At 56.4% G+C, this 67,586-nt stretch overlaps 2 protein-coding genes across 13 annotated transcripts in view; both read left to right on the forward strand.

Moving 5' to 3' along the window:
• Positions 1-6,686: 6,686 nt before the first annotated feature.
• Positions 6,687-43,298, forward strand: TLN1 (talin 1). Of its 5 annotated transcripts, none has more exons than XM_081318205.1 (57): positions 6,701-6,756; positions 16,962-17,125; positions 17,358-17,455; positions 18,119-18,248; positions 18,445-18,597; positions 18,688-18,830; positions 18,996-19,123; positions 19,269-19,329; positions 19,580-19,684; positions 19,882-20,037; positions 20,473-20,574; positions 20,792-20,868; positions 20,959-21,139; positions 21,374-21,487; positions 21,583-21,900; positions 22,868-22,966; positions 23,465-23,515; positions 24,156-24,323; positions 24,559-24,853; positions 24,999-25,165; positions 25,453-25,581; positions 25,682-25,795; positions 26,330-26,443; positions 26,549-26,683; positions 26,968-27,096; positions 27,200-27,302; positions 27,622-27,830; positions 27,941-28,060; positions 28,631-28,828; positions 29,689-29,828; positions 30,036-30,129; positions 30,230-30,319; positions 30,710-30,832; positions 30,963-31,106; positions 31,503-31,664; positions 32,128-32,268; positions 32,548-32,729; positions 34,571-34,703; positions 34,985-35,086; positions 36,045-36,215; positions 36,327-36,476; positions 37,007-37,108; positions 37,238-37,357; positions 37,751-37,897; positions 38,017-38,183; positions 38,267-38,450; positions 38,537-38,662; positions 38,798-38,914; positions 38,995-39,180; positions 39,485-39,592; positions 40,221-40,326; positions 40,628-40,752; positions 41,160-41,285; positions 41,373-41,435; positions 41,785-41,967; positions 42,335-42,463; positions 42,545-43,298. In XM_081318205.1, the coding sequence occupies exons 2-57, from the start codon at positions 16,996-16,998 to the stop codon at positions 42,674-42,676; spliced, it is 7,680 nt and encodes a 2,559-aa protein (XP_081174331.1). In that variant the 5' UTR covers positions 6,701-6,756; positions 16,962-16,995; the 3' UTR covers positions 42,677-43,298. The 5 variants fall into 5 exon arrangements, 4 of the variants coding, with proteins under 4 accessions (XP_081174331.1, XP_081174333.1, XP_081174332.1 ...); XM_081318206.1 differs by lacking the exon at positions 6,701-6,756 and adding an exon at positions 15,644-15,702; XR_014025185.1 differs by lacking the exon at positions 42,545-43,298 and having other exon boundaries at positions 6,687-6,756; positions 41,160-41,280; positions 42,335-42,355.
• Positions 43,299-52,389: 9,091 nt separating this feature from the next.
• Positions 52,390-67,586, forward strand: part of TPM2 (tropomyosin 2) — an 18,924-nt gene continuing 3,727 nt past the window's right edge. For 2 of the 8 annotated variants that reach the window (XM_081317814.1, XM_081317813.1), the window contains exons 1-7: positions 52,391-52,628; positions 52,993-53,118; positions 63,335-63,468; positions 64,401-64,518; positions 64,620-64,690; positions 67,039-67,114; positions 67,267-67,329. In XM_081317814.1, coding sequence (XP_081173940.1) covers positions 52,515-52,628; positions 52,993-53,118; positions 63,335-63,468; positions 64,401-64,518; positions 64,620-64,690; positions 67,039-67,114; positions 67,267-67,329 — 702 coding nt within the window. In that variant the 5' untranslated portion in view covers positions 52,391-52,514. Of the gene's footprint in view, positions 52,629-52,992; positions 53,119-58,462; positions 58,766-63,334; positions 63,469-64,400; positions 64,519-64,619; positions 64,691-65,312; positions 65,389-67,038; positions 67,115-67,266; positions 67,330-67,586 lie in introns of those variants that run through there. The other 6 variants (XM_081317816.1, XM_081317815.1, XM_081317820.1 and 3 more) reach the window with 6 other exon arrangements.

The raw sequence follows: 67,586 nt of genomic DNA on the forward strand, positions 1-67,586 counted from the left end.
GTTCTAACAGCTGAAAGCAAGGAAAACACATGCAATCTCTAATTAAAAGAACAGAGTGCAAATCCAGTCCGCTGCTGCATTTTCAAAGCCAAGTTCATGTCAACTGACAATGGCAATCCAATAGGAATAAGTGAAGAAGATAAAGTAGCAACAAGGGAGCAAACCCCACACTCACACTGATGGTGTTATCTAATTGGGTAATGAAAGTTCTGCAAGCCAACAACCATGCTCAGAGAGCAGCAAGGACCCCACATTTGAAAGATGCATATCCCACTGACATGTTGAATTAACTAGACACAAATACTCCTTGACTTGAGACCATTATTCGGACTGGAATCTCAAGTCATTGAGTGAAACACTTGTTCAGCAAGACATCTCGTGACTGCTTAGCTCAACTGCCATCCTGGCATTCCAGGTTACAGTCATTATCTCATGGGTTGTTAAGCAAAGTCCCAGATCAGGAGGAACCCGGTGTTGAAAATCCTCCTTGGATTTTTGGCAGGAAGGATTTTCAGCCCGGGTAGAGACACACTCAAGTCTGGATTATGCCAGCTCTCTTGAGTCCTTACCCGCCACCACCCAAGGTATTCCACACTTATGTAGGAGCAGAAAATTTTCCGTGAATTCCTGTCCAATAGAGAGACATCTGCGGCCTGCACTGGGCCTCCGATACCTGTCTATGGCATCCCATGCTCCTAACTGCACTGCCTATCAGCTCTGGGGCTGAAAATCTTGCTTGGATTTTGGCTCCCTCTGTCTCTGGGGACTGGCCTAAAGAGCTGCCTCCCGAAGGTTTTCAGCTCTCTGCCATGCAGAGCTGAAATATTTGGCAGGCTGCAGGAATGGTGCTGAAATCCTTCAGCAGACAACTCTTTCAGCCAGTGCCCAGAGAAGAGACAGTAGCAGCTTGCAAACTTCCCTGCTGGCTTCCTCACATGATCACGGGGCACTTAGTATCTGGTCCTAAAAGTAAACAGGTTATCAAGCATCCAGACTGCGATCAAGGGATTATTTGTGTATGTGTGTACACCCCATTTTGCGATAGTCCAAAGTGCTTTACAGGTAGTAAAGCATTCTTTCTGAGGCTATCATTATTTCAAACTATTGTTAAGCAAATCGCCATAAGTCAATGATCATCTGCACCTCTTTCTGTGCTTTCAGAAATAATGTAAAAGGACATGTATAGTATTGAGACTTCTGAAAATTCACTAATAAAACCTGATACTTTTGCAAATTCCTCCAACTCTGTCCTAATATATTTTATAGAATGCCCTATATTTGAAAGAGGAACATGTCATCAAATAATAATAATAATAATAATAATAATAATAATAATAATAATAATAATAATAACAACAACAACAATAACAACAACAACAACAAAACAACAACAACAACAACAACAACAATAACAATAACAATAACAATAACAATAATAATAATAATAATAATAATAATAATAATAATAATAATAATAATAATAATAATAATAATAATAATAATAAAAGTTGGAAGGGACCTTGGAGGTCTTCTAGTCCAACCCCCTGCTCAGGCAGGAAAACCTATACCATTTCAGGCAAATGGCTGTCCAGTCTCCTGTTAAAAACCTCCAGTGTTGGAGCATTCACTACTTCTGGAGGCAGGTTGTTCCACTGATTAATTGTTCTGTCAGGAAGTTTCTCCTTAGTTCTAGGTTGCTTCTCTCCTTGACTAGTTTCCATCCGTTGCTTCTTGTCCTGCTTTCAGGTGCTTTGGAGAATAATTTGACTCACTCTTCTTTGTGGCAGCCCCTGAGGTATTGGAACACTGCTATCATGTCACCCCTCACCCTTCTCTTTGTTAAACTACACATACCCAATTCCAGCAACTGTTCCCTATATGTTTTAGCCTCCAGTCCCTCAATCATCTTTGTTGCCCTTCTCTGTACCCTTTCTAGAGTTTTAACATCTTTTTTACATCGTGGTGACCAAAACTGGCTGCAGTATTCCAAGTGTGGCCTTACCAAGGCATTGTAAAGTGGTATTAGTACTTTACTTGATCTTGATTCTATCCCTCTGTTAATGCAGCCTAGCACTGTGTTGGCTTTTTTGGCAGCTGCAGCACACTGCTGGCTCATATTGAAGTGATTGTTTACTAGGACTCCAAGATCCCTCTCACAGTTACTACTATCGAGCAAGGTACCACCTATACTATACCTGTGCATTTGATTTTTCCTGCCTAAATGTAGAACCTTACTTTTTTCACCATTGAATTTCCTTTTGTTAGATAGCACCCAGTGTTCGAGTCTGTCCAGATCCTCCTGTATTTTAAGCCTATCTTCTGGAGTATTGGCTATTCATGCCAGCTTGGTGTCGTCTGCAAATTTAATGAGTTCCCCGTCTATCCCCTCATCCAAATCGTTGATGAAGATGTTGAAGAGCACTGGGCCCAGAACAGAGCCCTGAGGCACCCCAGTACACACTTCCTTCCATGTAGATGCAGTTCCATTGAGGACCACACGCTGAGTACGGCCTGTCAGCCAGCTATGAATCCATCTGGTGGTCATGCTATCTAACCCACATTTTTCTATCTTATCAAGTAGTAGGTTGTGATCTACTTTATCAAATGCCTTACTGAAATCCAAGTAAATTATATCTACAGCATTCCTCTGGTCCACGAATTTTGTCACTTGGTCAAAGAATGCAATAAGATTTGTCTGGCATGATCTGTTTTTGACAAACCCATGTTGACTTTTAGTGATGACTTTGTTTGCATCAAGGTGTTCACTGAATTTTTTGGTTGATTATCTTTTCCAGAATCTTCCCAGGTATTGAGGTCAGGCTGATAGGTCTGTAGTTTCCTGGATTTTTTCCCCCTTTTTTGAAGGTGGAAACTACGTCAGTTATTTTTGACTTTGGTTGCAAGCCTTAGTTCATTTTGAGCCTTAGCTTCCCTCTTCATCTTTGCAGGGACGGGCTATTTGCTGATATTCTGCCTTAGTTATGTGCCCCTCTTTCCACTTCTTGTCCTTTTTATCTTTCAATTTATCAGAGTTCTTTATGCAGCCATGCTGGTTTCTTTTGAGAGCTGTTATTTTTCTTCTTTGTTGGTATTGTGCTAGACTGGGCCTTTATTATCTCACTTCTCAAAATTTCCCAAGCTTCTTGAGTTGTTTTCCCCTTTAGGATTCTCATCCATGGAATTCTTCCCAAGGTCTCTCTAAGTTTATTGAAATTAGCTCTTTTAAAGTCCAAGACTCTAGTTTGGCTGTGTTCTATTGCTTGTGCTTCCAGAATGTTGAATTCCAATATTGCATGATCACTTCCCCACAAGGTTCCTGTGGCTTCAACATTTTCTATCATTTCATCTCTGTTTGTGAGAATTAAATCCAATATGGCTAATCCTCTGGTTCCCTTCTCTACTTTTTGGGAGAGAAAGTTGTCTGCTAGGTTTGTCAGGAATCTGTTTGATCTTCCACTTGGTGCAGAGTTTGTCTCCCAGTTGATATCAGGGTAATTAAAGTCCCCCATTACTATTGTGATGTGCTTCCTACATACCTTAGTTAGCTGACTAGCAAAAAGTTCATCTATTTCCTCTGCTTGGTTGGGCGGCCTATAGTATCATCTATGGCAATGTCATTTTTTTCACCTTTTATATTGACCCAAATGCATTCAAGTTTACAGTTTTCATCATTGTTGTGCTTTATTTCTGTGGAGATAAAGTTATTTCTTATATAGAGAGAAATTCCACCTCCTCTTTTGTTTAGTCTGTTACTTTTAAATAATTTAAATCCCGCTAGATGTGTGTTTCATTTGTGGGTTTTGTCCCACCATGTTTCCGTAATGGCAACAATATCATATCCGCCCTCATTTACCTGAATTTCTAGTTCACCCTGCTTACTGTTCATACTGTGCATTGGTGTGTAGACATTTGAGTCCTTTATGACTGACCTGTGTTTACTTGCTACATAACTTGTGTGGTGCCTGACTTCCCCTATTTTCTTAGATTGCCAGGGACAGTGATGTTCTGTATCAATTAACTCACTGTCCCCGTTTAGTTTAAATGTTCCTCCAGAAAAGCTGTGAATTTATTGCCAAGTAACTCAGTCCCTTTCTTGGATGGATGCAGACCATCACTTTTGTACATTTTTTCATTGCACTAGCTACAGACATCGTGACTAATATAACCAAAGCCTTCTCCTTTACACCACTCCTTTAGCCACATATTAAATTCTGCTATACGCTGGCCTTTTCCATTTTGCTCCTTATACACTGGTAAGACCTCTGAAAAAGTGAGCCAACAGCCTATTCTGCTGAGTTCCTGCCCCAAGCTCTGGAAATCATTCTGCACACAGAGTACATCCTTTTGGGTGGCTCAGTGGGTTAGGACGCTGAGCTTGTCGAACAGAAGGTCGGCAGTTTGGCGGGTCGAATTCCGAGTGCCGCGTAGCAGAGTGAGCGCGTTACTCGTCCCAGCTTCTGCCAACCTAGCAGTTCGAAAGCACGTAAAAATGCAAGTAGAAAAATAGGGACCACTCCGGTGGGAAGGTAACAGCGGTCCATGCGCCTTTGGCGTCTAGTCATGCCGGCCACATGACCACAGAGACGTCCTCGGACAAGCGCTGGCTCTTTGGCTTTGAAACGGAGATGAGCACCGGCCCCTAGAGTCGGAAACGACTAGCACGCACGTGCGGGGGAACCTTTACCTTTACTTAGTAAGTAGTAGTAGTAAGTAGTAAGTGTAGTAGATAACTTCCTTCTCCTACTTTAATCTCTTTTTAATTTCTGTGTGGTCATGCAATGCTATTGTTAATATTTCTATAAGAAAATCAGATAGCAAAGATGATAGCACTTAGCAATAGCACTTAGATTTATATACAGCTTCATTGTGCTTTATAGCCCTAAGTGATTTAGAATCAGCATTTTGCACTCTCCAAAAATCTGGGTCCTCCTTTTACTGATCTTGGAAGGATGGAAGGCTAAGGTCAACCTTGAGCCAGTCAGGATTGAACTCCTGGCACTGGGCAGAGTTTGTCTGCACTGCTGCATTCTAACCACTGCGCCACCATGGCTCATGATAAAGGTTAACCTTGATTTGTCCCTCTTGAAAGTGAAAATTATTCCTGAATATTCCTTACACACCTTATAAGCCCTTATAAATAATAGAACACTGACATTGAGATCCCCTAAACTCTGCTGAAGATGTTACCTAGCAGGGTAACAAAACATTCGGAAGCCAACCCACAAGCTTGGAGAACGAACCTTCATCCTCATACAATTAGATTATATAAAACACTAAAACACACATTTAAATAGCATACAAGTCTAAATCAGTTAAAATTCCATTAACCAAAATGAAGGGAGCAAAATGCAAATGGCAACGAGGTGGAGGGTTTGAGGAATCCATTAACTAAGATGCCATTCTCCCATTGGGGCTGGTTCCTCGGATTTCATTTCTTTATTTCTTTATTTATTAATCCAATATCTATAGCTGCCCAACACAATCAGGTGACCCTGGATCCATGCCATGAAGGGCTTTAACGGTGCTAACCTACACCTTGAATTGGACCCTGAAACAAACTGGCCACCGGTAGCTGCAAGGGCTGCCCAAGAACTGCTTTGTTTTCCAGGTTCCTAATTTTGTCTTTGCACCTTCGGATTTTCTTTGCTTGCACAGCAGCATCAGCAACTAGAGGTTCTGGAGGTCTTAAAGCAGACCACGGTAAACACCATTAGAGCCCCGAAGGACCCTCAGCTCTTCCTTGGCAGCATGTTGTGAGAGTCAGACGAGCCCCTTGTCCGGCAACATCATCAGCGTCTTACCCACTGGGGTGTTTTTCTAGACTGCCGCCTCCGCCGGGGTCATGAAAGCAACCTTCCTCCGTTGTTGCTGCCCCAGGGAGGTTGCCGCCTGCTTTATCGGGGCAGCCCCGGGAAACTTTGCCCAGGGCATCTTGCAGAGGTTCTTCGCTCGACGCCCCAGGGACAGACGCCGGCGCGGAATCCAGCAGCACAGAAGGGGGGGTGGGGGTGGGGGCTGCATTCCGATATTCTCCACTCACTTAAAAGCAACAAAAGCGCGGAACCGAACCTCCAGACCAGGGGTCTTCAAACTTGGCCCTTTTATGACTTGTGGACTTCAACTCCCAGAATTCCTCAGCCAGGCATGCTGGCTGAGGAATTCTGGGAGTTGAAGTCCACAAGTCATAAAAGGGCCAAGTTTGAAGACTCCTGCTCCAGACAGAGCACCGCTTGGCCAGTCTAACACGGATGGACTTCAACTCCCAGAACTCCCCGGCTTGAAAGCGAGCTTCGAGATCGGCCAAGGGTGGCCGAGGAATTCTGGGAGTTGAAGTACCTGGAGCAAGAACACTTCGGAAGACCAGGTCCGAAAGACCACCGCGCGGAGGAAGGTGCCGGCCCACCCGGGAGAAAGCGGATGAGGCCCGGCGGGGTGCCGGGATTCGGCTCTCCCAGGCCGCCCTCGATGGAAGAGGGCTCCGCCGCTTCGCTTCTCCCCTCGGCCCGACGACGCGCCCACGACCGCAAAGAGACGTTTCGAAGGGGCGGGGGGGCATTCCCGGCAAAGCGGCGGCTGCGAGGGAAGGAGGGAGACTTTTCCCCCCCCACCACCCCCACGACGGCCCGGGCCGCAGGCATGCGCCCTGGTGGGGAGGGGCCTGGCGGGCGGGGCGGGGCCAGGCGGGAGGTGGGGCGGCCCTCCCGCCCTCGCTCACAGCCCAGCGCCCGCTGCCGCCGCCGCCGCCTCGCCCCGCAGGTACGAACGCGAAGCCTCCGCCGCCGCTCCCCGGGAGGCCCAGCCAGCCGCGCGCCCGGCGGGCAGGGAGAGGCTGCCGCGGGACGGGGGCACCGCTCCGGCCCTCGCCCGCTCTCTGGGAAGGGCCCGGAGCCCCAACGCGAGGGCCGAGGAGGGCCCGGGCGCCGCCGCCGCCGTTCCTCCGCAGGCAGCCCGTCCCGTCCAGCCCTGTCCTGGTTTGCAGGACGGCCACAAAGCGGCGGGCGCGGGGAGTCTCGCCGGCCCCTAACTCCAAGTCTCCCCGGCTAGGCGGGGAGAAGTTGGCTCCGACTCTGCCTTCGCCTCCACCCCGGGCGAGAGGGGAGGGTCCCTGGAAGCCGCGGGGCCTTCGCTGCCCTGGGCCTCGGGGTTCCTTGCAGAGGAAGGCGTCGCTCCGCAAGGCGGGCGACCCTGCCTTCTTCGCCGTTCCCATCCCTTCCCGCCCTCCCGCCGTCTCCTGGCCTGGGGATCCCCGGGGCTCCCGTGCAGCCCCCCCCGAGAGTTTCGGGGCTCTCCTGTCTTTAGCCGGCAGCGCTTTGCCCCCCCTCCCTCCCTCCCTCCTTCCTGGCCGGGCCCCCGGCTCCCCTCTTGGCTGGACTGGGGGGGGGGGCGGTCCTGCCACTCCGAGAGGGGCCTCCGAGAAAGTTGGGCTTTGGGCGTAAGGAAAGCGGAAAGGAGGAACTTCGGGATTCCCTCCCACGCGCGGCTCCCCACTCTGCAGCGCTCGCACCGCCCCCCCCTTTCCTTCCCCCCCCCGGTGGCAACCCCACCCCCAGGTTAGCCAGTCTACTTTGCAGGGTGGTTGGTGGTTGCAGCAAAAGAGGGAGAACCTCGCCTGCTCCTTAAATTCCAGGAAGGGGGGGGGGGGAAAGGCGGAGTTTCAATATTCAACCGAATGTGAACAAAATAGTCCCTTTTATGGCGCTGTGCTGGGGGGGGGGCAGGCCAGGGGCTGAGGGAGGGGCATTTCTGACTGGTGACGGGGTCTCTGCATGAAGAGGTCTCTCTGTTAGATTTCTGAAATATTTTTTTTTCAATAGAAGGGAATCTAGTAGCTGCTCAGGGCTGAATTGTGGAGCCCCGGTTGTTCTCTTGAGTTTGGTTGCTTGCTAGCAGACATTTCCTGAACAACAAGAGTATCAAAGATGCACTTTAAAAAAAAAGAAAGAAAGAAAGAAAGAAAATAGAGCATCCTGATAGGTTTATAGCACCAGTTGTGTCTTGTGCAATGCTGTACTCCAGAATTAGCAGGCGAGTGTTTGCAGGAAGAAATAAAACCACAAACGGCAGCCGAGAGGCTGAAGGCTTTGTCAAAAGTTTTGGGCCGTTTTGATCAAAATGACTGCCAATATTTTTTAACCTACTAAAAATGGAGCTATGAAACTTGGAGTAGTCTGTTTTCTCTGCAGTAATCTGCTTTGGTTTACTGCTTTGCTCTTTGGTGGCTGCCAAGTTGATTTCCACTTTCGGTTCCTTTCTCAAGCTGCTCTTACTTGGTGGAGGGCTGCCGATCCTGTTGTAGCTTGCTTTGCGAGGGGCTCTATGAAGCCTGTGGGAACCCCCCACCCTTACCCCCACTCAAAGCTCTGTGACCTTGGGCTTCCTCGGCACTTCTTTTTGCTGGAGCCGAGAGAGGCAGCAGGTGTGCCCGAGGGAAGACCTCTGGAGGTAGAGCAGGCAGCCAGCTTTTCTCCCACCTGGAAGTTGACTTGCAGAGCTCAGCTTGAAAGGGCATTGCCAGGTGTCACCAGGCACAGCTCAGCATCTCCCTTGTTTCTTGTAGCTGCAGAAGTGGGGCTTCTGCCCACTGGATGCAGAGCCTTTGGCTGCAGCTGCGCTCAGCAATGCCTTGTGTGGGGCAAGGGCCCCTCCACCTTGCCCTGACATCCAGGGCTGCCCCCTACAAGTTGGGTTAGAGTACTTGAAAGCTGAAGAGGGCAAGAAACCTCACAAGCTTGCCACAAATCATGCCTGGGGCTCCAAAGGGACAGTGGTATGTTTGCCCAGGGTGGGGAGGTCGTCTCAGGGAGCACGTCCAGGATTGGCGGGGGTTCCCCTTCACTTTCAGCCTCTGGCCCAAGAGCAACCCAGACCCCCGTCTCTGTCGGGCGCTATGCCATCTGCCAGTTCTTAGTGTTGTGGTTCTCTCTGTCTCCAAATAGAGGCCCTGCAGCCTCTCTTCCCCTCCCCCCCCACTGCTGCTGTTGCTGAGGCCATGGCCAGAGGTGGCCAGCCATTCCATATTTGGTAGCAATTATTGTGGACTCTTTTGCCGTGGGAGGGGGACACTTCCCACTCGATTCCTCCTCCTCCTGGCTGGAATCTGCTAGTTTCTCATTTGGGAGGGATAAGGCGCACCCAAGAGTGCCCCGCAGGGTTCAGGCTGGCGCCTCAGGCCTTGTGCAGCTGCCCTTAGCTGGCTGGCCTGTGGCTGCCATGCGAGAGCCACGGGACAGCCCGTTTGGCAGAGGAGACCTTCAGCCGAAGGTCCCCTCTGGAGAGTAGGTCTTCCAAACTTGGTGGGGACAGAGAAGAAGCTGGGTGTGCGTTGGCCACCTCCCTCCACTCCTCCTGGTTTCTGGTTTAGGGAGAGCCAGGCAAGGGGACGACCATCCCGGGATGGCTTTTGTTGGGAGGGAGTTGTGAGGCTGTTTTTGGCTCTGGGGGGTGGCACTTCCTCTTCCCCCCCTTCTTTGGGGCACCTTGGAATGCTGGAAGGGGCATCCTCTTGCTGGGGGCCTCTGGGTCTGCACAGCTGGCACCCTCTCGGCCCCTGACCCCTTTGCCCTTCCAGTGTGCCCAGAATGAGTGGGAGGGAGCTTTAGCATCAGCAAAGACCCAGATTGTTGGGGGCAATTAAGCTGACTTTGTAATAATGCCGCTTGGGGGGGGGGGCGGAAGCCCTAATAAGCAGGCATATACATAGAATGAAGGCTACTGCTAAGCTTGTAAGCCGTCCTGAGTCTTCGGAGAAGGGCGGGATATAAATGGAATTAAAATAAATAAAAAATAAATAAAGGCTGTTGAGACAGCCATGAGCTGGATGGACAGGAAGTGGGCCTGCGGGCAGCTGACCAGGGGCCGTCCTGGAGGGGAGAGTCAGTCGGCCCTTCTGTCCTGTAGAGCCAGGGAGCAGGCGAGGCTGCTTTCCACCTCCAGAGGTTTTAGGCCGAAGGCTCCCCTCCACATCTGCCACTGTGCCAAAGGCTACAGACATTGTGCTTCCGTTGGGGGAGCCGGGGCTGGCTGGATCCCAGGAGGCCCTTGGCTGCTCCAGGGCAGAGTCAGGGAAAGTAGGCCCAGCTCAGAAAGGGTGGGGCTGCAATGGACCCCACGCTGGGGGGGATGGGGGAGGGCGCTGACTGGCTTGGAATGGCCTAACCCAGGGCAGGCTCTCTTCTCCCCACCCCCCTTAGCAGGAAGGCGGGCAGGAGGTGGCGTGTGGGGAAGGGAAGGAGGAGAGCCCTGGCTGTTTCGAAGCCTGTCAACTCTAGCCCAGGCCACAGCAGAGCAGTGGAAGCTGGGCGGGTGAGCCATTTCCTGTTGCATTTCTCTTTTGTGGAGCGATGGCCCTGACTCAGTGGTCCTGGTGGGTGGCTCCCTCCCTTCCTTCCTTCCTTCCTTCCTTCCTTCCTTCCTTCCTTCCTTCCTTCCTTCCTTCCTTCCTTCCTTCCTCCCTCCCTCCCTCCCTCCCTCCCTCCCTCCCTCCCTCCCTCCCTCCCAGTATGGTGCTGAGGCTTTGGGAAGCTCTCTTAAAGAGCAGCCACCCTGCTCCCTTTGAGCAGTGCGGAAAAGGGTCCAGGGACTTGAGTGGCTTGGCTGGCCTTGGGGTGCTCCTGGCACCCGCTCTCCCCCTTGCACTGGGGCTCTCGGAAGCCTTTAGCCTTGGCACAGTGAGCTTCAGGCTGGCTTAGGAGGAGGAGGAGGAGGCGGCCTTCCCATTGCATGCTGCATGGCCCTTTCAGCTGGAACGGGCTTTACCTTTTGAAACTTTCCGGCTCTGCCTTTCCAGGGTGGTGACGCGTAAGGTTAAAGGTCTCCGCTCGACCACCTTCCCCGCAGGACCCTCAGGTGGGTGACTTTCCTGCATCAAGGAGTCGTCCACCTATTCCTGTTCCGGACTTGGCTCCCCCCCTTGCCCTCTGGGCCCCCATTTTCATCTGCCTGTCGCAGCCAAGAGCTGAGCCTGGCAGACTCCTTGTTCTGTGCCACAAACTGAAACGCAGAGAAGGAATGTAGCTGGGCCCGTGTCCTCGCTGCTTCTCTTCCTGCTTCTTCCTTATTTGTTCTTAGGCTGTTTAGTATTTCTGTAGAGACGTTCAGCGCCCCAAATTATTTTCAAGCCATTCAACGTTAAGGCTCTGCTCCCCCAGGTGTTCTCTGGGAGTTCCTGGACTGAGGATGGAGGGATAAACCTTTAGCAAACACCTGGCATGCGACTCTGCATATTTTTTGAGGGGGGGGGGAGGAATTCAGGCTGCCTTTTTAAATTCTGAACTTCAAATACATTAATGGGTTTACAAAAGTCTTCAGGGCCAGGTCTAGAATAGAGATGGGATCCAGTGTTGTTTTGGGTCCATTCGTGCTTCCCCATTGTGCCCCCCACTCATTCCTCCACTGTTGCTGCTGATTCTGCTCTGCATGAAGCAAACCCCCCCCCCCACCTGAGACTCCCTGGAGCTCCTGCCTGGTGCTGCCAGTGCTTGGCTCTGGTTGGTCCTGGGGTCCCACTGGGGGGAAGGCAAGGTAGATAATGATGATTTTTTTTAAAAAATCGCATTTTTTAAAATTTAAATTGGATTTTTTTATTGTTATCAAATTTATTTTAATAAAATGCTTTGGGAATAAAAAAACTATCTAAATATCGTTTTTTATTTAAGATGCATTAATAATTTAGTTTATCCAGCATGAAATGGAGCTTAGTTATGTAGCATGAGGCTCTATGCTGCAACATTTAACATTTTTGGTAAACTCATTCAATGATTCTAATGTTCTCTCTGCAAACTGAGATAACGTGCACTGCATCGATGTATTCCCATAATTTCACAGTAACCAAGAGATAAATCATAAAACAAAGTTCAGGAATATTCCTCTGTCCTATCTTTTTGCAAATCGATGTATGCTACAAACTGTATGATTGTTTGAAGAGAAATGCATCTTAAGTATTTTAATTAAATAAAAGAATTTGAGTAGTTCTCCAGCTATGTGAGATTAACCTATTAACCTAAAATCGATTCCGATATCGCTGTTTTACTAACCAGACAGCTTCTTATTCCGAATAGGAAACCTTCATTTTGTTTGCAAATAATAACATTAAAGATTCTAACTACCAGCAAGAATGAGTCGTTACATTGAAAGAGCACCTGTCATTTCAGATCCATCATGGCAGCGCCTGCTAGTGGGCACCCATTCACATGCTGCCTGCCACGTCCCTCACCTGCTTGTGCCACTGCCGCATCACCAGCCATCCCATAAAAGTGAATGGGACTGTCGGCGCGTCAACAGCGGGTCAGAGGAAGAGCCGCTGCGGGACAGAGATGACAGTTGCTCTTTAAACATTATGATTTAAATCGAGTTGATTTAAATCAAGCCTTTTTACGAGTGTTTTAAATCGTGATTTAAATGGTGATTTAAATTGACTTGATTTAAATCAAATCCACCCTGGGGGAGGGGCATCACACCTGTGCCCCACGTCATGCAGAGTTTAAGTTTGAATGGTGCTGCCATCTTCCTTTGAGGCTCGGTGCTCATCCAAGCTAGAAGGTTGGCAGCTTTTATTCCAATTCCCGATTTCTGTGTTATCATGAAAAGTAAAGTGTGAGGAAAGAAGGGCAGGGGTTCAGGGGGCGCTTGGCCCAGGGCAGTCAGGCATCTGCTGCAGGCAGGTCCATTAGCGCTGTTTTGAATGACCGCCTGTCTTTGCATCCGGCTGCACCAGAGGCTTGGCAAAGGCTCGTTGGACGCTGCTTTACTGTTTTTGACTGAGCTGAGAATGCCTGAGCCTGTGTGACTACCCCCAGCCCCACACACACACGCACACACGCACGTACACATACATCTCCTGCAAAGGAAGGTCTGGCTCTCTGGCAACTGTGGGGTGCTGAAGCCCTGGGACTTGAAAATTGAACCCAGGACCCAGAAGGGTTACTTGTTAAAAACTGAAGTAATTCAAAGTCGAGAGCCCAAGCTCAAGCTGAACCCCACTAGTGAATGATCAGACCCTGGTCTGCAGCTGCCTACATTTTGGCCCCTCCCTGTCGCGGATAGTCTGGTCCATCTGGGGGAGAGGATGTGTAGGTTAAGGGGGAGATCCGTGACCACCACCCCCTACTCCTTCAGACAGGGTTCCCTCTTCAAAAGTGCTGCTGTTACGGGTCCAAGCACAGCATTTCTCTTAGAAAATCAGGGTGGGGAAGGGGGGGGCCCGGTCAGCCTCCCCCACCCTCTTATCCAGCCCGTTCGGCAGATAGTTTGCCAACACAATTCCCTGAATTGGCTAGAGCACCCCTGTTCCTCCCGTCTCCCAGTAGCATTGGAGGCCCATCCGACAGCTTCTGCTGCTTGCTGAAGGGGTTGATCTCTTGCACTTCCGTTTTAAGAAATTGGCTCATCGAACATGCGTACACACACACACACACACACACACACGCACACAGTGTCCAATGCAGTTGACAATTCCAAGGCCGCATTAGAGGCGATTTAGAGCAAAACAGGTGGCCGCGGCCTTTATTGCCCAGAGACGGGTGCAGCCGCTGTCCATGCAGGAGGAGAGAAGCTCTTGGTGGCACTGCCAAGGCCAGGGGAGGCTTTGGGGGCTGTCTAGGCCAGCTCTGCTTCCGCTCTGCAGCCTCCCGGTAAGCGTATTCCCTTGGTTGCCCTCCTTCCTGCTTCACTAGGTGACCTTCTGTGGGGGCGGCGGGGGCTTCCTTCCCCTTTCTCCTGCGTTTCTGCCCTAGTTCTAGGGCAGGCAGAGTGGTGGCAACAAAGCCTTACCAAGTATGGGGGGAGGGCAAAAGACATGCAGGTTTAAGCCCGCACTGGGGGGGGGTGGCGGCGGCTTTGGATTTGAGGACTGAAGCTGGCAAGCGGTGCCAGCGAAGGTAATGCCGTCTCTGTGTTCGGTGAGCCAGTCTTGTGGCATCAGTAGGAAATGGAGGAAAGGCTGTGTCTGTGCGGGGTGTGTGTGTTGTGTCCTCCCACCTTTGGAAGTCTTTTGTAGGATGCTGGAGCTCACAAAATGGGCCTGAGCTGGGGGTTAAGGACTGTGTGGCAGCATCGAGAGTCTGGGAGCAGAGAGAGGAGGTGTGAGAGGAAAAGCACCATGGGACCCTGAAGTTTGCCAACTTCTAACAGACAGTCACGTTGACCAGGAGGGCTGGGGAATGGGGGGGGAAGGCTTCCCTCCCATCTTGCAGAGAGGGGTCTGCTTCTCCTGTTACAGTTGGAAGGAGGGTTGGGGGCTACAAGAAAGGGGAAGCCTAACCCAAGCACAGCTGGAGAATGTCTTCTGGGAACTGGGAAGGAAAGCGCAGAAGTCCCCCACCCCATTGGCTGCTGGCCCTGCTTCCTCTTTCGAAGGGGGGAGGGAGGGTGCTTAGGCAGAGGCCCACCTCTTCTTCCTCTCCCCCCCCCCCAAGACCACAGAGCTTCTGGCATGCCTGGGGATAAGCAAGGAGTGCAGTTTGATGTGCAGAGCCAAGGGGGGGGGGAAGGTGGGGGCCTCCCCTGTGAGCAGACGTCTTTGGGGCATGCTGAGAATGCAGCCCTGGAATGTCTTCCCCGGCCTGTGTTTGTATGTGGGAGGAGCATTTGTCTCTTCGGGGGAGGCCTGGGAGGAGTCGGGCAGAAGCAGGAAGGAAGTTGCCCCATTACCAGTTGCTTCTTGACTGAGATCTCGGAACAGCCCCGTGGGTATATGAAGAAGGGGGAGCTCAGAGCCGGGCAGAGCATGCCAGAGGAGGCGGCAAAGCCAATATCTCAACTGGGGGGGGGGGGTTGAGAAATTGGTTTTGCCGTCTCCTCTGGCCAGTTCTTGGGCCTTTTCCTCGCATTGTTGACCTGTGACATTAACAAGATTAACCACCACCACCACCACTCCAAGCCCCTTTCCAGGATGGGGCAGGTAGAGAATTGGCTGATTTCTGAGCCAGTTGGGGTTGGTGGGCAACATCCTGGAGCCTAACAGTAAAGGCAGTAAAACCCAGTGAGACCACCCAGGAGCAGCAGCAGCAGCGGGCAGAGCCTCATTTCGCCTTCCTCCCAGTGGTCCTTCTGGTGTGACCGGGGTTTCTGGATCCCTTCGGAAAGGAGGGTCAATTCCACCTGTGACCACAAAGTGACAGATGGGGGAGGGTGGTCTTAGCCTTCATACTTGTAGCTTAGCACGGGGGGGGGGGGGGCGGGGGAGGAGGAGCAGGGATAGACACACCTCCAGCTTATGACCATCCTGGGATGCCTGGCTCTGGTCCTCCCCTCCCCAAAAATGGAATCTTCCACGGTCGGCCAAACATCAGGCCTGGTTTCGGGCAGGAAGGTGAGCTTCCTCACGAGCCTCTCCTGCTGGCTTGGTGGGCTGGAGTTGCCAATCCTCAGTGTGGGTGTAGAAAAGATGCCTGGTGGGTGGGCTTTCTGACTTGGGGCAGGAGCTGCCCATCCCTGCCCAGGCGCCGCCTTCACTGAGGCTCCTGGACGGTTTGGGGTGAGAGGGGGCAGGGCGTCCAAATTCAGCTGACTGGCTGGTGCCATCGAGGGGAGGGGCCTTGGGGCGTGGGCGTGGCCCGGCCAAGCCGAAGCGGGGCTGGCCTTGGGTTCAGATGAGAGGAAAGGGGCTGCAGCTGCTGGGGTGCACATAGGATAGTCCTGCCCTGCGCGGAGGCCGAAGCGAGAGGGCTCCGTATCCAAGGACTGCAAAGGGCTGGGCAGAGTCAGGTACCCAGAGCAGCCCCAGGGGGATGGGGGAAGGGCAGGGGGACAGAGCAGAAGCCTCTGCCTTATCCAGGACCTTCAAGGGTGGGGGAGGGGCTGCAGGCTGGGGCAGACCCCACCTCCCTGCCAGGCTGCCTCTGGCAATGGCACAAAAGGCCCTAAAGGCAGGGGCATCAGAAACATCGGGGGTGGGTCCGGTGGGCACCCCTTGCGAGCCACCTTCAGGTCCTTGAGGTCCAGAAGGCAACCCCTCCCTGGAAACAGCTGCCGGCCCCACTGTTTGAGCTATGGGAAGGCAGTGGGGCGTGATGAAAGGGCGCAGGTGACAGGGTGCAGTACGGCACAGTGCGGTGTCGGCACCTCTGTTTTGTGGCACGGCTGCCCTTCCAGTTTGAGGAGCCCCTTTTCTCCTTCGGGAAGAGCATCCTCAGCTTTAAATCTAAGATGGAGAACTCTCTCTCCCGCCTTCCTCCGCAGCCCCCTCTTTTCAGCCCCCTCTTTTCAGACACCATCTTCACTTTGTGTCAGAGGCATCTGAAGAAGGCTTCTGCTGACTGTTGGGGTGGGGTGGGGAGACAGTCATCGGGTGCTAGGCCGGGCCTTCTGACTTCCTTCGGTGGTTTCCTCTCACCGGCCATCTGGGCATAATCTGCCTCCTTTGACCACTGGCCTTATCAGCTCAGCTCCACCAGGATGGGCTTCCTCCTGTGGGCATGATGCGGCACATCTTCGCCCCACAGGCTCCCCCCCGGGCCACAACCCCTTCCTGCTGCCCTGCCCTGGGCCTGGCAGAAGCAGCGCTTGGGTATGGGTGCTCTGCACTTTTCCATGATGATTGCAGTAAAAGGGGAACTTCTGGTCATGGGGCAGCAGCCTCCTGTTCTCCTCTTGACCGCTACCCTCTCCAAGCAGCTGCGCCAGGGACCGGAGGGGGGAGTTGGCACAACACAGGGAATGCCGTCTTGGCTTTTCTTACTGTTTGAGAGGCTCCGGGTCTCTTCCGAAGGCAAAGGAGCCAACTTGTGGCATGTCACGTGGGGTTGGGCAAGAAATTGCAGCCTCCTCCTCCTCCCATCTGCCCTTCTCGAGGCTGCACCAGCGTCTCTCCCTGTGGGAAAGGAAGGACTCTGGGTTCCACCCGGAATTGCCGCCGGACGTTGAAGGCTGAGCTGCTCTGCGAATGGGGCATCTTGGGTCACCCTTGGGGGCGCTTGCTTCTCTCCCCCTCGTGGCACCCTGCTCACTCTGCCCTTCTTCAACAGGTGAAGCAGGAGAGGGGACATCTCAGGCGCCAACATGGTGGCCTTATCGCTCAAGATAAGCATTGGCAATGTGGTGAAGACGATGCAGTTTGAGCCCTCCACCATGGTGTACGACGCCTGCCGCATCATCCGGGAACGGGTGCCGGAGGCACAGATGGGGCAGCGTAAGTGGCCAGGCTTTCATTGGAGAAGGATATGCAGAGGGAGAAGGGGGTGGGCTACCAACCAGGAACTGCAGTGGGCCAAGGAGGCTGGGCCGTTGGGGGAAACATGACAATCCCCGCTTGCACCTTGTCCTTTGCTTGTGCCCCTGTGGCTACGGGGCATCATTGGCTGACCTCAAGCCCTCCTCCACCCCACCTCAGTCCAACCTCCTTCCTGCTGTTCTTTCTTCAGCCCACGACTTTGGCCTTTTTCTGTCGGACGAAGACCCCAAAAAGGGGATATGGTTGGAGGCCGGGAAGGCTCTGGACTACTACATGCTCCGCAATGGGGTGAGTGCTTCCCTGCGGGTGGGCTTTCTGGTCAGCCAGGACAGCACAGAGTGAATTGGTAGAAGGTAAGGCTGAATGCCAGCGCTAGCCACAGCAGTTGGCTCGTAGCCTAGCGTAACTCCCCCCCCACTCTCCCCCCCCCCCGGATAGGGTGCTCTTGACCAGAACATGCATGGCCCCAAGCAGAGCCACTTCTCCAGAAACGCCCACTAAAATTCCTCTGCAATGGCATTGCTCTGAGTCCAGAGCCAGGTCAGCCGCTCCCTTTGGCTGGGCCCAGCGTCAGCCTCCTTCCAAGCACCACACCTAAGAGAGGCAGAGAGGTGGGTACCTCCTGCATATGGAGGCTCCTCTTATTTCTTGCTGGTGGGGGAGAAGGCTGGATCTTGCAGCATCCCTCAGAGACGAGCCAAGGACCTGACCTCTCCACCACCACCACCCCGCCCCCAGAGCTGGCATCTCGAGGAGGAATAGAGCCTGTCCAGCACAGTCCCAACTGTGCCAGCTCAGGAGGAAGAGGAGGCCCTGGCTGATGGTCCAGCAGGTGGACCCCGAGAGGGACTGCCATCTTGGCTCCCTTTCCCAACCCCTTGGTTGTCCGTGCCCTTCCCCCCAATGGTGGCCCTTCTTGATTCGTCCTCCCCCCAAACTCTGACTTCCCAGGACACCATGGAGTACAAGAAGAAACAGCGGCCTCTGAAGATCCGCATGTTGGATGGGACGGTCAAGACGGTCATGGTGGATGACTCCAAGACAGTCACTGACATACTCATGACCATATGTGCCCGGATCGGTGAGCAGCCTGGAGGCAGTTGGGCTAGAGGAGGGGAGGGGGAAAAGTGAGGAGACCATCTCTGTTCTGTGGCTCCTTCCTTCCCCCCCCTCCCCTCCCAGGGCCAGGAGGGACAACTGGGTTAGCAAAGCTGAGGTGCCTGTGGCCCTGGGCAGGGCGACTTTTGTCCACCAGCAAGGTCGCTTTGTGCCCCCAGGCATCACCAATTATGATGAGTACTCTCTGGTGCGAGAGATCCTGGAGGAGAAGAAGGAGGAGCAGACAGGCACACTCCGAAAGGACAAGACCCTCCTGCGCGACGAGAAAAAGATGGAGAGGCTGAAGCAGAAGCTCCACACAGATGACGAGCGTACGTGAGCCGGGCTGGGCTGAGCGCTCGGGGGAGACGCGGGTGGAGGGGACCTCGGTGGCTCTTATCCTGCCCTGCCTCCTCGTGCAGTGAACTGGCTGGATCACGGACGGACTTTGCGCGAACAGGGCGTCGACAACAACGAGACGCTGCTCCTCCGGCGGAAGTTCTTCTACTCTGACCAGAACGTGGATTCCCGTGACCCGGTGCAGCTCAACCTCCTCTACGTCCAGGTGCCTCCTGGGGCATTTCCCCTCCACTTTCTGGGCTGGCGTGGGACGGTTTTGGCTCGTCTAGGTAGGAAGGAGGAGGCCGCTTAGGGAGGCCCGGCGTTTCCAGGGAGGAACGGCGAGGAGGCTCCCCAAGGGGCCCTGCTGATCTTGCTCATCTGTCTCCAGGCCCGAGACGACATCCTGAACGGCTCCCACCCCGTCTCCTTCGACAAGGCCTGCGAGTTTGCCGGGTATCAGTGTCAGATCCAGTTTGGTCCTCACAATGAGCAAAAGCACAAGGCTGGATTTCTGGAGTGAGTCTGCCTGCCTATACCTGGGGGCCAGGTCGCGGTGGGTTCTTTGCCCCCACAGTCCCCTCGGCTCGAGGGCTGCACAAATCGGGGAAGTCAGGCCTCCGAAGGCTCTTCTCTGAGGGAGACTCTCTTTCCCCTTGTGCAGCTTGAAGGATTTTCTGCCAAAGGAGTACATCAAGCAGAAGGGGGAGCGGAAGATTTTCCTGGTGAGGGAGAGGGGCTCTTGAAACCCGAGGTTGTGGGCCACTGCCCTTCTGCCGCGCACCCTCTACTTCCCAAGGGCCTTGGAGGTCTGGCGAGGCCTATGGGGAGGGGGTGCATGTGTGAGGGAATCTGCAGAAAGATGATGGTGCCGAAGGGCTGGGGAAGCGACGGGGCAGGGAGGGGATGGGTGGGTCATTTTGGGAGCAAGGGGATGCAGCTCTTTATCCTCTCCTCCCCCCCTCCTCCTCCCAGGCCCACAAGAACTGTGGCATCATGAGTGAGATTGAGGCCAAGGTGCGCTACGTGAAACTCGCCCGCTCGCTGAAGACGTACGGCGTCTCCTTCTTCTTGGTCAAAGTAAGCTGTGCTGCCTCGGGTCCCCTTTTGCCCCTGCCCGAGGGGGGCTCCTAGGAGAGCCTGCTCAGAGGCTCTGGGACGGGGGAGGGAGGTGTCTTGTCTCTGTGGAAGGGGCACTCCTGCTCTGAGCTGGAGGGTGTGTGTGTGTGTGCGTGCGTGCGTGCGTGCACCCTATGGCAAGGATCCCTGCCTTGCAGGAGAAGATGAAGGGGAAGAACAAGCTGGTCCCCCGTCTCCTGGGCATCACCAAGGAGTGCGTGATGCGTGTGGACGAGAAGACCAAGGAGGTCATCCAGGAGTGGAATCTGACCAACATCAAGCGCTGGGCAGCCTCTCCCAAGAGCTTCACCCTGGTAAGAGCTCCCCCTCCAGCCCCAAGGAAAAGGCCACAGAGATGAAAGGGCCCATTAAGGACTGACTGGGGTAGCAAAGCCCCTCCCTCCTGCCACCCCCCCTCCAAAGTCTGCAGGCAAAGGACAGAAGAGGGGCCACTCTAGGCGCCCCAGACGCTCCTGGGAGGCCCCTGCCTTCCTGGAGTGGGCAGAATCTCCCTGGGTCCCCAACCACTTGGGGCTGTGTAGGCTACTTCCCGGTGAAGTACCCTCCGAAACAGCTGTGCCCAGTGCAGCTGTGGCATTCTCTACAGGCTGCCGCCCTTGCCTGGCAGACGGGGAGAGCCGTTCTAGGACAAGCAAAACAAGCAGCCGCCACATCTTGGGGGGCGGGGGAGGCAGGCAGACCACCCGGAAGCTCCCCCTTCAGTGACTGCCTGGGCTTTGGGGTTACAGGACTTCGGGGACTACCAGGACGGCTATTACTCTGTGCAGACCACTGAAGGGGAGCAGATTGCCCAGCTCATTGCTGGCTACATTGACATCATCTTGAAGAAGGTGGGTCTCGGATGGGTGCGGGGGGTGGGGGTGTCCGGGCAGGAGGGTGACCAGGCTGAAACAAGGGATGCCTTGAGCTATAGCCCCCCCCCCCGTGTGTGTGTGTGTGTGTCCCCTGACTCGGCCTGTGTGCCTTCAGCCGCTGTTGAGGCGGGGGCCAGTTTTTCTGGGCCTGGCTCGGGACAACGGGGGATAACCGCTGCTTCATCCCTTGTAGAAAAAGAGCAAAGACCACTTTGGCATGGAGGGAGACGAGGAATCCACCATGCTGGAGGACTCTGTGTCCCCTAAGAAGTAAGATCGGCTTTGCCAGAGTGGGGTTGGGAGTCCGTCGGGGAGGGGGCAATGGGGGGGGGCATGCCTCACCCCCTGCTCTCCTTGTAGGTCAACCCTTCTGCAGCAGCAGTTCAACCAGCTGAACAAAGCCGAGCACAGCTCCGTGGCCCTTCCGGTTATCATACGGCCGGGTGCCAGTGGGCCGGAGAACTTCCAGATGGGCACTATGCCCCAGGCCCAGCAGCAGGTCACCAGTGGCCAGATGCATCGGGGGCACATGCCCCCTCTGGTAAGGGTCCCGGGCTTTAGGGGACGCCACCCACTGCCTCCCCCAGGTCTCCTGCTGCTCCAGCACAGGAATTGGGGCTTCCACTGCCCTTTGAGGCTTGGTGCCCCTTCCTGAAGTCACCTCTGATTCTTGGGAAAGAGGAAGGCAGCCCCACATTCTTCTCCCTTGGCCAGCCCTGCTGTTGCTGGGAGAGGCGCATTGGCTCACCTGTCTTTTTTCCACTCTGCCCTGCAGACGTCAGCTCAGCAGGCCCTGACGGGCACCCTCAACTCCAGCATGCAGGCTGTGAAAGCTGCCCAGTCCAGCCTGGACGACTTCGAGACCCTCCCGCCCCTGGGCCAAGATGCGGTGAGAGTACCAGGAAGGAGGGTGGCTGGGTGTCCCCCTGGAGAGGCCCCTCCCGGGCTGGACGCCTGGGATAACCCCTGCTTCTCTGTCCATAGGCCTCCAAGGCCTGGCGAAAGAACAAGATGGACGAGTCGAAGCACGAAATCCACTCCCAAGTCGATGCCATCACTGCGGGCACAGCCTCGGTGGTCAACTTGACTGCCGGTGACCCGGCAGAAACAGACTACACAGCCGTGGGCTGCGCCGTCACCACCATCTCCTCCAACCTGACCGAGATGTCCAAGGGAGTGAAGCTGCTGGCGGCACTAATGGAGGACGAGGGCGGCAACGGGCGGCAGCTCCTGCAGGCCGCTAAGAATCTGGCTGGGGCCGTCTCAGAACTGTTGAAGACAGCCCAGCCATCCAGCGCCGAGGTCAGTGGCGAAGGGAGTGAACTGGAAGATGCTGCAAAGGAGGGAGAGCTGGCTCGGGATGCTGGATTGAGGAAAGCCGTGGGGTGGGGGTGGGGGTAGAAACCGGAGGGGGGGGGATGCAGGCTCCCATCTCCCTTGGCAGTGGAATCTATCTGGGGCTGTTTGGGCTGATCCCTCCTTTGCGCCCCAATCTATCTCACAGTGTTGTTCAGTAAACGGGGGATAGGGTGGGAACACTGTGTCCGCTGCTTTGAGCTCCTATGCCAGACATGTCAAACACAAGGCCCGGGGGCCGGATCCAGCCCGCGAAGTGGTTTCATGTGGCCCATGAAGCCATCCTGGAAACAGTGAGGGAACGGCCCCCACTGCCTTGGCCCTGGCCCAGAGACCCTCCTTCTGCCAGAGACCCTCAGATCTGTCCCACTCCTGCCCAGGCCCCCATAGGCAACCTTGATGCGAACGATGTAGAGCTGGCCATGCCCACCCAGTAGGCCATGCCCACCCTGGCCATACCTACCTGGCCCCTTGAGGGCAACCCCAATGCTGATGCGGCCCTCAATGAAATTGAGTTTGACACCCCTGTCCTATGCAAAAGGAAATTGAGCAAAAAAAGAAGCAGGTGACCGTGGGCCCCTGCCTGACTCCAGCAGGTGCCACTGCACTTCTGGTCCTGCTGGGACGTGGGGTTGGGGGCATTGCACATCTTGAGATCCAGACTTAGCTTCCTGACAGCAGTGCTGGCCAAGGGCTCCTGGGCTGCTCTCGGAGGCTTTCATCTCACGGGACCCTGACTCCTGTTGTAGCTGCTTTCCTAATCCTTCGGAATTGCTCTCCGGGGGGGGGGGGCGGAGAGGGTGACTCTTACCATCGAAGTCCGGAGGGCGCACAGTGGCAGACTGCCTTTCTTGGCGCATATAACCAGACCGAAGACCGGGAGTTGACGTGTGCCTCTCTTTCTCACTTCCAGCCACGGCAGAATCTGTTGCAGGCAGCTGGCGCGGTGGGACAGACCAGTGGGGAATTGCTGCAGGAGATTGGGGAGAGTGACACGGATCCCCATTTCCAGGTGAGGGATTTGCCAAGAGCCGACTGGTCCCATTCTGCTATCCCAAATAGATTGGTCCAGCTCAGGAGTGGCTTAGAGATGTCCAGGGGACTGAGGTGAAGTGTCTAGGAGGAGAGACTGGGAGAAAAGTCGGTGGGGCTGAGGGGCGACAGAGGGCCCTTCCGATCTCCGAAGGAGTGCCCGCAAAGAAGGCCAAGATTACCAGGGTCCCAGGATGTGAGGCTAAGAGTTTGCTACGCGATTCCTTGTCCACCCCAGCAAGGACTCCTTAAGAGTCGGCAGTTCGCCGTGGAGAGCCAGAACGAGAGCCAGCTTGCCTTGCCGGGAGGACTCTGAGCACCTGCTGGGAGGGTCTGAAACTGAAGTTCCTACCCGGAGTGGGGAGGGGAGGGGGGGGGTTCAGTGAGGCTTAATGGCCTGGAAGCCGACTCCACAACGGGTAGTTGAGGTTTGTGGGCTTGGCCCATAATCTCTCACATTGTGGATGTTCACGTACAGATTGTGGAGAGCCGGCGCCTCCGGATCCTGTCTACCCCTGATGCCAAGATGGTAAAAGGGCCCGAGATGGTCCATGGCTGTGCTCCTTGCAGAGCCCCTGCCTTTGCCACCCTGTCCTCAATCGGTGTGCTTGCCCAAGGGGATCCCTGCATAGCTTTCTCTCGCCGGGTTCTTCAAAGCCGCTCTCGGGCTAGGCTCTGTCTGGTGCCAATCCCCACCGTATAATTTTAAAAGCCCCTTGGAAAGCGATCACAGGTCTGGGATCGGGTGATGCGGGTCCACCACTTCTTTCAGCACTGATCTATCCTGCTTCCTCAGGGGTGACCTGGCAGGGATAGGATCCAGCCTCGATTAGGGGTGGGTGGGTTTCGGCTGGGCCAGAAAAGGAGAGGTGGGCGGGGAGGGGGAAATTTTACAACTGGCACAAGGGGGTGCTTGGCCCCGGCGGCACCTTCTGCTCTCCCAGCCCCCAAGCTGCGACTGCTCGGGCTTGGTGATGGGCTTGGTGTGCGGCACTCTGCGCCTGAGATTAAGTTACTGGTGGTGAAGGCTGTTCCTGGTTGGGCGGGCTGGCAGGCGGCAACATGGCCACCTCCAGGCACGGGCCCCTGGGGGGAGGGGGCGGAGACCCTCTGCTGGATGGTGTTTTGCGCCATTCCTGGCTGTGGCCTGATGGCCCTTCCTCCTCCAGGACGTGTTGATGCAGCTCGCCAAAGCAGTGGCCAGCGCGGCTGCCGCTTTGGTTCTGAAGGCCAAGAACGTGGCCCAGAAGACCGAGGACTCAGTGCTGCAGACCCAGGTGATCGCAGCTGCCACACAGTGTGCCCTCTCCACGTCCCAGCTGGTGGCCTGCACCAAGGTGGGTCCTTCTTGTCTGGGATTTGGGTGGTCAGCAGCGCAGCCTCTCTTGGGTCAGCTGCGGGGGGGGGGCTCTCCCGTCTTGCCTGGGCCCGTAGACCCTCTTCCTTCTAAGGCAGGCTGGTCCAGTTGCTCCTGTGTGCAATTCAACTTGGGCGGGCCAGGTTTGCTTTCTCCGCTGGACGGTGGCCAGAGAGCCTGCTCCCGACCGGTGCGCCTTGCTTTTTCCTCGACAGGTGGTCGCTCCCACCATCAGCTCCCCCGTCTGCCAGGAGCAGCTGATCGAGGCTGGGAAATTGGTGGCCAAATCAGTGGAAGGCTGTGTGGACGCCTCCCAGGCTGCCACCTCTGACGAGCAGCTCCTGAAACAGGTGGGGGTGGCCGCCACCGCGGTGACCCAGGCGCTCAATGACCTGCTGGAGCACATCAAGCAGCACGCCACGGGTGGGCAACCAGTTGGGCGCTACGACCAGGCTACCGACACCATCCTCAACGTCACCGAGAATATCTTCAGCTCCATGGGCGATGCTGGTGAGAAGTGCCGCCTGGGAAGGCTGCCCCCGTCTGCAAAGCCCCAGAATTGCAAGGCAATGTTAGCTGTCGGGTGCTGGACAACCAGGAGCATCGTGCCCCCCCCAGCCCCCTCATGGCCTCTCCGTGCTCTTTGAACCCCCAGGTGAAATGGTTCGTCAGGCTCGCATCCTGGCTCAGGCTACCTCTGACCTGGTGAACACCATCAAGGCTGATGCGGAGGGGGAGACCGACCTGGAAACCTCACGGAAATTGCTGAGTGCTGCTAAGATCCTGGCCGATGCTACAGCCAAGATGGTGGAAGCAGCAAAGGTCTGGCCCTTTGGTGGATGGAGCTGGGCATTGGGATGTTTAGGCTGGTGGTGCCCATTTGGCTCTAAGTGCGCAGATGGACAAAGCAGAAAATGCCCCCCTCTCCTTGGCAAGCAGCACCGGGCAGAGGCGCCCTCTGCCTCCTTGCGGGCAGCTTGCAGCCTTGCAGGCAATGGGCCCTGCCAGAGCCCATCCTTGGGGGTGACTATTGGAGCCACCCCTTCCAAACGGAACAGAGGAATTTGGGGGCGAGCATGTTCCTGACAGGCCTCCGTTTTTCCTGCCAGGGAGCTGCAGCCCATCCGGACAGTGAGGAGCAGCAGCAGCGGCTGCGGGAGGCGGCCGAGGGGCTCCGCATGGCTACCAATGCAGCAGCCCAAAATGCCATCAAGAAGAAGCTGGTGCATCGGTTGGAGGTCGGTTTTGGGAAGGGGCAAGACTCCCCCGCTTTTGCACTTTCTGGCTAGCCTGGTCTGACTTGGGAAGTGAGGGCCTCACTCTGATCTTTCTGTCCAGCATGCAGCTAAACAAGCCGCTGCAGCTGCCACGCAGATGATTGCGGCTGCCCAGCACAGTGCTGGGGGGAGCAAGAACCCGTCCGCCCAGCAGCAGCTCGTGCAGAGCTGCAAGGTAAGCTGGAAGGGGGGGCAGGATCATGACCTTGAAGCCCCCTCTGATTCCTTGGCTCCTACACGGGCGATATGGGGCTGTCTTCACCGTCCTCGCCTGGTAGGAAAGTGAAGGCTCAGCAGGCGGGTGGGAATTGAGCTCCAGCTTCCCTCTTGCTCTCCCGGACACAGCCAGAGTGGCAGGGAAGCCCAGCTCTTCCAGAGGCAGATGACTTGGTGCACAGCAGCTTCTCAGTCTGGTTGGCAGAGTGGCATGGGCAGCAGGGACCTCTGAAGCTGCTGTTCAGCTGCTCAGCCTGTCCGCTGCCTTTTTGCCTGACCTGTCCGAGGAGGAAGAGCTGATCTAGCTGAGATATCCTGGCAGGGGGCGAGATGAAAGGAGGGCAGGGGAGGACTGAAACAAAAAGGGCCATCGGCCGCAGGAGCCCCGGGGCCCCCTATCCCTGAAGCAGGGGGGCAGGGAAAGGCTTCCCCTCCAGGGCTACCCCAGGGTGGACCTGCAGCCGAGACCTCCTCCTTTCTTCATTCCTGGCAGGTGGTGGCCGATCAGATTCCGATGCTGGTGCAGGGAGTTCGTGGCAGCCAGTCCCAGCCGGACAGCCCCAGTGCCCAGCTGGGCCTCATTGCCGCCAGCCAGAACTTCCTGCAGGTGAGCAGAGACGCTCTGGCCTTGTCGGGTTTGGCAGAGGGTTTACGGCACACGCCAGGCGAGCACGGCCACTTCACGTGACACCTACCCATTTTTCCATTGTAGCCCGGTGGAAAGATGGTGGCTGCCGCCAAGGCTACGGTGCCCACCGTCTCGGACCAGGCCTGTGCCATGCAGCTCAGCCAATGCGCTAAAAATCTGGCAGCAGCCCTTGCCGAGCTCCGCACGGCAACACAGAAGGTCAGCAACTTTGCTTGCAGGGTTCTGGGTATCATCCCCACTGGGTGGTGGGTGGGCAGGAGCACAGGAGAGTGGTGGGTGGGCAGGAGCACAGGAGAGTGGTGGGTGGGCAGGAGCACAGGAGAGACGCATCGCTCTGTCTGGGAGGCTCCTTGCACCAGGCCTGGCCGAGCCTGGTCTCTTTCCCAGGGTGGGAACTCCTGGCCTTGGCAGGAAGTCCCAAGGGTGTGTGTGTGTGTGTGTGTGTGTGCTGGCGATCAAGACGGGTTGTCCCGTTCTCCCAGGCGCAGGAGGCCTGCGGGCCACTGGAGATCGACTCGGCCCTCAGTTTGGTGCAGAGCCTGGAGAGAGACTTGCAAGAGGCCAAGGCAGCTGCAAGGGACGGCAAGCTGAAGCCCCTTCCAGGGGAGACGGTGTGTATGGGGAGAGGGAATTCAGTGGAGCTGTGGGAGCGGGGGTGGGAAGGTGGTCTCTGGGGGGTTCCGGGCCCTTCCTGACGGCCTGTCTGTGTTGCAGATGGAGAAGTGTGCTCAGGACCTGGGGAATAGCACCAAGGCGGTCAGCTCTGCCATTGCCCAGCTGCTGGGGGAGGTTACCCAGGGCAACGAGAACTACACAGGTACCTGGTTCTGCAGGGTTTGTGGCACTTGCAGCTACAACTAGGGCTCTGCATGTTTGTGGGTGGCCTGTCCTCTCCTGTGACCAGGACGCTTTCCTCACCCTGTCTGGCCTGAGAGGTCAGGGACTCATTTTGCCCTGCAACTCCCCCCACCTGCCCTTGCCCCCCCGCTCCAGCCCAGCCAGATTTGCCTTTCTTGGGATGGGGCCAGTCCCTTGTTCCAGGCTCTGGAGCCAGGAAGACAGCTGGATAAGGCAGGTATTCCTGGGCTCCCATCCGCGAGGAGTCCCTTGCCCCTCTCCCTTTCCTCTCCCCGCAGGAATTGCTGCTCGGGATGTGGCGCAGGCGCTGCGCTCACTCAGCCAGGCTGCGCGGGGCGTGGCCGCCGGCACAGAGGACCCTCAGGCCCAGGCGGCCACGCTGGACTGCGCAGGAGACGTCATGGATAAAGCCAGCAGCCTCATCCGGGAGGCCCGCAAGGCGGTGGCCAAACCAGGGGATGCCGAGAGCCAGCAGCGCCTGGTCCAGGTGAGCCCGGAAGCCTGGCTGGGCTCGGCCTTGCTAGGGGTAGTAGCTGCTTGGGGAGGAAGGCGGTTGCCTGGGAGGGCAGGTCCCAACTCTCCATCTCCTCTCTGCAGGTGGCCAAGGCCGTGTCCCAAGCCCTGAACCGTTGTGTGAACTGCCTGCCTGGTCAGCGGGACGTCGATGCCGCCATCCGCACCGTTGGCGAGGCTAGCAAGAGGCTGTTGGCCAATTCTGTGAGTGGGGAGGCTGCTTTTGGCCCGGAGGGTGGGTGGCCTTGGGTGGCAGTGGCAGAGCACAGGCCAGCGCCCTGTGGGCAGGCCAGCTCCATTTTGTATGCAGAGAGCCACCCCCACTACCCTGCTGAAGCTGATTCCCAGTATGCCTTTGGCAGACCCACATTGAAAACGCCACCTCCACACACGCACCCCACCCCCACAGTGCTCGGTCGTGACTCGGTCTTTGACATCACAGAGTGGCTGCTGGATGTTTGGTGTCAAAGGCCGTGGGGACTCTCACGGTGGGAGATTGGCAGAGCCCCTCCTCTCAGATGTGGGGAGATTAACCACCAGCCCCCAGGCTGTAGTTTGGGGAGCTGGGCTTTGGGCTGCCCTGCTCTGGGCAGCGGAAGGGGCTGCCTTGCCAGTCCTCAGGCTTGGTGGCCAACAAAGGGATGGGCTGGAGGTATCTGGGAGTAGGAGAACTGGATCTTGCCACCTAGTCCTTAAGCGGAAATCGCCTGGGCTGCGTCAGGAGGTCAGAAGGGTGCCTGGGACCCCCAGCCTGACCCCTGTTTCTGTTCCCAGTTTCCTCCCAGCACCAAGAACTTTCAGGAGGCCCAGAGCCAGCTGAACCAAGCTGCGGCTGGCTTGAACCAGTCGGCCAATGAGCTGGTGCAGTCGTCGCGCGGAACCCCCCAAGACCTGGCCAAGGCCTCTGGCAAGTTTGGCCAAGACTTCAATGAGTTCCTGCAGGCTGGGGTGGAGATGGCTGGACAGTCCCAGGTAAGAGCTGCCTGGCTGGGCGGGGAAGGTCTCCAGTGCACGTGCAGAAGGAGCGCCTCGTCCTAAGGCGTGTGGGCCTGTGCGCGCAGCCTCGTGTGTGGTGGGCGGCGCTAGCAGGACATTGGCAGGGCAGACCAGAAAGGATGAGCTCTTCCAGAGGCCGCTCTGGAGAGTGTCCAGGGCAGGTTCCCAGCTTGCTGCCAGGCAGATGCCACAGTGCCAGTGACCAAGAGAGCTGGGTGTGCGGCATCAGAGCCTGTGACTGGCAGGCTGGGTGAGGCTTCGGGTGTTTCAGAGCAGAGAAAGCCAGGCTCTCCTGCAGGGCAGTTCCAATGCTGAGGGGGGAGGGGGGAAATCCAAGACCCTTTCCCTGGGGTGAGGGGAGGCTGCTTGGGGGAGGTTGAAGGTCCAGTGCAGCCCCAGGGGGGCTGAGCAGGCCAGTCCCGAAATTGATTGGCGGAGGGCCTGGGGTGGGATGCCACAGGGCCAGCCGGATCCTGGCATCCTGTGGAGGGACAGAGGCACTGCCGGAGGGGAGGCTGGGTCAAGGCACAGCTGCCCTTGAGGTCTGGGGACTAAGAGCTCAGGCTACCGAGAAACCTAGTGCTTGGCACAGTCATAATTCCAGAAGGGCTGTGAAGTCCCCAGGGGAAAAAGGGCAGGGGGCGGGCAGGTGGGTTTGGCTGCTTGGCCTGGGAGCTGCCCCCATTTGTAGCAAGCTGAGCAGGGAGAGAATTTAGGCAGGGGAGGGGGCCAGGCAGTGCCAGGGGGCTGCCCATCACGGAACGCCGATTGCAGTGAGGGGCTGGCCGGGTCTGGTTCGAGGGTCCGGTGACTCCCTCCGTCTCTCTCCCCTGCAGTCCAAGGAGGCCCAGGGCCAACTGGTGTCCAACCTGAAGGGCATCTCCCTCTCCTCCAGCAAGTTGCTTCTGGCGGCCAAAGCACTCTCCGCAGACCCCACAGCACCCAATCTCAAGAATCAGCTGGCAGCTGCTGCCCGGTACGCAGCCCTCTTGCAGTGGTAGCAGGAAGTGGGGCCTACCTCCCCCAAGTTCCCTGAGAACTGCCGGGTTGCCTGGAGAGGGCCACTTTTGGGCAAGGGGGGAGGGGTTAGGACAGCTGTGCGGCACCTGGATGTCCGGGGACGAGGGTAGGGCGGGCTTAATGGCAGCGTCTCTCTTTCTCTCCTCCCCCCCAACCCTGGCAGGGCTGTGACGGACAGCATCAACCAGCTGATCACCATGTGCACCCAGCAGGCACCGGGCCAGAAGGAGTGTGACAATGCTCTGCGGGAGCTGGAGGTGAGCCAGCCTCACCGGGAAGAGGGGCAGGTGCCGTGGGGCTGGTTGAGGGGGCAGGCAGGGCAGCCTGCCTGAGCCTCAGCTGACTTCTCCTCTCCAGACGGTGCGAGAACTTCTGGAAAACCCCACCCAGGCTGTCAGTGACATGTCCTACTTCAACTGCCTGGACAGCGTCATGGAGAACTCCAAGGTGAGCGGGGGGTGGTGGTGGTGGTGGTGGAGGGGAGGGGAGGGGTTGAGCCAGGCGCTTAGGGTCTCTTGAGGTCTTCAAGTCCCCCAAAGCTCAGGCTAGATGTCCAAGCAGAGGGAAGTCCAGCTTTTGCTCCAAGAGGGTTTGGTGCCGGGTGTGTGTGTGTGTGTGCGTGTGCGTGTGTGTGTGTGTGTGTTTCCATTTCCTTTCTGGGTTATCTTTGGAAGTTTTGCAGACCTCTCCCCTCTTTAAAACCTGCATTCTCTGAACGGCACTGGAAGCTGGGTTTTTTTTTGCTGTTCCAGTGCAAGAAGCCCTCAGGATCCATAGTTCTGTGCATACACACACCTACACCCACGCACGTGCTTCCCTGCTTTCTGTCTCCTGCAGGTGCTGGGCGAGGCCATGGCTGGCATCTCGCAGAATGCCAAGAACAGCAAGCTGCCAGAGTTTGGCGAGTCCGTCAGAACAGCCTCCAAGGCCCTCTGTGGTTTCACGGAAGCGGCTGCCCAGGTGGGAGTCAGAGGCCCCTCGTGAGGCTGCGGGGGGGGGGCAACGCTCCCGACTGCGGAGCAGAGAGGTTGCAGGGGAGGGGGCTGTCTTCCCTGTTCTCAGGACTCCCCCCGTCTGTGCTCTGTTGCAGGCGGCCTACTTGGTCGGCGTTTCTGACCCCAACAGCCAGGCCGGTCAGCAAGGCCTGGTGGACCCCACCCAGTTTGCCAGAGCCAACCAAGCCATCCAGATGGCCTGCCAGAACCTGATTGACCCAGCCTGCACGCAATCCCAGGTAGCGGCCCCCTTTGGCCGGAAGGGAAGACGGGCGTTTTTAAGGAGAAATATCCTGGCAGTAGAACAATCAATCAGTGGGACAGAAGTTGGGTGCTCCAACACTGGAGGTTTTCAGGAAGAAATTGGGACAGCCAATTGTCCAGGATAGTATAGGGTCTCCTGCCTGACCAGGGGGTTGGACTAGAAGACCTCCAAGGTCCCTTCCAACTCTGTTATTCTGTTAACGTGTTGGAGGAGGGGGCTTGAACCAGGCAGTTGTTTGTGAATGCAGTCCCACAGCTAGTGGCACTCCTCACGCAGAGGCAGGGGGGTGGGCTTCATTACCTTCGGGGATGATTACTTGAGCCTCCTTGTGGGTAGAGCTAAGGCGGAGGGGCCTCTTTGCCTTCCGCAGGTCTTGTCGGCCGCCACCATCGTGGCCAAGCACACCTCCGCCCTTTGCAATACCTGCCGACTGGCCTCCTCCCGCACCGCCAACCCGGTGGCCAAGCGCCAGTTTGTCCAGTCTGCCAAGGAGGTAGCCAACAGCACAGCCAACCTCGTCAAGACCATCAAGGTACCCTCCAGATTCCCAGCTGGGACGGGGATGTTCGGCGGAGACAAATGAGAACCCTGCGCTTGGAGGCCATGGAACGCAAAGCCCCCCCCCGGGGGGGGAGGGAAATGGCTCAGGATCGGTGGGAGGCCCGGGACTGGCTGGGTCGCAAACTGAACAGCTATGTTGCAATGCTGAACACATTCTCTGGGTCTGACGACAGAGACTGACCCAAAGAGCAGATTTCAGATACTTTGCGAAATCATCCTGCAAAGGATAGGGGAAAGTTTCTCCCCGGGGGAGGGTGGCTGTGAGGTTGAAGGCTGCAGGCTGGCCCCTCCTCCAGCTTGGCTGCATGGCTGCCACTCGGCTTTCTGTGGGCTGGGAGTCTCTGTGGGAGCGAGAGGTGGCTGGTCCTGGGCTCCGGGAGCTTTTCCATCACACCATGATGGAAGGTAAAGGCCCAACATGAGTCTCCCCACAGGCTTTGGATGGCGCTTTCACTCCAGACAACCGTGAGTGCTGCCGTGAAGCCACAGCCCCACTGATCGAAGCGGTGGAGAACCTGACCGCCTTCGCCTCTAATCCCGAGTTTGCCACCATCCCTGCCCAGATCAGCCCAGAGGTAGGCAGAGGTTGCCTGGGGCTGGGTCAGAGGAAGGGTCCTCTCTGGGCAGCCATTGGTCTGTTGCCCTAGGGCAGGGGTAAGGAACCTTGGCTCTTTTATGACTCGTGGACTTCAACTCCCAGAATTCCTCAGCCAGCACGGCTCAGCTTGGAAACCTCTCCCTTTCCCCTCAGCATGGCTGGCTCAGGAATTCTGGGAGTTGAAGTCCACGAGTCATAAAAGAGCCAAGGTTCCCTACCCCCAGTCCTAGAGTGACCCTCTGCTGATTCCCTTTAGGGGCGCAGGACCATGGAGCCCATCCTCTCCTCTGCCAAGACCATGTTGGAAAGCTCTGCTGGCCTCATCCAGACGGCTCGCTCGCTGGCTGTCAATCCCAAGGACCCTCCCAAGTGGTCTGTGCTGGCGGGCCATTCGCGCACTGTCTCTGATTCGATCAAGAAGCTTATCACCAACATGAGGTGGGTGCCCGCTGTTTGCCCTTCCCCTGCAGCCCGGCTCCCCCCGTGGAGCTTAGGTTGGGGGACCTCAGTCTGAGGCAGGCACAGGAGGAGAAGGCATATAGTCCTCAGAGGCAGGGGGCAAGCAGATCTCCCTGGCGTAGGCAACTGCTGGCGATTCTGACCCAATCTGGCCAAGGTTCCAAATCCAGATGTGCGGCTGCATCGGCCCGAGTGGGTCTGAGAGTTGGGGGGGGGGGGGGTTCCTTCCTCAGTGTTCTCATTGGGACACTTCAAGAAGGCTAGTTCGGGTATTCCTTTTTAGCAATTGCCTCATTTAGTAACCATTCACGGTTGTGATGTGGCCACTTCTTGCATTTATGACTTTTGCCAGTCTGTAAAACGAAATCTGAAATAAGGTGTCAAGCACAGTCACGGTTTTACTTATTTAGCCCGTTATGCTTCATGACCGAGTTGCCAGCCCCAATTATGGTCACTAAACAAAGATTATCTGCACAGGGCTGAAAAGGGGGCAACCACGACTGGACTACTGTAATGCGCTCTACATGAGGCCGTCCTCGAAGAGTGTTCGGAAGCTACAGCTGGTCCAAAGTGCAGCAGCAAATTAGTTTGGGGGCTCCAAGAATGGGCCTTGTCGCCCCACTGCTCTGCGAACTGCATTGGTTGCCAGTCTGCTTCTGGGTGCAATTCAAGGTGTTGGGAACCATTTTTAAAGCCCTTCATGGCTTGGGTCCAGATTACTTGAGGGGCCTCTTCACCCCACTGGGGTTGGCCCATCCCACCCATGCCGGCAGAGGAGGCACACTATGGGTCCCCTCTGCCCTATTAGTCTGGCTGGTTGGGGATCCAAGAAGAGAAGGGCCTTCTCTGCTGTGGCTCCTGCCCTCTGGAACATCTCCCCCTTCCCCTCGATGTGAGGTTGGCCCCAACCCTCCTATCTTTTCATAAGGGCCTAAAGACGTGATTGTGCCAGTCGGCCTGGGGCCCCAGTGGGGGAACAGTTATGGAGTGGGTTGATGAAGTAATGACAGATCTCACCTCCTCCTCCTCCCACTCCGCCCCCGCCCTCCCCGTGTGTCCTTAGGTTTGAATGTCTGTTTTTCACTTTTTATGTTTTTAGCTTAGATATAACTGTAACCTGCCCAGAGTTACCCTAGGCCAGCGGTAGGCAACCTTGGCTCTTTTATGACTCGTGGACTTCATCTCCCAGAATTCCTGAGCCAGCATGGCTCAGCTTGGAAACCTCTCCCTTTCCCCTCAGCATGGCTGGCTCAGGAATTCTGGGAGTTGAAGTCCACCAGTCATAAAAGAGCCAAGGTTGCCTACCCCTGCCCTAGGGTAAGATGGGAGACCAATGAATTTTATAAATCAATAAAACCGAAAGCGAGGAAGGGGCTGGAGCAGTTCCTCAGCAAGAAATGGCCGCTTTTCCTGCGGTTTTCAGGCCCGGGGCAAAAGTGGGTCAGGAAAAACCATAAAATTATCGTAGATCCTTCACAATACAAGAAATGGCAGCAGAGGTAAATTTCTGCCCCTCGCTGGCCATGAAGGGTCCCCTCCCTTTACTTAATCCTCACTTCGTCCTTGCTATTTCGGGCCCACTCATACAATTGAGGAGATTCCCTAAAGATTCAGGACTTGCCATCTTTCTTTAGTTTCTCACCAGATGTCTGGAAAACCGACTCCTTCTGCGTTCCGAATCGTTGGCAGCACGCTGGCATCTCTGTGACTAGCAGAACTGGGAGGGACAAACAGATGAGGCAGCCATGGGGCGGGGGGGGGGGGAAAGGAAACTAGGGAGGTGTCCAGTGTGCACATCTGGTTGCCATTGCTGTCTGCAGGGACAAGGCTCCTGGCCAGCGGGAGTGCGACGAGGCCATCGAAGCGCTGAATAAATGCGTCCGAGAGGTGGACCAGGCCTCCTTGGCAGCCATCAGCCAGCAGTTGGCCCCTCGCGAAGGCATCTCCCAGGAGGTGGGGAGGTGTTTGGTTCAGCTCATGCTGGGGCAGCAGCCAGGCGGTGGGCTTCTAGGGAGAGGCTGACTGCTAGTCCTCCAGGTTGGAGGGCCTGTGGACACCAGAAGGGCTGTCCCATCTCCAGCAGTGCAGAAAAGGAAGGAGGCCGGGTGGGTGGCCCCTTCTGACCAGCAGTGGGACAGAATTGGATCCTGCTTCAGCTTCTGGGGAACGGGGGGGGGGGGGAAATGTCTTCCCCCTGCCCCAAATTGGTGCTCAGGCCTTGTCTCCTTCTCCAGGCCCTGCACAACCAGATGCTTACAGCTGTACAGGAGATCAACAACCTCATTGAACCCGTGGCGGGTGCCGCTCGTGCTGAGGCCTCCCAGCTGGGCCACAAGGTGAGGCAGCCGGTGGCTGCAGCAGCAGGAGAGCTCCACAGCCAGCGTCCGGCTGGAAGGCTGGCGAGACCACGCAGCCAACTGGGGCCTGATCCTGAAGAGCCAGTCGGGCCATCCTGTGGGTGGGGAGGGAGAAAACAGGGCTGAGAAGGCAGGCCTGGCTTCAGGCCTGCAACTGGCTTCCCTGGGCTCTCCGTGGCTTGGTGTCTTTCGGGTTGTGCCCAGGCACCACCTTCACGATGCAGTGGGGGGTGTACGTGGCTTCAGTCGGTCTGCACCCTACCTCCCCCCGGTCCGCCTGCCTGCCTGATCTGTGGGGGCATGAGGTCCTTTCCCTTGCTCTGCCCTGGAAAAGGGAAGGGGAAGGGGCCTGGAGAAGATGGGGGAGACTCAGTGTGAGGCGGGCAGTGCTAGGCTCAAAGGACCCTTTGGCCCTCGTCCTCTGGACTGGCCCCTCATTTGGCTTGGAGAGCGGCGTCTCGATTGCCCAACCCCTTACACCAGGGGTGTCAAACTCAATTTCATTGAGGGCCGCATCAGCATTGCAGTTGCCCTCAAGGGGCTGGGTAGGTGTGGCCTGGGTGGGCGTGGCCTACTGGGTGGGCGTGGCTAGAGTGCATATGGCCTACTGGGTGGGCGTGGCCAGCTCTACATCGTTGGCATCAAGGGTGCCTACGGGGGCCTGGGCAGGAGTGGGACAGATCTGAGGGTCTCTGGCAGAAGGAGGGTCTCTGGGCCAGGGCCAAGGCAGTGGGGGCCGTTCCCTCACTGTTTCCAGGATGGCTTCGCGGGCCGCATGAAACCACTTCGCGGGCCGGATCTGGCCCCCGGGCCTTGTGTTTGACATGTCTGCCTTACACGACAACCCCGCCCCCCGCGCAACCCTGCCCCCCCGCGCGGCTCCATCTCGAGGGAATGCCCCTTCCCACACCCGCCGACCCCTTCTCTCCTCCTCCAGGTCTCCCAGCTGGCCCAGTATTTTGAGCCCCTGGTCATGGCTGCGGTGGGTGCAGCCTCCAAGATGCTGAATCACCAGCAGCAAATGAACCTTCTGGACCAGACCAAGACGCTGGCCGAGTCGGGCCTGCAGATGCTCTACACAGCCAAGGAGGCCGGGGGGAACCCCAAGGTACCCGTGGGGCTGGCACCGGATGGATGGATGGATGCATGGGTGGGGTTAGAAGCTGCCTGTGTGCCACCTGGGCTGCTGCCAGGGCCTGATGGGGGCCTCTCTCTGCAGCAGGCACCCCACACGCAGGAGGCCCTGGAGGAGGCTGCCCAGATGATGAGGGAGGCGGTGGAAGACCTCACGGCCACCCTGAACGAGGCTGCCAGTGCCGCAGGGGTGGTAGGCGGCATGGTGGACTCTATCAGGCAGGCCATCAACCAGGTAAGCAGGGAAGCCACGGTCTGGCCTCCCCCTGGCCACTGGGCCTCTTCTCTGGGGAGCCCCTGTGCCTGGCTCCCCTTTGGCACCGGAAACCTTGCCAAACCAGCTTTGTGTAGGGCAGGGGTAGGCAACCTTGGCTCTTTTTTGACTCGTGGACTTCAGCTCCCAGAATTCCTGAGCCAGCCATGCTGGCACAGGAATTCTGGGAGTTGAAGTCCACGAGTCATAAAAGAGCCAAGGTTGCCTACCCCTGGTGTAGGGCAGGGCAGTTGGGCACCCCATGGGGTTCAGGAGGAGCCAGAGAGGCTGAGGTGAGATCTTGGAAGCATCTGCTGTCAAGTCTTTTGGGGTGCTGAAGTCACCCCCTTCGGCCATTTTGCCTGTCCCTCCCCCCCATTGGTGTAATCTTTGCATCAGCCAAAAGTAAAACGGTGGGGAGGGTGTTTATATGGGGGGGGGGGGAAATACAGGTGTATACTGAGAAGCAGGACAGCAGCCCACCTCCCAGGCTTTTTCCTTCCATTGGGCAGCTGGATGAGGGTCCAATGGGAGAGCCCGAAGGCACCTTTGTGGACTACCAGACCACCATGGTGAAGACCGCCAAGGCCATTGCAGTGACAGTGCAGGAGATGGTGAGCCGGCTGGATGACCTCTTGGGGAAGGGTGGGCTTTGGGCATGGGGGCTGGGGGACCCCCTTCCAGAGCTCAACCCAGGCCCTTCTGCCCCTTTTCCTACCCCATGTCTTACTCTGCCGCCACAGGTGACCAAATCCACCACCAACCCGGATGAACTAGGCATCTTGGCCAACCAGCTCACCACAGATTATGGGCACCTAGCCCTGCAGGCCAAGCCCGCTGCCCTCACAGCAGAGAATGAAGAGGTGAGGGAGGGCACGAGAGTTGGGGGAAGGGAGGGCCTCGGAGGTGGTCTTGCCGACAGCATTCAGAGGCTGTTGCAGCGCCCCTGGCAATGGTGAGCGTGCCAGGCAGGTAGATTTCCTGGGTTGGGGGGAAGGGGGCAGGCTGGCACAGCTCTGCATTTGTCTCAAGAAAGCAACTCTGTCTTCCTGGGAGTCCATTCCCCCTGTTCCTAGCCTGGCTTGGCGGGCATAAAAGGAAGACATTGGCGCCCCTTTGCCAGGGGTGAGTTGGGTAGCTTCAGAGTGGGTTTGTGGAAAAGGAGCAGACCACGTCCCCCCCCCCTCAATAGAAGGGCACCAAGGCAGAGCTGGCAGCCAGTGATGCGCTTTCTTGAATTCCACGCTCCCCTCCAGATTGGCGCCCACATTAAGAACAGAGTGCAGGAGCTGGGCCATGGCTGTGCCGCCCTCGTGACCAACGCTGGAGCCCTCCAGTGCAGTCCCAGCGATGCCTACACCAAGAAGGAGTTGATCGAATGCGCCCGCAAGGTTTCCGAGAAGGTGACTCCAGCCAGACCTGGGCTGGGAGCGGAAGAGTCCCCCTCGTGCCCCACCCCAGATGCATATCGGGGATCGGACCCACAGACCATAGCGGGTATCCTGCCTTTGCTCTCCTGCAGGTTTCACACGTGCTAGCAGCCCTCCAGGCCGGCAACCGGGGCACCCAGGCCTGCATCACCGCAGCCAGTGCCGTATCGGGCATCATTGCAGATCTGGACACCACCATCATGTTTGCCACTGCTGGAACTCTCAACCGGGAGAATGCTGAGACCTTCGCTGACCACAGGTTGTGGCTCTCGTGGGGTGGTGGGTGGGTGGGGCTCCTTGATGGCAACGCCTCGGCCTCTAGCGTGCTCTCTTTCTTGGCAGGGAAGGCATCCTGAAGACAGCCAAAGCACTAGTGGAAGACACCAAAGTGTTGGTACAGAATGCCACCGCGAGCCAAGAGAAACTGGCCCAAGCCGCCCAGTCCTCGGTGACAACCATCACGCGCCTGGCAGAGGTGGTGAAGCTGGGGGCTGCCAGTTTGGGCTCTGAGGACCCCGAGACTCAGGTCAGGACGGCAGCCACAGCTGGCGGGCAGGCAGTTCTGGGTGGGTCCCGGCTGCTCTGCCTCATCCTGCCCTTCTCTGCACCCAGGTGGTCCTGATCAATGCCGTCAAGGACGTCGCTAAAGCCCTGGGAGACCTGATCGGTGCCACCAAAGCCGCTGCCGGGAAGTCTGGGGACGATCCTGCCGTGTACCAGCTGAAGAATTCGGCCAAGGTCAGGCCACTGGGGTGGAGCATGGTGCCGGCTTGAGGGTCCTTGTGCCTGGGGGGAGGAGAGGTGGAGCACCACGCAAGGGACACTGGAGATGGCCGGCTGGTCCTTGAGCAGCTCTCTGGCTGTTGTCGGCAGGTGATGGTCACCAACGTCACATCGCTCTTGAAGACCGTCAAAGCAGTGGAGGACGAGGCCACCAAGGGGACACGGGCACTGGAGGCCACCATCGAACACATTCGGCAGGAGCTGGCGGTGAGGGCCTGTCCCCCTGCTCCCCGCAACCACTGGCTGACCACCCAGTCTCCCATACTAACCCCCCCCTCCTCCTCCAGGTGTTCTGCTCCCAAGTGCCCCCTGCCAAGACTTCCACACCAGAAGACTTCATTCGCATGACAAAAGGCATCACCATGGCAACGGCCAAGGCAGTGGCAGCTGGCAACTCCTGCCGGCAGGAAGATGTGATAGCCACGGCCAACCTGAGCCGCCGTGCCATTGCGGACATGTTGCGCTCTTGCAAGGTGAGCCTTGGAGGTCATTTCCCAAAGGGGAGGGGCGTGGTCACGAGCCGTAGGATGTTTGGAGAGAAGGAAGGCCTCTGATTGGGGTCCTGCCTTGCAGGAGAGTGTCCTCATTGGACAAGCAACCTGGGGTGGGGGCTGGAGAAGGTTGGTCTGGGTGGACACAGGGCCACCCCCCCTCCAAAGGGGGGTCTTGCAGCCCTCCTCCAGGGAGCAGAGACTGCAGTTGGGGAGCTCTGGGTGGAGGGCAGCCCCTCTCCTTTCTGTTTGGGGGGCTGGCGATCATCTGCCCGCCTCCTTCCAGGAAGCTGCATGCCATCCTGACGTGAGCAGTGAGGTGCGGCACCGAGCTCTGCGCTTTGGCCAGGAGTGTGCTAGCGGCTATTTGGAACTTCTGGAGCACGTTCTGGTGGTAGGTGCCCGTCCCACCTCACCCACCCACCCACCCCGTCCCCAACAGCCTGTCCCTTCTTCCTCAGCCCTCTCTCCTCAGCCCAGCCTGTGAACACGGCATGCACTGCATGTGAGGCTATGTTGCAAGTCCACAGGGGGGTGCTAGGGAAGGGCGGGGCTCGGCCCAGAGTCATTAGGTCTGGGGGAGGGCCCAGGGACAACTACGTTCCCCCTGCATGGTAAGACATCAGCTCCCAGACTTGTGGTGTGCTGGTCTTTTGTGCTGTGGGGACAATTCTAACCGGCAGAAGTAGCCCATTGTGTGCAGTACGGCTAACTTTTCTCTGGGTTCATGTCCCTCCCCGGCCTGGCTGCCAAGGGACAGAGGAAGCACTGGTCCTGTGAGCTGGGGAAGCCCCATTGGACAGAGAGAAGGGCACTTGGAGGCCCCCCCCCCCGGCTGGGTGATCTGGCTGCTTGGACACTCTGGCCAGCTCCCCCAGCCCTTCCGGGCAAACCCAGATCTTCTTCACCCTCCCTTCCCTCTCTGCTGCTGCCTTCGCCCCTGCCCCTCCCGAGCAGCAGGTGGCAGTGGTGGGCCCTGAGGGTGCCCAGATGGGTGCCCAGCATGGCTCCTCCTCCCTCAGATCCTGCAGAAGCCAAGCCACGACCTGAAGCAGCAGCTGGCCAGCTACTCCAAGCGGGTGGCTGGCTCCGTCACGGAGCTCATCCAGGCGGCCGAAGCCATGAAAGGTAGGCGGGGAGGCCTGGGACTGACCAGCCCTCCTCCTCCTCCTCCTCACCGGCACGGGGCATGTATCCAGACAGCCCATTTCTGCTTTTGGGGGGTTTGCTCAACCCGTTGAGTGGTGGATCAATCCAACAGGCTGCACTTGCGCTTGGGGGTGGGAGACCCAATCAGGCCTGTGGTGTGAATGCTGTGGGGGCTTAAGAAAAGGACGGAGCCTTCGTGAAAGGAGAGCTGGGAGTCGGAGCATTGTCTGGGCTAAGCCAGGGGCAGCTCCGGACCCCCGTGCCTTCTTGTCTCCCGCAGGGACCGAGTGGGTGGACCCCGAGGACCCCACGGTCATTGCTGAGAATGAGCTGCTGGGGGCAGCCGCTGCGATCGAGGCTGCGGCAAAGAAGCTGGAGCAGCTGAAACCACGAGCCAAGCCCAAGGTGGGCTCCCCCCCTCCCCAGCAAAGCGTGAGAGTGGCTGCCAGCTGAGCTCTGCCCCTTCCATGCCCCCCGGTGCGAGAAATGGGGGCAGCCCCCCTCACTGCTCTCGCTGGCTCTAGGGACCACATGGGCCCTTGCAGGCCCACATGGCCTTAGGAGGACTCCGGCCACGTCTTGCCCCCCCCACCGGATGACCTGGCCCTGTGCCAGCCGGGCTTTCTCCATCTGGGGGAGAGTGAGAAGGACTGGTCTGGGGCTTTTTCATGCCCATTTCAAGCAGAAGGGGGGAGGGGAGCAGAAATGCTACCTCTTGCTGAGAGCCCTGGTCACTTACTCCCCGGGGAAGACATTTCTGGGTGGGAGGGCTTCCGCAAGCCCCCCCAGCTGACGGTCTCCTGCCTCTCCAGCAAGCAGACGAGAGCCTCAACTTTGAAGAGCAGATCTTGGAGGCAGCCAAGTCCATCGCTGCGGCCACCAGTGCCCTGGTGAAAGCGGCCTCTGCGGCCCAGAGGGAACTTGTGGCCCAAGGCAAGGCAAGTGGGGGCTGGGCGCCTGGGCAGGAAGTCCTCAAGTCTGGCCTGGAGCTGACCACCCTCTCTCTTTCTCTCTCTCTCTGCCAGGTGGGCGCCATCCCAGCCAATGCCCTGGATGATGGACAGTGGTCTCAAGGCCTCATTTCAGCAGTGAGTGCGGAGGGAGCTGCGGGGAGGCTGTCCACTCACTGGGAAGGGGCCCTGTTTGCTTAGAATGACCCTTCGTTACAGAGGGAGGCCTCTCCCGTACCCACTGTCCACTCTCCAGTGTGGGCCCCTAGTCAGGAGAGCCCTCTGCTTTGCCCCGAGAGCCCTGAGCTCCTCCCCTTCCACCATGCAGAGCCCTGTCAGAGGACGGGAGAGCTCGGGCAGAAGCTCCCTAGGCCAAGACAGCGGCTTCTGGGGCACTCGAGGCCCCAGTCTGGGTGGGCCCTTTGTGGCCACGGTGCCTGAAGTGGCCGCCTCACCACTCGCTCACCTCCCTTCTTCCTCTGCCAAGGCCCGGATGGTGGCTGCTGCCACCAACAACCTCTGTGAAGCCGCCAACGCGGCCGTCCAGGGCCATGCCAGCGAAGAGAAGCTTATCTCCTCGGCCAAGCAGGTGGCGGCCTCCACCGCGCAGCTCCTGGTGGCATGCAAGGTGAAGGCAGACCAGGACTCCGAGGCCATGAAGCGCCTGCAGGTGAGGAGGCAGAGGTGGCTGAGGGTCTGAGGGAGCTGCCCTTCCCTCCCTTCCGCTGATGGAGGAGCTGAGGGAGTGTGGTCCACCTTCCCCGCTGGTCCCAGTGGCCGCTGTTGACCTCTCCCAGGCCCAGTTCGGGCCCTGATGGACTCAGTCAGGGCCCCCCTTCCTTGGGTCAGCTGGGGCCGGGCCTCTGCCCCGCACACTTGCTCCAGGGCCCAGGCACCAACGAGACCGGCAACAATCAGCTGGAAGGTTCCCTGGAGGGATCAGGGCCCTGTGCACTGCCTCCCCTTCAGGGGTCTGCAGGCACGGGGTGACCGAGGCCATCCCAGTGTGTGACCTCCTTTCCCCCCAAATCCATCAGGCGGCTGGCAACGCGGTCAAGAGGGCTTCGGACAACCTGGTGAAAGCGGCGCAGAAGGCTGCGGCCTTCGAGGACGAGGAGAACGCAACGGTGGTGGTGAAGGAACGGATGGTTGGGGGGATTGCGCAGGTAAGGGCCTCCCGGGAGGGGCTGGAGTAGGGCCGGCGGGGGTTCCCACGGGGGTGACCGCTGCCCCTTCCTTCTCCTCAGATCATAGCCGCCCAGGAGGAGATGCTGCGCAAAGAGCGGGAACTGGAGGAGGCGCGCAAGAAGCTGGCTATGATCCGGCAGCAGCAGTACAAGTTCCTCCCCTCTGAGCTGCGGGACGAAGGGCAGAACTGAGCTGCCCCATGGCCGGACACCAAGCAAGGGCAGCCCTCCTCATAGCCGGGGCCCGGGGCCCCCGCCGCCGGGCCCACCGCTACTCCTGCGCGAGCCCCGAATCCCCTTCATGCCGTACTCTGGACTGTCTTCCTGGGCTGCCCCTTCCAGGAGCTTTCCTTGTGCCTTGGCTGCCTGCTCAGCCTGATTGTCTTGGGGGGCCGTGGAACCCCTTTGGGGCTGTGCAATCTGGGGGGAACATGGGCTCTGCCCACCCCTCTCTGCCTCTGTACATTTTGCCTTCTGGGCGGGCCCTGGCCCATGGCCGAAGGGCTGTCTCCGCCCTTGGATTCCCAAGTGCCTGCCAGACCCCCACAGCCCTGCCGCGTTGCTTGGCTCCCCCCACCTCTTGAGCCTCCTTCCCTGCAGCAGGAGGCCCTCCTCTGCACAAGCCCCCAAGCGCAGCTGTGCTTGACCGCATCTGGGGACCATTCACCAGCTGAGGCTTCTCACCTCTTTGTAATTTTGATACATCCATAAGGCAGGGAACCCAGGGCTGGGACGTGGGAGGGTGAGGGGTCTGCTTCCGAGCCCCTCAGGCTGTCTGGAAAGGGCTGGTCTGCAATAAACTGGTTTCTCTGCTCTTCTGCCTCTACACACTCCTTTTTTTGGCCAGCAGCAGCTGCCCTCACCCCTGGGGTTGTGAGAAACAGGGCTCCGGGCAGCAGACCCAGCGGGTTGTGGGAGGAAACAACATTGCCTGGCCCCAGTGGCCTTGCCCAGCTCTAGGGGGAAGAGCGGCCTCAGGCCGCTCCTAGGCATGGGAACCATGCTGCTTGATGTGGGATTTTCCCCTCTCCCCTAGGGAAGAGTCCCAGACCTGCTTGCCAGCTCCCAGTGTCGGCTCCTATGGGCCAGACCCCCACGCCCACAGCAGTCTCTGGCCTTTCCAAATCCCCAAAAGACTGCCCCAGGCTCAGTTTTTTCATGGTCCTCTTGCTGGGACATGGTGGCTCAGTGGGTTAGGATGCTGAGCTTGTCGATCAGAAGGTCAGCAGTTTGGCGGGTCGAATCCCGAGTGCCGCGTAACAGAGTGAGCGTCTGTTACTCGTTCCAGCTTCTGCCAACCTAGCAGTCCGAAAGCACATAAAAAATGCAAGTAGAAAAATAGGGACCACTACGGTGGGAAGGTAACAGCGTTCCGTGCGCCTTTGGCGTCTAGTCATGTCGGCCACATGACCACGGAGACGTCCTCGGACAAGCGCTGGCTCTTTGGCTTTGAAACAGAAATGAGCACCGGCCCCTAGAGTTGGAAACAACTAGCACGCATGTGCGGGAGAACGTTTACCTTTACCTTGCTGGTTGGGAGGACCCTTTTAGAGGGTCCCAAAGGAGCCCATCCTCGCTCAGCTGCCCCCTTCCCCCATGTGGAGGTCAGGGCTGCGTCAGGCTCCTGCCAGCTGCCCCCCCTTCCACCAGGCATCTGGGCCCAGCTCTCTCTGCAGTGCTCCCAGCACTTCCTGCAATACCAGTCTATCCCTGGCAGTGGGTGCCCTGATTGGCACAGGAAGAGTGGCAGGCCTGGGTTGGGGGAGAAGAGCAGGAGGGCGAGGAGGTTGCTTGCTGCCCAGTCTTCTGGTTTCTCCTGCCTCCTTGGCCTTGAGAGGGCTCTTGATTCCCTGCCCTGACTGGAACCTTGGTGAGAGTTGCCTTCCTGGGTGTTTCCCTTTCCTTGTGAATGGGGTACTCCAACTCTAGCATGGCGGGGGGGGGGGGAAGAGAGCAAAGATCCTGGCCTGCATGAGTGATGGATCCTCAGCCTCCTCCTGCCTGTGGGTGCGCCCATCAGCTGATCCCCAAAAGTGGTGAAAGGAAGGCCCAGGCATGGCATTCTCCTTAAGCAGGCAGTGGTGGAGCTTGGCAGCCTCTACCAGAGCCGGGAACCGGCACCTGCGAAGTTCAGCCTTCTGCTCCCTCTTTGCCACTCAGCCCTTTCCTGAGCCTGGGGAGCTGCTTCTGGCCGGCTGGCTGAAGAGGCTCCAGGGAGAACAGGTTGGGGGGCAGATTTCACAGTGGGCAGGGGTCTTATGTTCAGGGGCTCTTCCCTTGGAGGAGAAGATGCAGCTGCAGAAGCACTTCCGACCACTGGGGAGAGGACAATGTCCCAGAGAACGGTGCAAGATTTGGGGGTTGCGGGCTTTGCTCCCATAGTTCCCCAGTTGGCTTCCTCTCCTGAGGGGGGGGCGGGAATTGTGTTCCTGAGGGGGTGCTACTAATGCTGCCCTGAGTCCTGCTGATCCACAAAGGCCCTGAGATCAGGGAAGTGTTCCTCCTGCTTGTAAAGGCTCCAGAGGGAGGTCACCACCCTGATCCTCATTCTGAAGTGCACGGTGCCCCTAAATCCACCAGCCCTGAAAGAACTCTGCTGCCAATCCTGCTGTGACTGGGGGAGGGGACATTCCAGCTGTGCCATTCTCTCCACCCACACCTTTGTTGTTACTGTTGTTCCAGGCTATGGAAGCTGCCCACCATCTGCCCAAGAGCCGAGCGCCCTGAGTAGAGATAGGCCTGGGCAAGAGGCATCCTTCTTGGCAAGGGAACTGACCCCTAATCCCTGGCTGCCTGCCCCTGAGCCCAGAGCCAAAAATAGCCCGCTGGGCTGATTTGATAGACAGAGAGCAAGGAAGGCCTTCCTTCCTGATCGCCACCTGCTCCACGCCCATCACACCAGTAGGAGTGAGCCAGCAGGCACCCTGCCCCACAGCCTGAGACTGCCCAGAGGGAGAGATGTGCTGTGCCTCCCTGCACCTGCTGGATGAACCATTCCTAGCCGGGGGGGGGGGCATATTCATACAGCAGCTTGACTGCAAAAAGAGAGCCAAACACCCTTGGCGAAGCAAACGTACCACTGTGGCCGCCAAATTGTTCTCCACCCTGGTTAAGCAATAAACTCTAAAATGAGGCATTTGACAGGACTGCTGTGTGGAAGAGAGAGCCTCAGCGTTCTAAGGCAGGTGCTGCTTTATTATTAATTGCAGTTATCGCCCGTCCTACGTAAAAAGGGAACTCGAGGATGTAACCATGGTGCATGATGCATGGACCTCAATGGCAAGTGTCCAGAGACCCTGCCCTCCCATGAGGGGAAATCCTGAAGGAAAGGAGCCACCAGTGGCAGATGGTCCCCCAAAGGCTCTCCTGCAGTTGTCCCAAATGGACGCCTTGGAGGCTGCAACTGTCACTGTGTGTTGGCGGAGGGAGAGCACGGGGGGGGGAGGCTCAGCTAATCTCAATGTACACATGTACTTTGACAATAAATGTAAAAAATACAAAACAAAAAGCCATTGGTAGGCAGCATGGATGTGTAAGGCAGGGGTCCCCAAACCCCGGTCCATGGAACGGTACCAGGCTGCAGCATGCCAGCAACCGGTCTACACAAACGAGCAAAACCCCATTTGTACGATGCAGGCAGCACACAAAACCACGCACTCTAAGGTCCATGGAAAAACCTTTCTCCACTGAACCAGTCCCTGGTGCCCAAAAGCTTGGGGACCTCTGGCGTAAGGTGTAATTTCACCTAATGGAACCTCTTAGGTTGTATAAATTGGGAGGGGGAAGGACATAGAGCAAGTTTTCAAAAGGGTTTTTCCAAATATGTTAGTCCAGGAGAAGAGGAGAATGAAACACACACGCACATTCACACTCCAGCTCCTGATTTAGCAGTTCCAACCCAGCATCCCTTCCTCCATCACCACGTAGCCCGCTAGCTGTCCCCAGAGCAGTTTCAAGATGGCTGCAGCAAGAAATGTGTTTGCACACAACTGCTGGCACACAAACTACAATATTCTCAGAGCTGGCTGGCTGAGCAAATTATTATCCATACCTCAATTGCAACTCCTCTTGATTATCACACCACCACTGATGATGGGAGTCATCTCTAAAAGTTTGATAAAATTGCCGTTGGTGCCAAATGCCAGGATGCTAACCATCTGCATCCGTTGCCAGCCACTGCGGTTGGCCTTCACTTCTGAAGTTGTCATTCATTCAGAACATCATTATCTAAGGGACCCCTACTCCCACCGGGAATGTACCCATGTTTTAACCTCTGTCCAGTTATTGGCATTTTCAGAAACCAGTCTGGCTTTTATTTCATCTGGTTTTGAAATACCCGTTCTTACAGCTCCAGGTGTCCTCAAGCAATATTGAACTTTGTTGTTAGCAATACTTTCTAGAACCTATTAACTTCACTTTCCAGAATATCTGACTCTTGTCTAGGGATCAAACACCTGGATGTATCATTGATTAGGGAATCTTTTTTATTCTCTCCTCTTTCATTTATCTATCTTTCTTGTTTTCTGTCTCTTGGCATGCTCGTTACATAAATGTTTCTCTTGCTTTCCGTAAGTTCCTTAAATAAATACCTTATTTTTCTTAATGAATTCTTATCCTCGGTTTCTTTGCATTGCTTGTCTACATATAACAATTTGTCTGTTCATCCCTGCAATCCGGGGCTTAATTGGACAAATGTTTCTCTTGTTCCTTGACTGATGTGATCTCACCCAGCATTCATTCATTTATTTATTTATTTTAATCCCACTTATATCCCGCCCTTCTCCGAAGACTCAGGGCGGCTTACAATTTAAGCACAAACCAATGTGCTTAGCAGTAGCCTTCATTCTATGTATATGCCTGCTTATTAGGGCTTTCGGCCCCCCCCAGCGGCATTATTACAAAGTCAGCTTAATTGCCCCCAACAATCTGGGTCCTCATTTTACCTACCTCGGAAGGATGGAAGGCTGAGTCAACCTTGAGCCTGGTGGGATGCGAACCTGCAATAATTGCAGGCAGCTGGTGTTACTTAAGGAGGCATTAGCCCACTGCTCCACCAAGGCTCATACGCTTGGCAGCTTTGTTTCAGGTAGGCATGGAAGAGAGAGTGAGATTGAGGAAGGGAGGGAGGGAGGGAGGGAGGAAGGAAGGAAGGAAGGAAGGAAGGAAGGAAGGAAGGAAGGAAGGAAGGAAGGAAGGAAAGGAGGGAGGAAGGAAGACCACTCTCCCCTTTATGGTCCCCATTCCCATTTTTCTTTCCATGCCAGGTGGTGGGATCCCTGACTGCCCCAAAGCTAAGGCAACAATCCTGTCCTTCCTGAGCAGTTGCTGCAAGGTAGACTAGAGGGCCAGGATTGTACCCCGAAGGGCTTGGCCAAGAAAAGATCAGAGATGACACCTCTACAGCTCTGTCATTGCGGCTCCTTTTCCTTCCCTTTCTCCTCTCCCTGTCAGGATATGTTTGTTTGCCTCATTTACACTGATGCCACAAATTTCAGTTGAGAGTTTTGCAGGCACTCTGCTTATCACAGATCTACTCTGTGCCTTCATTACATAATTATACTCCATACTAATGTTGGTGTAATAACGTCGCTCGCTTTTGTTACTTTACGAGGAGGAATTCATGACCCTGGTTGCAATAAGCTTCCACTTGCTCTTATAAAGTAGGGGAACTCCCAATTCTGGGTCATCCTGATGGTGGGGACGGGGAGGGGGGGGAAGAGCGGGGGTGGGGGGATGGGGGAGGACAGATAATCCAAATTTGAATTTCCTGGAGGCTCTTCCATCTTGGAGGGATCCCACTCCTCCCCAACCGGATACTGGAGAAGCCTCCAGTCAAGCACTGGGTTAAGACCTCCACATCATTGCTTTGCCCCAAGGACCAAATTTATAACTGGGTGTCATCAATAAGCTGATGACCATCATCATTGTGACATCATGACGGGATCTCATGCTGATGGGGTAATTTCCCCAATTAGCCTTATGAATATGTTAAAAAAGGAATGGGAAGATGAGAAGCCCCTGAGGCACTCAAGAGAGAGAGGGGATTCCTGCAGAACATTCCTGCCTACCATTCCAACTCCTTGCAGACAGACCAGAAGGGTATCATGGGATTGAAAAACCAGCGAGAAGAAGAACCAGTGGGGCTATCCACCCCCTTCCGATTCCAGGAATCCCCACAAGCACAAGTGATGTAATTCTGCTGCTGGATCTAAATCCTGATCTAACCCCTGACCCCAGGGATCTAAATTACCTCTAGGGCTCTTCACTGCTTTTTCCAGATCTCTTCTAGAAAAGGGACATTGGAGACCATTCTAAATTCCTCCAAAGCAGGCCAAGTGAAGTCTTCTGCAGGAGCGGGAGTAGAGATGGTGGAAACCTCTTTTCACTCCAAGAAGCAGCATTGATTGGTGCCTAGAAGTAGTATCTGCTTTCTCAAGATTCATAGATTTAAAAAAAGGAGCCCAGATCACTTCACAACATAAAGTAAGAATTTGGGCTGTCTAGCTACAGCCCAGCTTCTGTAGAATACAACCATTCAGCCTGAATGGTTTGACTTCAGATCCACAGTTGGTGACGATTTATGGCACTAGTGCAAATACAGAGGAATTATTTAAGATCAACAACATTCCTTTAGCTCAAGATGGCCTTACTCTGGGGCTGCTGAGGACTGATGGAATGCAAACTTAGTCCTTGAAACCGAAAGTGGCTAAAATCATCCGGCAGAACTCAGAAGGTGCCTCTGCAGGAGGAGACTTCACCCGAAACATAACACCATTCAGGCACATCACAAAGGTGAGGTTCTGGAGATGCAACAGGCCACAGGTGAGTTGCTCAAGATCAAGAAGGCATGGAATAAAATTGAGAGGTCATATTCTGCTTGGATGTCCCAAGAGAGGTACAAGAATGGAAGAACCCAGGTCCAGAGAAACTGATGGGGGTGGTTCAGGATGGGGGTGGGGGGTGGGTGGGCTTTGGTGGGCTGCATTTTAAGAGGAAGCTTAATGGCCAGGTTTTCTGGGGGCTTTCAAGAGAATTGCTGGCTGAGCAGGCAGTTTGATTCCAGTTCTAATTTTAGGAATTAAATATTCTAAGCTTTAATAAGGTAGGCTAATTAATAAGCAAAACTGAAAAGACATGCACATATTTAGATTTAAAATTAGATAACCTATGCAGTAAAGTGAAAACACTTTTACCTTGAATTTCGGCAATTTTTTGTGTGAATTAGCGGCAGACTAACGTGGCCTTCCACTGACTAAACTGTAACGCAGAGCTTTTTTCTGCGTTTTATTTTTGGTTTTTTTTATGTAACAATGTGCTAATTTAACCTTTTCTTACATTCTAATTAATATTGTTAATATTAAAAAAGGTAAAGGTTCCCCCGCACATGCGTGTTAGTCGTTTCCGACTCTAGGGGCCGGTGCTCATCTCCGTTTCAAAGCCGAAGAGCCAGCGCTTGTCCGAGGACGTCTCCGTGGTCATGTGGCCGGCATGACTAGACGCCAAAGGTGCACGGAACACTGTTACCTTCCCACCGGAGTGGTCCCTATTTTTCTACTTGCATTTTTACGTGCTTTCGAACTGCTAGGTTGGCAGAAGCTGGGACGAGTAACAGGCGCTCACTCTGTTACGCGGCACTCAGGATTCGACCCGCCAAACTGCCGACTTTCTGATCGACAAGCTCAGCGTCCTAACCCACTGAGCCACCGCGTCCCTTTATTGTTAATATTACTTCCCTTCAAAGCATGAAGGCTGCATTTCTACTACACACTCAAATCAAGCTGAAACTGGACTTGGGGGATTAGGGTTATGTCTGCGCAGGAACCAGCAGTCCATTTCTTTGGAGAGAAGTTGGGTTTCAAAGACAGGATGAGGCTGGCCAGGAAAGCCGCAGGGCCCAATCCCAAACAAGAGGGTGGAGGGCAACTACTGACCAAGGGGCATGGCCATGTGCCAGCACACCTGCAGAGGTTCACCTGCCTGGCCTGCAAGACTTTGGTTGCATGTGGGAAGAGGGCATGGGACCCTGGCGGTTTTTCTGGGCCTGAGAAGACTAGGAATTCGCAGGTTGGGGCAGAGCCACTGCTCAGGCCCCTCAGAGGCGTTTGTCCTTCTAGGGTTTCTTCTGCCTTGGCTGCTCTGTGGGAACTGACAAGCGCGGACAGATCCCTTGCAGTGAGGCAGAGGAAGAGAGCCTTCAGGCTGGCTGGTCCACCAGCCTGGCAGTAGAACTGGAAGGCTTGTTGGGACTTACTTTTTTTTTAAAATTTTAATCCCATTTATATCCCACCCTTCTCCGAAGACTCAGGGCGGCTTACACTCTAAGCACAAATCAATGTGCTTAGCAATAGCCTTCATTCTACGTATATGCCTGATTATTAGGGCTTTTGCCCCCCCAAGCGGCATTATTACAAAGTCAGCTTAATTGCCCCCAACAATCTGGGTCCTCATTTTACCTACCTCGGAAGGATGGAAGGCTGAGTCAACCTTCCTTCCTTATGACTCTGTTTCTAAAAGGCTCAGGTGCCCCTCATTGTGCTGGAGTCTGGGGAGAGGCCCTGGGACAGCCAATCAGCAACCCAGCAGGCCTGGCAAGGCAGCAACTGTGCCAGGACTGGAGAAGCCATTCTTTGTCCAAGCGACCTGCCCAGTATTCTTCCCCCCCCCAAACACACACACCCCATGGTCCTAGGAAGCCACATAGCAAGATAGCCCAATTGAGAGTCGCTCTCTGACTCATGGGTGACCCTTGAGAAAGGGGCTGTGCTGGCCATGAGGCTTGGCTTTGCCACCCAACTGGGGCCTCTCGGGGACTACCACCGGGTCTGTGGTCCTGCCCATCCTTTTCTTGGAGTGAGGGACCCCCCCTCTTCCTCAACAGCTGCGCCTCAAGGCCTGTGCACAGGTCTCTCAGCCTTGCATGTGGGAAAGAAGGGCACGAAAGGCCCCCAACCTGCCCCTGTGTGGTCTCCACACCTGGTCCCAGGCAGCCTACTGGCCTGCTTCTCTCCGACTGGCGGCACACAGAGACCGAGGTCCTGCCTCCCCTTGCGCCTGCATTCGTCTGCCTTGTCCCCACCAGGGTGGTGGCCTACCAGCATAATCCCCCCCCCCATTCCAACACCAGTTTTGACTCTGGATCAGCAGTAGGCCATAGCGGCATGGCCCCGCTGCCAACTCGTACCGCTTGCCTCTCTTCCCGCCCCGCCCCTCCAGTGCCAGTCCACTCCGGGGAGCTTTTTCCTAGCTGTTCCATTCTCTCATTCCCAAATCCCAGCTTGGAGGTCTGACAAGTTTTTCACCCAGGCCCTGGGACTACTGTAGTCCTTGATGTGTATTGCAAATGCAGGAATTTATTCAGATCCCTCCAACAGCCAGTGCCCCTCCCAAGCTCCCACCACCACCACAGATTCCCCCCCCCCGAATCCCAAAGGTCCTTGCACCCCCTGCCTGCCGCAGTCGCTCTGGCGCAGTCCCTTGGCACGGCTGGACAGCCAGGGGATTCGGATAGAGGCGGCTGTAGCCCAGGCTTTGCTCGGCTGAGGGCTTCACTTAAGCCGCCACTGGTGTCTGCCACGCGTGATCCTGCCTCCCGGTTCCCAATTCCGGGGCTTTTGCGCCGAGATGTAGCAGCGGGGCCCCGTGGCTTGGTCGCGCGACGTAGCGGGCCGCAGAGAAATCCGTCTCGGCGGGGCTTATGGAGCCTCCAGGCCGCCCTGACTCGTTGGGAGGGGGGCCGGGAATGCCGAAGCGCTGACGGCCAAACGGGGAGAGATGCGCTGCCCCTTGGCGGTCTGCCTTTCTCTCCCCGCCCGCAGGCCGGTCCGAGTTTGCCAGCTTGTCCCTAAAAGGTGCTGCTTGGTCGGCGGGGGAGGGACCGGCCCCTCCCCAGCTTTTAGGCAGCGCCAGAAGTCCGGGGCGCCCAGCCAGCACCCGCCGCTCCCGGCTCCACTTGGCTCCTTCGCGTCTCCGCCGCCCGTCCTCTCCTCTTTCTCCAGCCGTCCGTTCCGTCGGTCTCCCAGCCGCCGCCACCATGGAAGCCATCAAGAAAAAGATGCAGATGCTGAAGCTGGACAAGGAGAACGCGATAGACCGAGCCGAGCAGGCGGAGGGCGACAAGAAGCAGGCGGAGGACCGGTGCAAACAGGTGACTCGCCCGCGACTGCCCCGGAGAGCCGGACTCATCTACAGCCCGGGACCCCCGGCTCCCCAAGCCCCCTTAACCTTCTTTCCCGCCGGGCACATGGGCTCGGGGACCCTGGGTGCCCTTCGGAAAGGCAAGGGAGGTCCTCGGTCCGTCTCCCCTCTCCTAAAGTGGCGGAGGTCCAGAGGGGCACCCCTCGGCTCTGAGTTCAGGGCGGCATCTTCCTTCCCCCGCTTTCCCCCCCTCCTCTCCCCAACCCCCCCCCCTCTCCCCCGTTAAGCCTCGCTGGCGGACAGCAACGTCCCAGCCACCGCGCCGCTTGACTCCCGGCCGCCTTTTTCTCTACCCCCCGTCCCTCTCTCCGCAGCTGGAGGAGGAAAAGCAGGGCCTGGAGAAAAAGCTGAAGGGGACAGAGGATGAAGTGGAGAAATACTCCGAAGCGGTCAAGGAAGCCCAGGAGAAGCTGGAGATGGCCGAGAAGAAGGCGGCCGACGTAAGTCAAGGGAAGGCTGGTGGGGCGGGGCGGGGCGGGGCGGGGCGGTGTCCGTGGGAGAGTGCTTTCGGGGTAAGGGTCGAGTTTGCGGGGCGGGGTCGGCCGGGGCGCACTGATGAGCAGCGGCAGATGAGATGCGACACCCCGGCAGGTATTCCGAGCGCTTTAAGCCTCGAGCAGCTGCTGCCTAGGGCGCCGGGGAAAGGGGGGGGGGGTTTCCACGCAGGGTAAATTGGACTGCCCGAAGCTTAAGAGAGGCATCGCCGGGCGCCGCGCCAGCCGCCCGAAAATCCTGTCAAAGTCCTGCAGTTACAATTCCTGAGCTCCCTCCGCTATTCCGGGCAGACCGGCTTTGACCCCTGCCGAGAAGGCCGCGCAGGTGGCCGCGGGCCGGTGGCGGGGTAATGTTAACTTGGCACCCTATAAATAAACGCTCCTTTCCAAGCCGGACCCGCGTCTGGGTGGAAACCAATCCGGGAAACTTAAGGAGCTGCTAAAACGGAGCTGCCACTTGGAGGACAGCCAGCGCACACCGCCCTGGTCAAATACCCCCCTGCCGGCGACGAGCAGCACCCACGGCTGGGGAGGCTGGCCGGGCCAGAAGGGAAAGCAACAGAGACACGGGGGACAGGGCCATATCCAAAGAGGAGGAAGAGGAAGGCTCCGGCAGGCCTGCCAGTTCCCCAGAGCTCAGAGCGTGAGGAATGGAAGCGCCAGGCCCAGATCTGTGCTTGGACCCCCCAGCCTTGGCTGGTGGGCCAAATCATGCAGCAGAGGGCAAGGTGGGGGGGGGCGGCTGTACAAGAGAAGCTCTGAGGGCTGGAACAGAGTCTCCTATTCACCAGGGGCAGCTTCTTCGTGGGACCACCTGCCCTTTCCAATGTGCAGGCTCTTCCACGCTGGTGCCCACCGGAGGAGCCAGGCTCCACTGCTGAGATGTGCAAAAAAGGATCCCTCTTTCCAACCATCCAGACCTGCCTGGAAAACCTGGCTTGCCTCTCTGGCACTGGGACCCAGTTCGGAAAGGAGCTTTTTCCCTGCCTGGAGCAGCTGGATCTCTTCTACCCAAGGCACCTCCAGCATCAGGGAACTGCTGCTCCCCTGCCCCCAACCCAGGAGAAGCTAAAGTGCCCCCCAAGACTCCTCTTCCCTCTCCACAGAGGATCCCCACACTTCCTGGGGCCAGGGCCTTCAGCAGAAGCTGGAAGGAAGAGGGAAGACTGCCGCCCTCCTCTGGCTGCCTTCTCTCCCTCTCGCCTTTGCTCATATTTGGTGATTCCCTGAGCCAGGGGGATGGAGGTGGGGCTGGCGGGGGGGAGGAGCAAAGCCTTGGAAAGTCCAGCCGCTCTTCCCTCCTGGTGGCTCCCTCCGCCTCTACTGCACCCCAGGGTCCCGCGTCCTCCTTCCATCCCTGTGCAGAACCCCCACGTCACCCCTCTTTCTGGATCTGTGTAGTGCTGCTGGGGTGTTGGATTTGAAGGGAACTGAAACTGCACACACAGACACCTGTACTAACTATGGAGGTCTTCGGAGGACCGTGTGATCCAATCCCTCAAGAGGATCGAGGCTCAATCCGGTGGCAAGGAGAATTGAACGGGAAAGGTTGCCCAAGATGGGTGGAAGTTCCTAAAGAAAAGCAAAACGAACGGCAAGCAATTCTGGTGAGGAGGAGAGAAAAAAAACCAGAAGACACTTTAAAAGCCCATGGGATTGCACAAAAAGGTGTAATAAAGTTCTGACAATAAGCAAACCCAAATGAAAAGAGACTCCCGGGTCACAAAGGAAGTGAAAAAGACAAGCCCTCTTGAATTGTTTGCTGGCATCAAGAAAGCAAATCTCTGAAGAGTTTAGCAGAAGACGCTCATAAAAGGGGCTTTAGTTACCGCCAAAATAAAAAGAGCCAGGCTTGCATCTGCTCAACGGAAGAAAGCAACACACTAACAGGTTACACTTTCCATCTCCTATTTTGGTCCACTCTTCTCCCCCCCCCCCCCCCGTTTTCCATCAGACATTGTGAGAGATGGATGGGTTGAAGAGCAGGAATGAAGCCTGAGATGAGAGAAACAGCCAGATGAAGGAGAGCATCAAAGAGGCCTGGAGAAAAACTAATATGTCTTCAAAAAAAATAATGGGGGAGGGGCAACAATAAAGAACAAGTGAAGCTTTCTGATATTTCTGCCTTGGAAGAACACAGAGCAGTTCATAAAAAGACTGATCTATAAGCATTCCGACGGGTTAATCAACAAAAACCTCCATGGATTTCCAAGAGGAATCTTGCCAGATTACTCTTATACAGTGTTTGTTCATGTAACCTCCTTAATAGATTGTGGGAATGTACCTGTTGATTTCAGCAAAACATTGCTGCACCCCCACAATATGCTGATTAATGAACTAGTTAAGCATCACTCGATGGCCTTGGAATTAAAGACCTCCAGGGCTGGCTTGAAAGTAATCCTTGTAGCATGATGGTCAAAGCTTTTTGCATCAGACTGAATTAAGGAACTTGCTTGGATGCCGTCAGGGTTAACCCTGGGTTCTCTACTCTTCAATATTTTTATTAATGAGTTGAATGCTGATCAAATCTGAAGGCACCTCAGCTTTTGATAAGATAGCTAATACCCTAGAGCAGGGGTCTTCAAACTTGGCCCTTTTATGACTTGTGGACTTCAACTCCCAGAATTCCTCAGCCAGCGTGCTAGGCTAGGCACACTGGCTGAGGAATTCTGGGAGTTGAAGTCCACAAGTCATAAAAGGGCCAAGTTTGAAGACTCCTGCCCTAGAGGGCAGAAATAATAATCAAAACTATCCTTGAAGCTTGGAGAAATGAGCTGAACAGAATGAATTTAACAAGACCAGTGCCATGTTTCTTCAAATGCAATGCCAAAATTTTATCCAATGTGTGTGTGTGTGTGTGTGTGTGTGTGTGCGCACACACATACACATACACTAGATGAGGGGTTCCAGGCTTGGTAATCGTACTTGCAAAAAAATCCCAACAACCTTGGGGTGGATTGCAAGTGAGTTTAAAGCAATCATGTGACATGATTGCCAGGATGAAAATCTTTAGGATGCCGGACTGTGGTTCCAGGTTAGCTGTGCTCCAACCATTTCAAGGACGGTTTTGTGCTTTAGGAGGAGATATTGAAATGAAATGCCAGGGACAGCCTTGAAGGACAGCCCTCCCTTTCCAGGTTTGTCCTTCCATTTTCCAACCTGTAGATCATGTCTATTTGTCCGCAGCACATGACTGGTCCATTTCTGACCTCTGGCCAGCAGATGTAGGTTCAGCCACAACTCAGCCTGGTTGGCCAAGCCCTGAAGAGCATCAGAGTTCTGTCACAGGTTGTGACTCTGGAGAGCCAACAGAGTTGCCCTGAACAGACAATTGAATGGACATGCTGCCCCTGTGAAGCAGCTGAGGGGGACAGACTGGGTCAAGGCAGGCTGGGTTTAGCAGGGTGCCAGGATGCCAGGAGGACTCTTGGCACTGGTCCTCCTTGTGGGTAAGAGCGATATCAGACTGTGAAAAGGAGAGGACCAGAGGGCAAGAGGGGAGCCAGCAGCCAGACAGAGGAGCAGGGGAAGTGCAGCCAAGTGATAGAAAGGAGGGTGAAACACCCCCCCAGAACTGCTTTCCCAAATCAAGTATCAGCCAGTCTGCAGCTGAAATCCCCACACAGATCCTTCCTTGGGACCAGCTGCGGAGAAAGGAATTATTTTAAAAAGAACAGTGAGATTTAACTTGGAAGTTCAACATCCTGCTGGAGACACTTTCTCACAATGCTTCTTCCTTCGAACTCCTTCATAATGCTGTACATGCTTGGAAGCCAGGCCCCAAAGTGGTCTTTGGCTGTTCCAAAACCAGACTGACTTCCTGCCCTGTGTCAGACCAGAGACAAGGTGGTGATGAAGGGAATGTGCTGGCCTTGCTGGGTACAAAGCAGACCTATCCAGGTCAGTTAAAAGTTTGCCCAGTAGCAAAGGCTGGCTGCAGATTTGCTGAGCAGATGGTTGGGAAAAGTCATTTCCTGTAACTCTGGAGAAACAGAACCTCCAAACGGGAGATACCTTTATTTGCAACCCTCATCCAAGAGAAAATGCTTAGAACTGCCTTCTGTGGGTTGAGAGAGCCACAACCTGGGCTTCTCTCTCTGCCGGTCCCGATACTTTGCCTGCCTGCCCACCTGCCACTGGGCTGAGCAGGATTGCTGTTCGGTTTGCTTCAGGATTTTAAATGAACTTTACACCACCTGGTTTCCAGCAGCAGAAACTCTGACTTCACAGACTCTTCTTGACTTCCACCAGTGCCTTTTGCTCTCTGGGGGGGGGGGGGGGGAAGAGAAGGCCATCATCCGTCCCGTTTTTTCAGCCGGGGAAGTCTCAGGCAGAGTTGCGAGTCTGAAGACATCCATCAGCCTGCCCTCCACCCACCCACCCACCCACCCCAGTCGAGAGCCATCCTTCAGCTAGCTGGGCATGAAATAGGACAGGAAGATGGCAGCTGATGGTGTTAGTCAATACGAAACCTGCCAACTGCCAAGTCCAAGTATGTTTGAAGACAACCCCAAATCCTCTCTAGAGATTCCGCCGTTTCTTCTAAGACAGATGGCAGTGTTCTGCTCAGCGCCTTGTGTGGATATTTGGAGGCCCTGGAAGTTGAGAATGGGCTGTTATACCTTACCTCAGGGGTCTTCAAACTTGGCCCTTTTAGGACTTGTGGACTTCAACTCCCAGAATTCCTGGCTGAGGAATTCTGGGAGTTGAAGTCCACAAGTCCTAAAAAGGCCAAGTTTGAAGACCCCTGCCTTACCTGTTTGTATACTGGAGGTGGATAGTGGCAGTCTCCAGTTACACCACTAGGTGGTGATAAACTTCCTTGGGAGGAATGGACTCCTCCGGGCAAGTGACGGGAGGCCAAGCTGGCTCCTTCAGGATCCCCATGGATATGACTTAAGTCAGGGGGTCTTCAAACTTGGCCCTTTTATGACTTGTGGACTTCAACTCCCAGAATTCCTCAGCCAGGGCTGGCCAAGTTTGAAGACCCCTGACCTAAGGTCATCCTGGGGCTCGGCCGAGGGGCAGCGGGCTTTCCTTTCCCCCTCTCGAGGCGTCTCTAGCCTCACCTTGCTGCCTGCAGTGGCGCTTGGTGCGGAAACCCCACCTGGGCTGAGCGGAGGCTGTCGGCTTGGCTTTAAGCGGGCTCTTTAAGGCAGGGCTTGGCCGAGCCCGCCGGAGGAGGCGCATGCCGGGCAAAGCCGGTGGGGCGGGGAGAGGGGGAGGAGGAAGAGGTGGGGGGGGCCCGCCTCGCTCCCCACCCACCGCGCTTCTTCCTGCTGGGCGGGCGGGCGGGAGAGCGAGCGAGCGAGCCGAGGGAAGGAGGGCCAAGAGACCGCGGCCCGAGACCCCCGCCAGCTGGCCGGTCAGTCCATTCGCTCTGCGCCCGCGTCCACGGCGGGTCCAGCGGCCCCTCCATCCCCTGCCCTCCGCCTCGCCCCCCCAAAAAAATTCTGGGACCATGGCCGGGGGCAGCTCCATCGAGGCGGTCAAAAAGAAGATCCAGACGCTACAGCAAGTGGCGGACGAGGCCGAAGAGCGCGCCGAGCACCTGCAGCGGGAGGTGGACGCCGAGCGCCAAGCCAGAGAACGGGTGAGCGGCGGGCCCCGATGGGCAGCGCCTGTCGACACCCCTTTCCCCACACCCCCCATCGCCCGCCGGGGCCCGCGTCGCGGCCGCCCTTCGAGGGCTGCCCGGTGTTCCTCTTCTAAGCATGGACAGAGCGCCTCGTGGCCTCAGCCCCACGGCCGGCCGCCAAGCCCAGCAGCAGGCGACTCTTTTTTCGGGCGCAAGAGGGTGCTTTGCCAGGATTCCGGGCAGCTCCGTCGTTGGGCTGAGCTGCCCTTTTCGGATCGCCCTCCTGTGCTCCCGCCGAGCGGGCCCTGCCCTGCGCAGGTACGCCGCCTCCTGCTTTGGGGGCTGGCTCGGCTGCTCCTCCTCCCCTTCTCCGGGGCAGTGGAAATTCTTCCCTGGCTCAAGCGGAAGCCCGCACCAAGCTGGCTTTCGGGACCCCGAGCTGCTGCTTGCCGCTGCTGGCCTGTGCCCGCGCTCGGCAAGGCGGCTTCGCATCCTTCGCGACCCGCTGGATGGGCCTGCATTGGGGGAGCAACAGCCCCCCTATAGCCTCCCACTGAGCCAGGCCACGGTCACCTGGATAAGTCCCGGGCGGGGAGCGGGCTGGCTGCTTCTGATTGCCGGTGGATGTCGGGAGAACGCTGGGCTGCTGGAGGACTTGCTTCCCCTTCCTACCTGGACAGCTGAAACTGGGGGGGGGGGGAGGAGGGGGGGGTCTGGCTTCTGGGAGAGATTGGCCAAAAAGCAAAAGGTTTAATGATGTGAGGAGAGGCAGGTTGTGCTGGTTCAATTTCCAGGGTGGACACGAGGTCCCAGAGGCTTATCTCAGCCACTTGGAGGAATCATTAAAGGAGAATATTGTGGCTCAGGGTCGACATGGGCGGCGGGGAGGGTGAGGGTCTTTGACGCTCTCAGAGCTTGGCTGTTTTCTTGCAGGCTTCCATGACCTAAACTAGTGCTACTGGTTTGCTGAGTGAACTGCTGTTTTCACTCTGCAAAGTATTTCAGAGCTGCTTTGAAGGTGCATCTACTTGTTTTTTTCTGTGCAGTAACTGCTTTCTGGATGTCGTTGAACCCTCAGCCTCCTTCACTGTGGAATGCCATGTGGGTAACAAAGGGGGTTGTCCTACACACACACACACCCCGCCCATGGCTGATCCAGACTTACTGAGGCTCTGCACTTCCAAGCCCCATGAACTGTTCATGCAGGGTGTGGAAGTAGTAATAATAATAATAATAGATTTGGAAGGGACCTTGGAGGTCTTCTAGTCCAACCCCCTGCGCAGGCAGGAAACCCTATGCCATTTCGGACAAATGGCTGTCCAGTCTCTTCTTAAAAAACTTCCAGTGTGGCAGGTTGTAAAGCTCGCTAGGCGCTAATGTTTCTAGGTGAGTTGCCTTCAGAAGTGAGCCCCCAGGCCTTGATGGCTCAGCAGGGATTGGCTGAGGCTTCTGTGAGGGCACCGGATTCCATGGGTGAATGTTGGCAGTCCAGACAGGAGAGCCAAGTCTTCTGGGTGCAAAGACAAGGCCCTGGATAGAGAAAGCAGGAACTGGGCTGGGCTACTTGGACCGTTTGTCCTCCCCTCCTGCCCTGCGGCCTGGGTGCTCTGAGGCTCCTCTCCAGTCCAGGCCTGGTTGCTTCATCCTGGGCTTGATTGCGCCTCCCCCTACTCTCCTTCCTCTCCAGCATGTTGTGTCATGCACTAGTTTCCTGCCAGGCGCCCTCTCCGGAGCCCTGGGAAGAGGCTGCTTTTTCTGACCCTCTTATATGGCCCAGGTTCTTGGGCCTCCCCCATGCCAATGGCGGCTGGACCTGGCAGGATGCTCCTCCCTTGCCTGGAATGTGTGGTGTTGTGGGGGGGGAGGGCTGTCTCACTCCTCCTCGCCCCCCTGCCCCCCTCTGAGCATGCAGCCCACCTCCATCGGGCTGCAATAAACAGGAAATCCTTCCCCCCCCCCCAGCTCGCATTGTCCTTTTCCTCTGGGGAATATGCTGCTGGGGGGGGGAGGGGGGCATTCCTCCTGCTTTAGTCAGCACTGCCTAAAAGAAAGCAGCAAGGCTCCCTGGGCTGTCCCACCCTTGCCGCTGCTGCTTCACCGTTTCCTGTCAGTCTTTGCTGGACTTGAGTCAGCCTGCCAGGAAGGGCCGTTTAGGGAGGGGACCTGGAGGCCCCGGGCAGTGTGTGGGAGCCCCCCCCCCCCCGCCGTGCTTCTCCATGGCGTTCCTGTTCTAAAGTCCAGAGTGTCTCAACGGGGGTGGGGTGGATCTTTTCCCCACCAGTGCTGCTAGAGCTGGCCACGAGGCTGCTGTGCTCAATCGAGATGCTTGGCTCCTTTTTAAAATTCCTTTAGTGGGTTCATGGATCACTTCCGGTTCCCAGCAGTCTCTTGGCCTGCCACGCCCAGGGTCCTGCATTCCTCCTCCTCCTGCTCAATGGAGCTCCTGCTGGCTTCTGGGGGCTGTACAGAGAGTCTATAAAGCCCCATGGGGCGGCGGCAGGTTCCCAGGCCCCAAGGCAGGATGTAGGACGAGAGAGAGAGAGAGAGAGAGAGAGAGAGAGAGAGAGAGAGAGAGAGAGAGAGAGAGAGAGAGAGAGAGAGAGAGAGAGAGAGAGAGAGAGAGAGAGAGATGGGGTTGGGGTAGCGGGGAAAGCCAGCAGCTCTGCAGACGGGAGGCCAAGGAGCCCTGGAGAGGCTGCCCTGTCTGTGTGTGTGTGTGTGTGTTGGGGGAGGGCCTGGTGGCCAGAGATGCCAGAGCACAAACTTTGTACCCAGCAGAAACGTTCCTCTTTTCTTGTACACACAGGCACTGCCCTACTCCACCTCTCCTCATCGGCTTCTCTGCCCTTTGGGGTGGCTCTTTCTCCTTCCCTTCCCTGCCCATCAGATCCCCCTTCCATTCCTTCAGGGCTAAGCTGCACAGGGACACTCAGATCCCTAACCAAGCTTAGCCAGTGGTGCAAAAGCTGACCGTTCAAGGTGCTCTGTCCATCCAGCTGTTTAGAGGGGTGGAGTTGCCACCCCCATTTGGTGGGAGAGGAGGCATTCCCTGATGTTAGCAGGAATCTACAAAAGGCAAAGGGACTGTTTGGGGAATTGGGTCCCAGACTCTAGGTCAATTTCCGGGTTGATAAAGCATATGGTCTGGGAGTGAATAAGTTACTAGTGTGTTTCCCACACGTGGGTGCATCAGGATCCCAGCTTCTGCCCAAGAGAGGACTGTGGTCCCTCCCCTTTCTCTGATTCCAAAATACATTCTTTCTGCCATCCTCCAGAAAAGGGCTCCTACCTGTTTTTATTACTTTTATAAATCAGTTAAGTCAATCAATCAAGGATGGGAAAGATCTCAGAAATACTGAGGTCTGTTTCCTGTATTAAACTGAAGCAGGATCAATCCATGTTCTGCAGGCTGGAGAAAAATGGCATAAGGGCCAGATCATGGGGCCTGGGGTCAGGCTGGGCATCATCAGACCCATAAGTAGACCCAGACTGTGAGATTAACTTCACGGGAAGAGTAAAAAGGGCTTTTGCTGAAATTGGCTATAACCATAGAATTTTGCAGGCCGGACTGAAGGGTGCCTCCTTTCCCTTCAAACATTCCTGTGAATTCCTGTGTCCGTTTGAGCCTCTTCTGAATATCAGTGGGACCTGAAGACCTGCTCCACCCTCTTTGCTCCATCAAGGTCATCTTCCTTGAGGTCTACAGGAAAAGGCCTGGTGTGATTGGGGCTTGCAAAGCAGGGCCAGGAATGGAGTTCCTCCTGAGGCTGGCCCTTGCTGAGGTTGGAGGTCAGGGGTCAGGGTTGACCTTCTGGGTGTGGGTCTAGGTCACGGATGGCGAACCTTTTAGAGACCGAGTGCCCAAACCGCAACCCCAAATCCACTTACTGTATGTGTGGGCATGGCCCATCGGGTGGGTGTGGCCCATCGGGTGGGTGTGGCCCATCGGGTGGGCGTGGCTGCAGTGGTAACTGCAGACAGGGTGGGACTAAAAAGTTCAATCAATCAATTCCAACTTTGCGAGATCTTCCCCCCCCCCGTGAGAAGTTGAAATTGATTGATTGATTGATTGAACGAACCTTATTTTTTTGCATACAGCAGTGGAGGCCTAAAGCAAAAAGGTTTTATAAAACCCAGCTAAAGGCCTTGGACTAGGGCAATAGTGCATGTTCCCTCAGAGAGGGCTCTGCGTGCCATCTGTGGCACGCGTGCCATAGGTTTGCCACCACGGGTCTAGGTTTAATCCTGGAAGTTTCTCTGTGGGGGGCTGAAAATGTGCTTCCCTGGCTTACTCTGGTCTTGCTGTTTCCCATCAGAAGCACCCTTGCCAGGCGGTTCCCAATGTTCCTAGAAATCAATCATCTTTGGTGTGTGTGTGTTGTACTGGATGGCTCATGGGGGTTGTCTGGTATTTGGGGGAAGAACAACCAACCTGCCCTGGGTGAAGGCTGGTATTGGATCCCCACCTGGAGGTGTGGGGGAGTGAATTTTCTGAACTGTAAGTTATGATGAGACTGCTCTGGCTGTCGGTGTAAGCCTTAAGGAGGGAGAGAGACTGGTCTCAGGGCAGTAATTTCTTTGCAGGCTGAGTCAGATGTGGCATCTCTGAACCGCCGTATCCAGCTGGTGGAAGAGGAGTTGGACCGAGCACAGGAGCGCCTGGCCACCGCGCTGCAGAAACTGGAGGAGACGGAGAAGATGGCTGATGAGAGCGAGAGGTGGGACTAATGTTCATTGGGAGGCAAGCATGGACCCTTCATCTGATTAACCCCGATGAAGCCACGGGGCTTCTGGCTGAAGGGCTGGAGAGTCCTTGTGGCTACTTAAGAAAATAAGTGTAGCCCAAGAAATCTGCTTCCAGGGCAAGACTTAGATCCTCCCGTGCTATGAATCATGTCGGGCAGCAAAGGACCTCCAGCATTTTCGGTCTTGGGCGGGTGCTTCAGCCTCTTCCCATGTGATGCGTAAAGTCTTTAAGTCTTCCATGGACGTTCTTGGCCATGTATTTCGAGGGCGTCCTGGTGGTCATTTGGGAGGGGTCCATCTGACTTCCATCTTGGGGATTCTGTTGTTCTCCATGAAGAGAATATGACTGGCAAATTGGAGTCTTCTTGCGCGTGACCATGTTAGGTAGTTTGCAAGAGAAACTCTTTTGGAGCACTTCGTTGTTAGTGACATGGTCCAAATAGCGAACCTTTAGGATTCGGTAGAGGCATCTTTGTTGAAAGACCTCAAGTCTCTCCTTAATACTTGCTGATGCCTTCCAGCTCTCACTGGCATAAATGGCAGTCTTGGATCACTAAAGAGGTGTAATAATACCAGTCACTCCCCAGCCCCATTCTGCCTGCCTGCCTGGCTGGCTGGCTGCAGCGAAAATTGTTGGGTTGCCTGGACCTGAACCCAGGGCTTTTAAAGCACTGAAGACATGACCTGCCCCTGTCCCATGAGATGAAGGAGGGGGTCAAAAGTGAGCAGGACCGGTGGGGACTACGGTCAAAGCCCAGGGACCCCTAGCGAAGGGTTGTGCACTCTGGATGGTAAGCATGGCAGGGTGCAGCTGTGCGCTCAGATACGGGTGTCGAGGTTGTGGTCAGTTCTCCAGCCCAGCAGCTGCAGGAGAGTTTTCTTGACCAGGGCTTGTTTTCTCCAGAGGCATGAAGGTCATCGAAAACCGAGCCATGAAGGACGAGGAGAAGATGGAACTACAGGAGATGCAGCTGAAGGAGGCCAAGCACATCGCTGAAGAGGCAGACCGCAAATATGAAGAGGTGAGCCCTCGAGGCTGTGGGAGGGAGACGTTGGCCCTGGCCCTGGTTGCCTTTGTCGGGGGCATCCCACCCACTCATTTGACGTGGCCTTTGCTTGTCAGGTGGCCCGTAAGCTGGTGATCCTGGAGGGGGATCTGGAGCGCTCTGAGGAGAGGGCAGAGGTGGCCGAGAGGTGAGTACAGCTAGGGGAGCTGCCAGCTCCTTTGTCCGGCCACAGAGTGCAGGGGGCCCAATGGGCAGAGAGCACCCTCAGCCTGCTTCCCTCTCCTCCCTTGCCCTGCATGGCTTCCTCTCTCACAATCGGCCCATTTCTCGGCTCCCGTTTGAGAAAGCATCCCAAGCCCCCCTTCAGCCCCTGCGCTCCTTTCCTCTCTGCTCTGCAGGGAGCTGATGGGCCCCGGTGGGCTTGAAGGCAGGGTGGGGCCCTTGTGTGTAAGTGGGGAGACGGTCCCTGTGCTTCCCTGTGTGATGGTGCTTCCATCTTCTCTGGTCTTGCCCTCAAGAAGACGGACGCCAAGGTCCTTGTCTTAACTGAGCCCCCGGCTTCAGATTATCCCTGAGGCCTCTTTCCCACCCCACGTCTCTAGGAAAGAGCAAGAGGATTGACAGGATTGGCTCTCCAGAGGCACCACGTGGTTTCTATCTTGGCACAAATTATTGATGGCTTCTCCACATTTTGAGTTCTGGGCAGCCCATCCTGGGCCTAAGCTGGGGGGCGGGGGCGGGGGACCAGCCCTGGCTGTGTAGATCCCACTGGCCTTCTCCTCCGGCTAATCCTTGCGTTGCCTCCCCAGCCGTGTGAGGCAGCTGGAAGAGGAGCTCCGTACTATGGATCAGGCCCTCAAATCCTTGATGGCTTCAGAGGAAGAGGTACTGAGTAGGGGGCTCTTCTGCCCTCTTCTCCCTCCTCTCTTTTGCGCCTTTGCGGCGCGCTTTCTCTCCTCTGCTTTTCACCCAGTCCTGGGTCCTCGAGTCTTTCTCCTCTCTTCTGCCTCCTCTGCTGAGTTTCTCTGGCTGGCATCTCTCCTGGATGCTTCGTGTCCTGATGGAGGCTCAGGTCTGGCTGCACCCCCATGGCAGAGATGGCAAAGGAAGGTGCAGAGGGGCTGCTCTGGGGCCTCCCAGCTCAGCGTGACTGCAACGGAGGTGGTCCCTCCTCACTGCTGTTTGGGTGCTTCTTCTGGCCTTGCACGGAGGGCTGAGCAGCACTTTAGGAGCCACCCATGGCCTAGTTCACGGGTAGGCAACCTTGGCTCTTTTATGACTCGTGGACTTCCAACTCCCAGAATTCCTGAGCCAGCCATGCTGAGGGGAAAGGGAGAGGTTTCCATGCTGAGCTATGCTGGCTCAGGAATTCTGGGAGTTGGAGTCCACGAGTCATAAAAGAGCCAAGGCTGCCTACCCCTGGCCTAGCTTTTCCTTGGAGGACGCAGAGGCAACTGAGGTGGGGTGAAGGGTAGTGTGTGTGTGTGTGGGGGGGGGAGGCGGCTGAAACAGCAGTATCTTCCCACAGAAGCAGCCGTCTCAGCCTGCATGTTCTGTACCAGCCTGCTACCGGCCCTGCAGAAAAGGCAGGGACAACCCCTCTACAAACGGCAAGAGGCTGGAATTACGCCTGACAAATTTATTCACATAAAACAGAGCAAGACAAGACACCAACCATAAAACACGAGCTAAGAAGCAGGAACAATCCAAGCGGTTGCCTTCAGCAAACCAGCCCTCCCACACATTCCCCTTAAATACAGTTCAGGGCGTGGCCTCTCTGTGCCTCCTTCCGAGGTGCCCCATTGCCTCCCTCTGTTTACTCCTGACTGACTGCCTCCTGCGTCGGGCGTCCTTGAACAGGGCCAGCTGTGGGTCATCTTCATCCACGCTGTCAGGCTCACACAGCTGGGTCTGCATCGTGACCAGATGAGAGGGGCCTTGCTGGGGGCTCTCATCAAGCTGTCCAATCCCCTCAGCAAGCTCTTCAACACCCCCCTCCTCCTCCTCTGAGTCGTCCGACCCAACTGCTGAACCCACAGGCTGACCCTGAATCACAACACTGCATCACCACCAGCAAGGTGACCCAATGGCCCCTTCTCGTCCCCCTGCGTTAGCTGCCCGGATGGAAAGGCAGGCTGGGCATCCCTGTGTCTGAAGGCGGCTGGCTTGGGAGACACGGGGGAAGAAGGTTCTGCTGGAGCGGCAAAGGCCCCCTCCCCACCCCCCCACCCCCAATTCAGCTGATGTCGTGCAGCTCAGTTTCCAGCCCTGCAAGAGGAATCTCTCTGGCCCTCTTCTTTGGGAACCTCCCCCACTTTTTTCCTCTCCACTGATGCTCTCCCTCCCCTCTTTCTCTCTGCTCCTTTCCTTCCTTCCTTCCTTCCTTCCTTCCTTCCTTCCTTCCTTCCTTCCTTCCTTCCTTCCTTCCTTCCTTCCTTCCTTCCTTCCTTCCTTCCTTCCTTCCTTTCCTTCCTTCCTTCCTTCCTTCCTTCCTTCTGCCCTGCCTCTGCCTCTCTCTGTCTGGCTGGGACACAGTAAATGCGGGGACCTTGAGGAGGAGCTGAAAATTGTCACCAACAACCTCAAATCTTTGGAGGCTCAAGCTGACAAGGTAGGGGTGGGGGAGTGGGATGGGGTGGGACAGCTCCTATAAGAGAAGAGGGTCGCTCTGCAGTGTGGGGTGTAAAGGGGTGGGGGTGGGGGAAGGCTGCGGGCTGCCGCGCCTCGTCATTTATCCCTGCTCTCTCTTTCCTCTCTGCCAAGTATTCCACCAAGGAGGATAAATACGAGGAGGAGATAAAGCTGCTGACAGACAAGCTGAAAGAGGTGAGGGGGAAATGCTTCTTCTTCTGGGGGTGTGTGTTGGGGCTCCATACGTGCGGGGTGGAAAATGGATGGAGGATCTGGCTCCGAAGGATCAGTCAGGGCTCAGCTCCTGGACCCTGGGAGGCAGGCAGGCAGGCAGGCAGGCAGGGAGGGAGGGACAGGCTGCTCACCCCCAACCCTCACCCACCCGACCTTGGCCATGATTTCCATTGGAGGAGGATGGGGCCATGTAGCAGCAGCCCAGAGAGGAGGATGTT

The sequence above is a fragment of the Vipera berus genome (genome assembly GCF_964194415.1).
Source record: "Vipera berus genome assembly, chromosome: 2".
Lineage (NCBI taxonomy): Eukaryota > Metazoa > Chordata > Lepidosauria > Squamata > Viperidae > Vipera > Vipera berus.

Coding starts and splice junctions, on each gene's coding strand:
- TLN1 (XM_081318205.1), top strand. CDS start 16,996: ATGGTGGCCTTATCGCTCAAGATAAGCATTGGCAATGTGGTGAAGACG. Junction 18,831..18,995: donor TCAACCTCCTCTACGTCCAG/GTGCCTCCTGGG, acceptor ATCTGTCTCCAG/GCCCGAGACGACATCCTGAA. Junction 19,685..19,881: donor TCTCCTTCTTCTTGGTCAAA/GTAAGCTGTGCT, acceptor CCTGCCTTGCAG/GAGAAGATGAAGGGGAAGAA.